We start from the raw sequence: 72,089 nt of genomic DNA, 5'->3' as shown, positions 1-72,089 counted from the left end.
AGTCAGTGCAAAGCACAAAACTATTTTGGCCTTTTTTCAGGTGATGCCAAAAGTGTCATTACACAAATTCTACCGCTTTTTTCTTTCACTGTGAAAAATTTCGTCGTTTTTTTCTGTCACCGGACTTATGCCATTCTTTTCTTTTTGTCCTTAAAAAGTGTCATCGTTTTCTTAGAGGTCTGTTACCCTTAATCATCACAGAAGATATGTCAAATTTTATTTTATTTTCGACTGCTTGGCAAGTTGAGACAAGTAAGTATTAAGCGCAAAGTCAGTGCAAAGCACAAAACTATTTTGGCCTTTTTTCAGGTGATGCCAAAATTGTCATTACAAAAATTCTACCGCTTTTTTCTTTCATTGTGAAAAATTCCGTCGTTTTTTTCTGTCATCGGGATTGTGCCATTCTTTTCCCTTTGTCTTTAAATATTAAAATTTTCTTTCAAGGTTTTAACGACCATCTAATATTTTATGAGAAAAAATTGGGCCCTACAAATAAATTTTTAATTATTTATGTACAATTTAACAGCTGGAAATAGTGGTCTATTGGACCAGTGGCCCAAATCTTATCTAAAACTTGACTATGATTATTTGTTCAAATTATTCAAAAACGACTACTGAAACACGAGGGCCGATAAATTAAAATAAGAAGCTTTTTTAAATCGGCAAAAACTAGCGGAACGGTATTGATCCATATTATTAGTTGTGAAAATGTTTTTTTTTTTATTCAATTTTTTTTTTTTTTTACGATTACAGGAAAAAACTGAAAAACTTAGCAATGAGCAAATAGTTAATGACAATTGTTTTGTTGCAAAATGTTATAGAGTAAATAAATCTTGCTTCGCGCTATATATCAATTTATCTCAACTTGCCACAAAGCCAAAAGGGAAGCAGACTATAATCTCCTTGAAAGATTCATGACAACGAACGTCTCGAAAATGGTTGGCCGTGTTTAACCCCCCCCCCCTTCCTCAAGTAAAGAAAGTTTTCGTTTTAAGCTTGATTTACCTGTTCAATTTAAGTTCTACTCATTTTAAGATTTATTTCTTTAATTATGTGGTACCTGTCGTAAGTTTATTTGCTATGATTGTTTGTTTAATTTATGTCCGTTTTAGGTTTTATTTATTCTTTGATAGCATCTTCCGGTTCTTTTGAGTTTGAAATATTATAGATCTTAATTTTTGCTGATCTTAAGTTTAATATGGCATTTATTTTGTAAGTTTATTTGCTATGATTGTTTGTTTAATTTATGTCCGTTTTAGGTTTTATTTATTCTTTGATAGCATCTTCCGGTTCTTTTGAGTTTGAAATATTATAGATCTTAATTTTTGCTGATCTTAAGTTTAATATGGCATTTATTTTCCGTTGAAAAACATCCTTTTCGGAACTTTTTTTCCTTGAGTAATTTCTGTTCGTTTTTATGGCCAAAGTTTCAAGTTTTTCAAAATTCTTAATTTTAAAATCCTTTTTTTTTCAGAGTCAAAGTTTCATTAAAGCATCAAAACTAGTATCAAAGCAACAATATCAACGTAAACAAAGTATCAAAGCAAGCATAAAAAAACAATAAGCAATTTGCATGTCTACAGCCCTTTTGCTGGGGACTAGAAGGGGGCTTAAAACCCAGAAGCATAGTTTTTTTGGGTATTGTACTATTTTGAACATAATGAGCATCTCAATTTTGATCAGACGCCTTTTGGGAAAGGGGGGTTATCGCCTTTTGATTACTTTTGGCTGTTAAAAAAAGAACTTGGTTTCAATTTTCAGTCGAATGACCCCTCTCCAAAATTGATGTGATATCCCTTCCAGAAAACCTTGTATGTTAACGCTGGACAACTTGCTTAAGTTACAGATCTTGCCACGGTAGCCATTGGGGACTTTCAGCGCCCGAGTTATAGCTATTTGAATTTCGGACTGTTTTGAATAAAATGTCTTTTCAAAATTTTAATTAGATGCAATAGCGGAAAAAGCACACAAAGGGGGCGGCTGATTATCCTCTGATCACTTTCGACTCTTGAAAAGTACAAAAGAAATTTCGGTTTCCGATAAAATGAGGCTCCTTCAAAGTTTATGCGATCACACCTTCCATAAATGCTTTATATGTAAACGATGGGTAACTAGCGTAACTTAAAACCTTTTTCCTGGGGGCTGGAGGGGGGGGATTCAAACCCGTAACCACTGTGAGTTGACCCTTTGATTATCTTGAGTAAAACAGAAATCTCAAAACTTTGATTCGACACATTTTGGGCAAAAAATCGTGGGGAGTGGGGCAGTTGCCCAACGATACTTTCTTACTCTTAAAATGGAACTGAAACTTTCTGTTTTCAATTAAATAAGATTCCTCCAAAGTTTATACGGCCAGTACTACCATAAAACCTGATATTTTTCTTAGGGATAACGGACAATCCTTGTCTTAGGCTCTAAAGAGTGTGTCAGCACCAAAGGTATTGTAACAAGATTTTCGGACTATTTTGAAAAAAATGGCTATCTCAAAAGTCAGATCCGAAGAATTTGAGAAAAAAAGGGGGTGTGGGAGATCTTTTTCCCCTTTGATCACTTCTGACTCTTTAGAAGGGGAAAAAAACTGTCAATTCCCGATCAAATGAGCTTTCTCCAAAGCTCATACGGCCATTTTTCCATAAAAACCTGGGGCATAATTTAAAACCTTCGCTCCAGGGATCTTGGGGTTGTATCGACCCCGAAGGCATTCTTAAATAGTCTTTGGTCTATATTGAACACAATGCCTATCTCAATTTTTTGATAGGATCCATTTGGAGAAAACAAGTTGTAGGGAGGGTTGTTGCCCCCTGGTCACTTTTGGCTCTTAAAATGGGGAACTAGAATTCTCAATTTAAAATCAATTGAGTCTTCTACAAACTTTATGCGACTAATTAATGCCAGAAGACCTTCTACGATCCCGAGGAATAGCTTACAACCCTTGCCCCAACCCTTTGCGGGGCTGTATCAACCCCCAGACACACTGCTGTATGATAAATGTAATATAATAGGCAGCGCAATAACACTGCATAAGTAAAGAGTGATGTGGACACTATGTATTATTTATTTTTCTTCTTTTTTGGTTTTAGGCAAGGGCACTTTGTATCGAAGGATTTCTCGTAGAAACTTCAAAAAGAGCTCATTTGATTGGAAATTGAAACGGATAGTGCCCTTTTTAATAGATTAGAGGGTAACTAACCACCCTCCCACGCCCACTATTTTCCCAAACACATTCAGTCAAAATTTGTATCAAACACATTCAGCCATTTTGTTCAACGTAGTTGAATGGTCCGGAAATTACGCCATTGAGGATGACATCTCCCCCACAGACCTCGGGACAAGGGTAAAAGTTATGCTCTTAGTCTTTAGTCTTAGGTCCTCCCACGCCTGAGGGCGCATAAGGCAGCAACAGTGGTTCGCCACGACGACCTGTCCTGAGCCTTCGACCAAAGCTCCTCCATCGAAGACCTCGCCAGCTTCGCCTCCTTCTCCAACATCCTGCCAACTGTCATTTTGGGTCTCCCTGACTTGCGGAGGCCGGGGGGTATCCAACACCATATGTCATGAGGTAGCCTTCCATCACCCATTCGCACCATGTGCCCCCAATACATCCATCGTCGCTTTCTAATGGTATCAAGGATGGGGGTATGATTTGTTATGGTATAAATCTCATCATTTCTTATTCTCTCAGTCCAATGTAAATTCAAAATATATCTTAGGCAGTTATTATCGAATGCCCATAGTCGTTTTCCTAGTTGCGCAGTGATACTCCAAGTTTCACAACCATATGTAAGGACGGAGAGGACATTGCTATTATAAATTCTGAGTTTTAGCTTCTGGGAATATTTACTATTTCTCCAAACATTTCTGAGACAATTGAAGGCAGAGCCAGCCAATGCTATTCGGCACAAAATTTCTCTTTCAGGATTGGCATCTTGCGTAAGAATGCTGCCTAGATATTTGAACTCTCTCCCTACTTCAATTTCCTCATTGTTGACCAAAAGTCCCTCAGCTAAGTCAGGAATGACTGCATTTGACATTGATTTAGTCTTGTTAGCGTTTATGGAGAGTCCAACAGCATTTGCCACACGCTCAAGTTCATTTATATTGTGTTGTATATCTTCTGAAAAGTTATGCTCTGGGGGTATTTAAGGTTTATGTAAGAGGGGTGATCGTATAAACTTAGGAGGGGGCTCATTCGATTGCTAATCAGATGTTTAAGTGCTCTTCTTGAGATTTAGAGCGACTGGAGTGTGAATTCTCTACCCCCCCCCCTCCCACACACACCTCGTATTTTCACCAAATGTATCTGACGGAAATTATTAGACGGTCATTTGCTGTCGTAGAAGCTTTTAAAAAGGCTCATTCAATTGGAAATTGAAAGGACTATTGCCCTTTTTAATTCTCTTAAGCGATTAGAGGGCAACCAACCACCTACCACGCCAACCATTTCCCTAAACAATCCAATAAAAATTTTGAGATAGCCATTTTGTTCAACATAATTCAAAGGTCGGGAAATTAAGTTTTTTAGAATGACAACCCCCCACCCCCCCAGCCCTTATGGCAAGGGTTGTAAGTTGTGCCCTGGGGGCATATAATGTGTGTATAGAAAGGGAGATCATGGAGACTCTGAAATGGGTTCATTTAATTGGAAATCAGATGTTCTAGTGCCCTTTTTAAGATTCAAATTGATCAGATGGTGGATCCCCCCTTACACATACCACATATTTTCCCTCAATGAATCTGATAGAAATTTTGAGATTATCATTTGTTGTCATAGAAACTTTGATAAGAGCTCATTCAATTGGAAATTGAAAGGGCCAGTGCTATTTTTGATGGTCGAAAATGATTGGAAGACAACTAACATCTCTCCCACACCCGCCATTTCCTCAAACGCATCCAATCAAAATTTTTAGATAGCCATTTGGTTCAACGTAGTTGAAAGGTCCAAAAATTATGCCATTGAGGATGGCAACCCCTCTTCAGCCCTCAGAGTTGTAAGTTTGTAAGTTAATAACTTACAGGTTGTAAGTTATGCCTTCGCAACACATAAGGTATGTGTACGTAGTTAGTAGTTAGTATGGTACGTAGTTAGGGGAGGGCCTTCGGGCCCGCCCCTCTCCCCCTCCTCGAAATTTTGTGAAATGTTTAATTTTCGCGCGGTTTCTTGGGATTTCTGGCAAAATTAGGACATTTATTAAGATTCATGTGTGTTGCCTTTTTTTTTTATTTTACAGCATGGAATTATCCGGTCAAGTAACAGCCCAATTATTAACCCATTTTCTGTCTAACTTTTTACCGTCTTTGAAGTAGGGGAGAGTGGGGCTGGTGTAAACTTTGAAAGTAGTGAAAGTAGATTAGATACATAATTACCAACAGGTCGGAAAAGAGTTCTGTACCTGGAGAGTTAAGGGCTGACATGGTAGAAAAGAGTTCCACACATGGAATATATGCCAACAGGTCGGAAAAGAGTTCCTTCCATGGGGAGTTAAGGGTTGAAGAAGGGGACAGTGGGGTTGGTTCGGACGCGCGGTGAATCTGGTCAAGCACTTCTCTCCCTACAGCGCCGTCTGCTAATCAAGAAAAATAACACTGTAGACCTGCCATCTAGCATTCTATTTGCGTATGTAGCTTTGTTACCCCTCGTGCAGTCGTTTTGGAAATATTTGAAAAAAAAAAAGAAAAAAAACAAGAAAAGGCATCCTGTAACTTCTTTAACTTAAGATTTAATTTAGCCTATATTAATAAACATAATGCATGACACGTTTAACTTAGACTTTGTTAAGTTATTTCGATTTTGGTTTTTGGCACCATCTGCAAGTTCGGAGGCGTAGGTGAGGTTTCAGGCTTTTTGTTTCAGGTGGGGTTGATTTGGACAACTACAGTGGGGTGCATTCGACATTGTTCGAACCAACCCCACAATCCCCTATTTAGCGATTGTACTGTTATTTTTTTTTTAAGTGAGTTTTGTCTTTCCACAGCAAAATAGAATTATCCTTGATATTAGGGCGTTTATCCCCCCTTTTCAGGATAAAGTACAGCTTTTAATGGATCAATTTTGGAAACTATCGTTTTTCATTAAAGTCAACGTTTTCGCAATAGAAGAACTACTCCCATAGTACCCATATTGCACTGTTAACCCTAAAATTTCTCTTTCAGTGGAACATAATAGATTAATCACTGGTTCTAAATCGCTATGAACATAACTTGAGCCTAAAACGTACTTTTGAGCCAGAGTCTGAAGTCTGATCAACAACACTCTGAGCTTGGACTACATAGTGACCCTCATTGTGATGGATTTTTTTCTTGGGTATACATTGAATCTATCTAAGCTGCTGCAGTCTGAAAACATAGATATGGTTATGTGCATTCAGTGCGTCGAAAGTTTAACAGAAATGTTCAAAGAAATCCGAAATAGTGCCGGGAAGGTTTCATCAGCTGTTTCTGGAAGCAACTAGGCTATGCAGAGAACTAGAAGTTACCCTTGTTATGCCACGAAAGAGGAACCTTTTCAAAATCCCAAGTGATATCCCGGCAGAAAAACATATGGAATTTTACTATCGCGTCTCCATTTTCCTCCCATTTGTAGATCAGCTAATACAATCACTTGAATCTCGATTCACAAAGCAAAAGGTCACGCTGAAAGGCCTCAGCGGAATACTGCCATCTTTTGTTGTTAAACAGCCTAGCAGCGATCTTAAAGAACTGATCAAATTATATACCTCAGATCTAACGAGTTCAAACTCCGCTGTGATGGCTGAGCTTGAACTATGGCGAGCCAAGTGACTTAAAGCAATACCCAGTCTTTTCCCGAAGACAGCAGTGCAGAGCTTGGCTGAGTGCGAACGTGGAATATTTCCGAATATTCACAAGTTACTGAGCATCTTTTGTGTCATTCCCACGTCTACAGCATGTCTTGAGAGGTCATTTTCTTCGATGAAAAGAATCAAAACGTATCTTCGTAGTCAGATGAGTGAAGACCGACTGAATGGCTTGGCACTCTTGAATGTCCATAGAGATGTTCTCGTATCAGTCGATAAAATTTTAGAAAAATGTGCTATTAGCTCTGCTCGAAGGTTACGATTTAAAATATAGATAAAGTTAATCTGTATTTTCTGACATACGTGCTTTTTGCCTTTAATTAGTTACTAAATACAAAAGTGCTACTTTATATCTGCTGTTTGAAGGTTTTGGGCCCCGAAAAAAATTCCTGCCTACGTGCCTGGTATGTATAGAAAGTGCGATCGTACAATTTTCAGAGAGGACCCATTGAAATGGTAATCTGAGGTTCTAGTCCTTTCTTAAGATTTGAGTGATCAGAGGATGGACAACCTCCCCCAAGAACTAATATTTTCTCAAAATGTATCTTACAGAAATTGTTAGATGGCCATTTGAGTAGTATCCCTGTATGCAGTTTAAGCGGTGCCTTATACCCATATTCTTTCCTTTCTCTGTGGTTTTAAAACACGAAGAGGTTTAACGGCAATTCATTTTTAGCTTCTAAGCAGTATTTCATTGATTTTATGAAATTTACATTTGATGTAGGAATCGAACGCTAGGCCCATTACTTCTAATGGTAAAAGAACGACACGTTACTCGCCTGAGCTAAAAAGGTAATGATGAAATTATACTCTTAGAAATGCGTTCTAGACAATCATTGAATTATTTCTGGGACTCAGGCAAACTTGTGTTAAGCGTCACCACATCGTAACAAGTTATTTGCACAATCGATTTCTCAATATGATATTTATTTACGGGAAACTTTTTTGGGATCATTCCAAGAATATGTATACCACGGTGATCTGAGATCCCTGCTGGACAGATATGTTTTTTGATGGTTAGTGAAGCTTTTTTCGTTGTCCAAGAATTGTAATGACTACAGCCGGGCAGGTATCATTTACGTGATGTAGTGAGCTCCTGAGCACGTCGGTTTTCAATTGCCGGGCTTGCATACGAGTTTGGGCCCCAAAAATCCTATTTAGGACCCAATGTTCCCCTCCAGGGCCCCAAGTCCCTCTCCTGTCCCCAATGACCCTCCAGTAGCCCAGTAACTCGCAATTTTTTTGGAAATTCGAATGTTTCTTTCTTTTTTGTACTTCTCGAGATTTTCTTAGCTTTTTTCCAATACAATTAACATAGGAAGAATTTTTGTTACTTTGAATTTTCTGGGGGCTCCCAATTATTTTTGACTTCTTAGACTAAGGAGGACTTTTTGGAGAATTGTCTCGGACTTGGAAGTATTTCGGGACGCCAGAATTTCGTGATATGTTTCCGAGAATTTCAAGAATGTTGCATTATCCCGCAATGTGTAATCATTCATGTTGTAAGTGAAACAATAGAATAAATCCTATGAAAATCTTCAGATCTAGTCTTTTGATACAGAAATACTGTTACAGCCCTTTCTCCCACGTATTATTGGAGTTGCAAACCCATTTTTGGACATCATTGCAAGAATATACATCCCAGTTTCCAATAATTTCTTGGTATGTTTCCGAAAATTTCAAGAACGGTGCGTTATCTGATATGATGTAATCATTCATATTGCCAATGAAAAAATGCAATGCATCCTGTGACGGCCCCCACAACTGGTCTTCTGAGATAACAGCTAAGTCATCAACATTTTTACCTTCTTAAAAGTTTCCCATTGATTTTATTAAGCCTATGGATTTTTTGGGACTTAATTATTTTATCTTTTTGGGCTTATAATTTTTGGATTTAGAGTTAGCTTTGTAAACAGATATTTTTTGTCATATTCCCGCGAATCCCAAGAGCGATGCGATATCTGGTATTGCGTAATAATTCATTTTGTCAGTGAAACAAAACAAAACGTTCTGTAAGAGCCCTCACATCTAGTCATTTGAGACAAGGATACTCTGGCAGTCCATACTCTGATGTACTATTGGACTTGCTAGGGCCTTTTTGCCATCATTCCAAGAATATGCATCTTGGTTTCCAAGAATTTCATGAAAAGTTTTCCAAGAATTTCAAGAATGACGTGTTGACTGGTTTTGAACTACGATCGGCTCAATAAGCATGCGTGTACGCTTATTGAACCCAAGTGAGCCTAACTCAAAATCAGTCAACCTAATGAAACCTAAGTGCAAAAACCAGTCGCGGTGTCTATAACTTCTAATCTTCGGTTTTTAATGAACACCATGGAAAACTCCTTAGAAAATTAAAATGCTGCTGATTCAGTTGTAATATCGTAAGACCAGATGTGAAGGCTGTCACTAGATGTATTGCATTGTTTCACAGACAACATGAATGTTTACGCTATACCAGATAAGGCGTCATTCTTGAAATTCTCGGAAAAATACCAAGAAATTCTCGGTGTCCCAATATAATAATAATAGAAAAAATTCTAAGATAAAATAAATTAAAATAAGTCCCAAAAAACGTAAATTTGACAGAATTAATGGAAAACAGCTTAGAAGCTAAAAATGTCGCTGACTCAGTTGTTACCTAAAAAGACCAGATGTTAGGGCTGTAACAGGATGTTACAGAATTGTATTGTTGTACTGATAACATGAATGATTACGCAATATCAGGTAATACATCACTTAATAAGTTATCGGTGTTGCAAAATAATTCTTTATCCCCAAAATTTCTAAGTTCAAAAAATATAATTGATTCTAACTCCCAAAAAAACTTATAAATTTAATAAAGTCAATGAAAACTGCATAGAAGTTAAAAATGTTGTTGAGAAGTTAAAAATGTTGTTGCATCTGGTCTCAAAAGACCAGATGCAAGGGTTGTCACAGGATTTACTTTATTGTTTCACTTACAACATGAAAGATTACGCAATACCAGATAACGCATCATTCTCGAGATTCTCGGAAACATCCTATGGAGTTTCCGGAAACCAGGATGTGACAGAATGTATTGTATTGTTTCGCCGATAGCATGAATGATTATGCAATATCAGATAATGTATCTTCCATAAATTATCGGTGTTCCAAAATATTTTTTGTCCTTAAAAATTCCAAGTAAAAAAAAGTACTTTTAAGTAAAAAAAAAATCATAAAATTCATAAAATCAATGAAAAACTTTTGAAAAGCTAAAAAAAATGTCGCTGAAACAGTCGTTATCTCAAGAGACCAGATGTGAGGACTATCACAGGATGTATTATATTCTTTTACTGACAAATTGAATGGTTATGCAATACCAGATAACGCATCATTCTTGAATTTTTCGGAAATTCACCAAGAAATTCTTGGTGTTCCAAAATAATTTCAAGTCCCTAAAACATTTAAAGTCCAAAAAATAAAACAATTCTAAATCCACAAAAACCCTTAGATGTCACAAAATCTATGGAAAACTGCATAGAAGCAAAACAATGTTGTTGACTCAATTGTAATCTCAAAATACTGAATACTGATAGTCTGTCACAGGATTTGTTGTATCATTTAACAGACAACATGAGTTATTACGCAATACCAAATAAAGTATCATTCTTCAAATTCTCGAAAGCATGTCAAGACATTCTCGGTGGCCGATGATAATTCTAGGTCCCCAAGAAATTCTAAGAAAAAAATTAAATAATTCTAAGTTCTACAAAAAATCGTAAATTTCGTAAAACCCATGGAAAACTACATAGAAGTTAAAAAATGTTGTTGAATCATTTGCTATCTCTAAAGATCAGATGTGAGGGCAGTCACAGGATGTATTGTATTGTTTCGCCGATAATATGAATGATTATGCAATATCAGATAATGCATCTTCCATAAACTATCGGTGTTCAAAAATATTTTTTGTCCCTAAGAATTCCAAGTAAAAAAAGTAATTTTAAGTAAAATAAAATCATAAATTTCATAAAATCAATGAAAAACTTCTGAAAAGCTAAAAAAATATTGCTGAAACATATGTTATCTCAAGAGACCAGATATGAGGACTGTCATTGGATGTATTATATTCTTTTACTGACAAATTGAATGGTTGTGCAATGCCAGATAACGCATCAATCTTGAATTTCTCGGAAATTCACCAAGAAATTCTTGGTGTTCCAAAATAATTTCAAGTCCCTAAAACATTTAAAATCCAAAAAATAAAATAATCATAAGTCCACAAAAACCCTTAGATGTCACAAAATCTATGGAAAACTGCATAGAAGCAAAACAATCTTGTTGACTCAGTTGTAATCTCAAAATACCAGATGTGAGGTCTGTCACAGGATTTATCGTTTAACAGACAACATGAACTACTACGCAATACCAAATAAAGTATCATTCTTTAAATTCTCGAAAGCATGCCAAGACATTCTCGGTGGCCAATGATAATTCTAGGTCCCCAAGAAATTCTAAGTAAAAAAATTAAATAATTCTAAGTCCTACAAAAAATCACAAATTTCGTAAAACCATGGAAAACTACATAGAAGCTCAAAAATGTTGTTGACTCTGTTGCTATCTCAAAAGACCAGATGTGAGGGCTGTCACAGGATGTGACAGCTTATCATTCACTGACAAGATGAATGATTACGCAATACCAGGTAACGTATCATTCTTGAAATTCTCGGAAACATGCCATGACAATCTCGAAAACCAGGATAAATATTCTTGGAATGATGCCAAAAAGGTGCTAGCAACTCCAGTAACGCATCGAAGAGTGGCTGGTGCAGTATCTGTGTTTCAAATGACCAAATGTGAAGGCTGTCACAGAATACATTGTTTTGTTTCGCTGACAACATGAATGATTACGCAATGCCAGATAACCCATCATTCTTGAAATTCTCGGAAATCCGACCTTTCAGTCTGAACCCCCCCCCCCTCAGAAAAAATTTCTCCTGTAGCGTCTGTATACTTCCCAATGACCAATGCTAGGCTACATGAAAACAACAGACAAAGTCCATAATTTCCAGCCGTTCCTCGGGGACTGTGAGGGATTAATTGGTCGCCAAAGACATAATTATTAAATATCTTGACTATGCTGAACTCAAAATTTTGGATCAAAATTTTGATCCGGTGACTTTGGGAAAAAATGAGCGCGGGAGGGGGCCTAGTTGCTCTCCAACTTTTTGGTCACTTAAAAATGGCACTAGAACTTTTAATTTTTGTTCGAATGAGCCCTCTTATGAGATTCTATGACCACTAAGCCGATGCAATCACCCCTTGGGAAAAAAGCTAAAAATAAAAAAATAAACACGCATCCGTTATATTTCTTCTGGTAAAAAGCACAAAATTCCACATTTGTGCGGATGACCTACTCAATTGGGTTCTCTAATCCGCTTAATCTGATGGTGTGACTTTCAATAAGAGTATATTTTTCAGGCTCCTAAATTTCAACAGGTAGGAATAAACCTGATGAAACTGATATATTTAAAATCAGCATACAAATGTGATTCTTTTGATGCATCTATTGGTATCAAAATTCCATTTTTCAGATTTAAAAACCCATCAGCAATTAAAAAAAAACAAGTTTTTTCAACTGAAAATAAGAAGCAACATTTCAACTTAAAACAAACAGAAAATTTTACGCATATAAGATAGGTTGCCTCTCCTCAATAGCTCGCTCTTACACTAAAGTTTCTTTTTTTAAGAGGTATTATTCTAATTAAACAGGCCTTCAAACAATTCGTGGTAACAAACTGTAGTAAGGAGCGACCCGGCTCAATAGTAACCAAAACTCTAAAAAATGGAATTTTGGTACCAATAGCTACATCAAAAGAAAAAGCGGAAAACTGTTAAATCTAAGAGAATCCTTTGAGACAGTGTTATTTCATTTCATGGTATTTAATATGCTTAAGCTGAATCTCAAGTAAAATTTCCCCTCGCAATGTTAGTTTTGGCTGTTTTGCCTAAAATCATTCCTGGAAACAATACTAAAATTTTAATACCAGGCAAACGGACAAAAGATTAACTTAAAATAACAAGGACTAGTGACAAAAAGGAGAAATAAACTAGGACTACAACTAGGGGTTGTTTATTGAGGGCAGAAATCAGCCTGCCTCCCACCAGTATCAGCTAAGATAACGTAGGTGTTTAATAATCAGAAAGACTACCCGATATAGCTGCATCACTCAGTAGGTTCCCTGGACAAACTTTATGTTCTGTTTACCTAAGACTGTTTTAACACCCTGAGAAAGGACAAGATATGCACTTCGAACAAAATCTTTGTGTTTAAGAGGGCAGTTGGGTGTCAATCAATCTTTATCTTCCAAAAAAATAAATAGAAGAATCCAGAGTCTCGTTCAGGAATGAATGGAAAATCCCTAACATGCTATTTTACGATTTAATCCACTCAAGCGAGATATCACTACCCCAGATGCTCTGTTTCCAATTGTTTCCTCTACAACAATCCTAGGCGTAACATTTACAAGTGACTGCTCGTTTAAGCTGCATGTAGACAATATTGCGCACAAAGGTCACTACTCAATCCAGAGTTTAACAAGCATGCGCAGCTTAGGCTTCTCTGATCGTCAGCTCCTGCTGTCGTATACAACCTACATCAGGCCTTTACTAGAGTATTGCTGTCCCGTTTTGGGTCCCCAAACTCAGAACACAGCTTACATGGCAGATGAACTAGAATAAGTTCAAAAACACGCTACTAGGATAATACTTGGACCCAGTTTCAGCAGCTAAGAAAGTGCCCTTGAGCTCTTGAATTTGCCCACCTTGATCAAACACGTGAGCTAATAATGAAATTTGGGAAATCACCATTAACAAACGAGAAGCACCGATCCATACTTCCACCATCCGCATCAATCAGCAGACATACTAGGCATTACAACAAACTAGAACCAGTCAAGTGCCGTACGAACAGATTCGCAAACTCCTTTGTACCATATTTTGTAAGAGCATTTAACAAGTGAATTTGAAAGTTGCAACATATTTCGTAAGTGTATCTAACTAGGGACCATTTTGTGATTGTAAAAGTAGCGTAATATAGCGTTCATTTCTGAGTGCTACGATAGCTATATCAAAAAACGAATACGAATCCACAATTTTTGTAGATTGTCTCATTAATATACTCAGTATCATACAATTTTTTAGAGGTAAGTTGAGGTTACAGTGACTTTGTTAGAAGTGACTTGAATTCTCACGTGCAAAAAATTACATTGACGAATCTTTTATGGGTTAAGAAAAAAGAAATTCTGAGATAATACAAATTAACATTAACGTAAAAACACAAACAATCACAAACTTTCCACTTTTAAAAAATAAACTTTTAGTTTAATAAAACAATTAATGAAAACTTTAAAAGAAATTTTTTTAATAAGTTTTAATAAATTGACTTGCAACTGGCATTTTTCTGTTTCATCTGTAATTAACTTTTTTTGTGAAACAGTTTAGTTCAGTTCAGTTCAGTTTATTAAAATCAAAATAAATGGACGACAATAACTTTCTACCCCTACAAGGCTCCATGGCCCGTTACATAGGGGTTAAAACAAAAATAATTACCAAATAAAGAGTCTCTTCTTAAAAAAACAACAAGAAATCCAATTAAATAACTTTGCGTTATTTTTACTTACCAATTCCTCCTCGAAATTCAAATCCAAGTAATAGACTCTAATGTACAACTATTTCAGTCGTTAAATCATTATCTGAGTACGCAATCTGAGTATTTGAGTCAGTAAATCGTTATCTGAGTACTCTATCTGAGAACGCTATCTAAGTTCTTGAGTCGGTAAAACGTTATCTATAACTCCTGAAAACGTAACCTATTCGTACAACCAAGGCCGCATCCAGGAGATATGTCAAGGGGTTTGAGCCCCCCCCCGAAAAAAATTAATTATCAAGGAGGCACACTCGTGCCTCTTTAAAGAGGCGAAACACGACAATGTTAAGCGTTCTTCGGTTCCAGTGGTCACAGAGGGATGGGGAGGGATGCATTTCGTAGCCCGAGCTCCAACTAAGAAACCTGCCCAATTTCATCCCCCTCCGACTTTTCCTTCATGGAGAAAATCTGGCCGAAAGTTTCGACCCCCCAACCCCACCCCCCCCCCTTTAACGTTGTCCGATCGGGCTGAATTCACAAGTTGAGGTCCCCTAGGGCCAAGGAGCTTATCCGCGAAATTTCAGCTCGATCCGATAACTCCTTCCCTGTTTTCCAGAAACCACGCATAGCCACTTATTGTTCATGTTCTCCTTTTTTTTCCTCGACGCCTAGAGGTCACAGCCGACATCGGATCTGGGTGTACGAAGACTCATTCGACACGGAATTCTCCGAGTAATTTTCCTGGAAAGTTTCGTCGGAAAATCTTAACCCCACGATTTTCTAGCTTAGAAAAACCCATTTCTCCATTGAAGGTAAAATTTTCTCTTGTAATAACATCACTTGTTTGAAAAATTCTTACACTAACAGCGGCTTGGCGCAGCGGAAGCGTGCTGGGCCCATAACCCAGAGGTCGGTGGATCGAAACCGCTAGCTGTTAACTTTTTAAAATTTGTAAAATTAGGTAATTTTGTCAGTTTGAATTTATTGATACAGAAAGGGAGAAAATAAACATGAAAACATGTGATCAGAATTACATACTGGAATGTTCACAAGAATTTATACTGAAGCGGGGGTAAGGCTTGATGGAAGCAAGTTAAAAGAACCATTTAAATTGATTTCCTAATTGAAGCCGTTGGTGAAATTTTCTATCGTAATAACTTGTTTGATAACAAGCATAACAGCAGCTTGGCGCAGCGGAAGCGCGCTGGGCCCATAAACCGGAGGCGGGTGGGTAAAAACCACTAGCTGCTAAATTTTTTAATAAGCTGCTAAACTATTAAAATTATCAAAATTAGATAATTTTGTCAGTTTGAATTTATTGATACACAAAGCGAGAAAATAAACATGGAAAATTATTATTAAATTACATCCACCATGGATTGTAGAAAAACGTACAGAAATAATATGAAAAAAACTTCGTTTTCTTAAAGAGTTAAAGAGGCTGCGTCCCAAAGTCAAACCTTAAAACGTACAGGAGTTAGGAGAGGCAGAATAGGGGGCTGCCGCCCCCCAAAAACCCCGCTTTTACAGACTCTTTTGTACAGGTTTTTTGTTGTGGGGGGCTGCCGCCCGCCTAACCCCCCGCTCTTGGCTTCGGAAAGGCCCTCTTTTAATTAACAAAAAATTGAAATTAATGAATAATGGAATAACTTCGAAAAATGTTAAACACAAGAGGACAGGAGAACCATTGCGCCGAAACTAGTAATTAGTAACAATGAAGTCCCCCACAACAAAAAACCTGTACAAAAGAGTCTTTAAAAGCGGGGGGTTTGGGGGACGGCAGCCCCCCAACTGCCTCTCCTAATTCCTGTACGTTTTAAGGTTCGACTTTGGGACGCAGCCTCTTTAACTCTTTAAGAAAACGAAGTTTTTTTCATATTATTCGACTAATAAAAACGTAACTAAAATGTTCGAAGAATTCCCCGAATGAGAATCCTGGATACGGCCTTGTCTGCAACCAGATAATATTTACGCTTACAATTTAGACAAAGGAAATTTACGTGTATCGTTTCATCTTATTATAATCGTTTTTTTAAGTTTTGTTAAAAATTATTCAGTTTCCATGAGTCCAAAGTGATACATAAATAAAGCTAAAAACAACTTCCAATACAGTTCTGCTTTAAAGTACGCTTATTTTTATAACCGTCACAAATAATCCTTTGATCCAATGTTGCTAGGAAATTCTAATTGACCTAGTAAGTTAATATGAACATAGCTCCAATGATCATGGTTGCAGCGGTAGCTTCAATCTAGTAAATGAAGAACCTTGGTGAATAGAAACCAAAAAATGATTATTTTGATACCAAATGGAATAACAATTTATAATTACACCATTGAAATTGTCATGGTCGAATACCCTATGCATAAAACTTACAGTACCCTGGCTTGAAATACAAGGAAAATTCCTTTTTCTTGCATGGGAACCTTTGATGTGTCTTCTTTTTTCTGTATTTTTTTTTCTCCGCCACTTGCATGACCTCAAAAATCATAGAGAGCTGTTTGAGGGCTTATTTTAAAGAAAAATATAGATCTACGTAATTAAGTAAATAGCAAAACACGACATTTAAAATAAAATCAGTTTTATGACAAAAAACTGCATCTTCGTTTACAAGATGAAAAATGACGTCATCATCGTAGGTTACAACTAAATTGAAAAATCTATATATATAAAAATAAGTTGTATGTGTGTTATGTCTGTCTGTCGACTGACGTCATGTTTGTGGGTCGACTGACGTCATGTTTGTCGACTGACATCATTATAAGGATTGAGCTGTATGCGTCATGAAGTTGTTTGTCGACTGACGTCATGTTTGTCAACTGATGAAATTACAGATAGGGACACCGGGACACAAATGACGACCGGGTCACCGGGACACAGGGAATATAAATCACGACCGGGAACCTCAAAGAGAAATTACAGACTGGGACACCGGGACACAAATCACGACCAAGACACAGGGAATACAAATGACGACAGGGACACAGGGACACAACTACAACGGGGACGCCGGGGGCACAGGGAAGGTAGATAAATGACGACCGGGACACAGGGATTGTTCGAAGAGAAATTACAGACCGGGACACAGGGAATATAAATGACGACCGGGACACTCAAAGAGAAATTACAAACTGGGACACCGGGACACAACTGACGACTGGAACACAGGGAATATAAATGACGACCGGGACACAGGGACACATCATTAGAATAATGAGGTATAGATCTGAATACGGATTGTTTTTCCCATGGACAATTATATGTTGCATGTTCAAGAGTCAGTAAACCTGACAATTTATTTATATGCACAGACAATGGGACAGCGAAGAATGTTGTATATTCGCAAGTTTTACGTAGTTAAAAACATATATATATATATATATATATATATATATATATATATATATATATATATATATATATATATATATATATATATATATATATATCTATTCACTGGTGGGACACAGGGACACAACTACAATGGCGCGTAACGACTTGCGCACGCGGGGGGGCTTGGGGGTTGGCGCGAAGCGCCACCCCAACAGCTAGTTGAACTATAAATAGAATTTAGTCAGAATGATGTCAGTAAGATCATTATGAAATGACGTCACAATGCCAGTACATAAATGAGCGTTAGGCAGCGTACTTTAAATAGTCTAAAATCTAAAGCTTGTGGACGAGTATATAGTAAGAAAGAAGTTATGTACAGAAAGGTAGATGCGTGTCAGTTACTGATTCCAAACAGAACCGATATATCCCTTATGAAGTCTTATAATGTTGGAGAAGTTTTAAGTGATGTGTCTGCTAAATCCTCCAGAAATAGGCTTTTAGAGCATCTGAAAAGCTCCAAATATGGGAAACTTAAATAATGTCAGCAGGCTAAATTAAAAAAAATATATTCAATGTAAAAAGGCACTTTTAGAAATTGAAGAAGTACTCAATGAATTAATCAGCAAGATTACTAAAGTCTTTTGCGACATCAAAGAAAACATCGTCTGCTTTTGGCTAGTGTCGCTTATATTAAGAAGCTCTGTGAAATTCAAAAAGCAATACTTACTTGTCTACAAAGACTCCCGGAAAACGTTATGCAAGATCTAAATGCAGTTATAGACAATTTAAATGATGTAATGGAAGCGTGGCGTATGGAAATGACTTCATTTGAGAGAGCCAGCCAGAAATGTTCCAACAGCCTTCAGACGTCGTACCCACTTGCAGATCTTACTTCAATACAAAGCTCTTTCGATAGCTCGTCTAATCCACCTGCACCCAGAAGTAATAAAACTACCAATATTCTCTATTTCATATTGAATATAATCATGTCTCTTCTTAGCTGGGATACAGTCCGTAATGAAGACCAAAAAGAACGAATGAATTTGGAGGCTAAGGAAGTTACAGAACACCAAGAAGAAGAAAGAAAATCTGAGCTCTTTATTGAACAGATGTTGGAAAATTTAAAGGATTTTATTGATTCTTCAGCCAAGATTACAAAGGAATTACGGTTATGCCCCTTGGGCATGTTCTTTGGGTCACAACTAACCTCCTTTTTAATCAAGTATAATGAAAGGAGATATGAAATGCTGCAGCTTATTATAAGAGTCTCCATGTCTGATTTTGAAGAGGAAGAAATGAATACAGCAGTTGTGATTGTAGATAGCTTGGAAAATCTTGTTTCAGAGCTAGTTCAAGATATTGGCACGATTACTTTCAAGAATGAAGAATTTGAAGAAAGGAATGAAAAAATGGATGTTAAATTATTAAGTTGGACAGTTCCACAAGAAGTTCAAGAAACTGATGTATATGAAACTATGTGGTTGACTTGTCTCTTTGGGAAAGTTTTTATGCTCAGAAAGCTCTTGAAAAAAGAGACGAACAGTCAAGAATATTTGCTGAGGCGAAGATTGACGATAAAATCCTCGCATTTAAAACGAAAATGGAAGAAAAGCGATTTATAGTTGAGAGCAAGTCTAGAGAAGTTGAGGCAAAGCTTAGACGGGAAGATCTAGACAGACTTGAGGCAGAAGATATAGACAGACTTGAGCTTGAGGCAAAAAGAAGAGCTTTCGAATTTAAAGAGAGATGTGATAAAAAATGGGAGACAATGATGGCCAATTTTGAGGCTGAATTGATGGCTAAAGAAGCAGAAATATTGAGAAAAGACGACCTACGGAAGGAAGAAGAGAAGAACATGAGGAGAAAGGATTTACAAAATGCTGTGGCGACGGCAAATATTGAGGTAAAAACTACTGATGAAGAACAAATGCCGGCAAGGGTGCAAGCGACAACAGTTGAAAAATCAAGACAGAGGGACTCGAAAATTAAAGCTGTCATTTGCCAAAATCAAGGGAACTTGTCTATAGAGATTCACAAGAATTCTTAAGAAAGTATGAAGACAAAGTCTTAAAATTGTGTGAAGATGGCAAAACCAAAGATGTTCGAGACAATACCAAGAAATTTATACAAACAATATTAAACACAATCACGCCATCTGATTCACGAGGATTTGCTGAGAAGCTGGAAAAGCTTAAACGACTCCTGTCAGGAAAGTCTGTAGTAAATCAAACAAACAAAATATTCCCCGTTCCTGATTTTCTTGCACCCTACGCTATTCTGAAATTAGGAGAGAAGTTTTTGAAGCGAGGTGATTTGAACGGGCATGAAACATCCTTAATGTGTGCCAAGCTCATTACGTCCCTGATGTCAGACTACTCGGAATTCAAGGAGGTCATGCTTGCCAGCTTTTACCAAACTTGTCCATTTCTAGCGCCATTCTTTCCTTCTAAATTTGAAGGCCAATCTGAAGAGGATTACTATCGGTGTGGGGGTTATCACTGTAAAGCTGGGGAAATTGAGGAGCCAAATAAATTTTTGAAGCGAATAGAAGCAGTGTCTCGTTTATATTTTTCCCTTTTGATTCAACCCAATCAGAATGTGATGTCTTTAGTTGAAGCCAAGCAATGGATTTCCATGATTACCGAAACAGAACCAGAAGTGGATATTACTGCAACACTACTGAACGTTTGTCTTGAAGTATACTGTCCAAAACTGTTACAACTGCAGTCTGAAACGTCAATAGAGTTACTAACTAACCTGGCTGAAAGATACTTACCACGAATCAAAACAGTCACGCCTGAAGGTCATGGTAGCCCCATCCAGCGGCTGGAATTGCTTCTGGAGAAGAATTTGAAAGGACAATGAATGTGAACTATAAAATTGTTTGCAGTGGTAAGATTTGACCATGGTTTTGTTAATTTTGTAAATTTGTTTATGTATAAAATCATTTCTAACTTGTTACCTGCACACTCTTTGGGCTTTTATAAAAAAAAAGGGAACATGGTTATGAAACTAGAAATATTGATCGGTGGGAACACCTGTTTCTATGCCACATATGTTTTAAATTAGGTACACAGGCCCTGAAGCCTGGAATAGACTTTTAGCAGTAATAATAGGTAAGAAGACCCTTGTAGGAACATCCTTTTCATACTTGGCACTGATCAAGTCACCTAGTAGCGTTTTTCTTATTTCATTTCTAGTAGCTCTTAAGATTAGTCGAAGTAATTCCTTTTCACAGAAACTGAAAACGGTGGCTCAAAATGTATGCTTTGCGGTTCGGAAGCCCCGTAAAAATCCACCTATACCACCTTTAACGGTAAGCCCCGCCTGTACCTAGGATAAGCTATAATAATTAATGGGATGAGCTCGATGCCTTCAATTTCTTAACTACTGAAATCCTCAAACAGAGGAAAGAGAAAGAAATAAGAATTGATTTATTGTTCTCGTTGAAATGGACCTCAATTTAGTACTTTTCTTAATGTGATAGCAAATTGCATGCTAATGAGCTAAAGAACTTTCTACTAATTTGTATGTTAATTTTGTAATACCTATTAAATTCCAAATTGAAAAAAAGGTTAATAGATCTTTTAAGCATAATAATTATCGTTATTAGTGTATAAATTGGGGAAAAAACATGACGGGCACTATTAATGCCTGTTTGTTTGGTTGATATGACATATTACAGGCCCGATAGTGCCATCTGCAAAAACGTGAAAGTATATTCGTCAAAAGATGCCTTGTTCAAAGAAAAACAGAGTTTGATTTTAACAGTGTTGTTATTCAAGCATTTTTCATTCTTTTTTTAAGCTCAAACCTTAACACAAAAAAAACTTTCAGATTTTGTGGTCTTTCTACTAGCTTAAAATGGTCCAATACTTGACCATCAGACTGTTTGGTGGTTATGAAATGTTTATGAGAATTTACAGTCTTACGCGGAAATAAATAGTGTGATCGGCTTTTGAAAATATACAAACCACAAATAGACCAACAAAATTGAAGTGCACTTCTAACACGCAAGCATTGGACGTACTCTGCCGTCCTGCTTCTTAATAGTTTTCAGAGATTTCCTTTTGCGCCAATTACAGGCTAAATTAAAGGTAAAACTTAGGCTCAATGCTCACCTATGTAGGCTTGATGTTCTGGAATTATTAAGACCAAGTTTACAAAATTTCTGTTAACCTTTCACTGAGAGTGCACTTGATAAGAGTATGACGGGGCAATATTAATAAATAAGAGGCGGGGTTTCACTGAACAAACCTTATAACTATGTAAAAATGTTAAAGAGTGCTGTAACAGTAGTGTGCGGTCGTTTGTGCTGTAACAGCAAATTCTGACGACCGTTGCCGTTTACATTTATTTTTTGCCGTTACATTGGAAAAATGAAGGACAGAACCAGTTCCTCAGAACCTTTTTGACTGGACCTTCAAATAGCTTCTTAAAAGTATACGTATATTTAAGTACATTTGTAGCCAAAGAAACTTGTCAATATTTTGCAAGTTTTTTATAACGAGTTATTTTGTGATTTAGGGGGAAATAATTGGACCGAATCTGTTGGACTTCGGCTAGACTCTCCCGAGAATTATTTGTAATTAACTACTTTCACATCACTGACTTTAAAGTTCCGTATTTTACAGTTCCTTTAAAAATAAAAGGAAACGCAACGTTGCCAAGCAACTAAACTTTGTCTTCCAGCTCACCTCTCATCATGAAAGTGAATATCTTAAAAGACAAGATGATTTTATTAGTATAAAGAAACTTGTCAATATTTTGCAAGTTTTTTATAACGAGTTATTTTGTGATTTAGAGGGAAATAATTGGACCGAATCTGTTGGACTTCGGCTAGACTCTCCCGAGAATTATTTGTAATTAATTAATTCCAGATCACTGACTCTGAAGTTCCGTATTTTACAGTTCTTTTGAAAATAAAAGGAAAAGCAACGTTGCCAAGCAACTAAACTTTGTCTTCCAGCTAAACCTCTGACCATGAAAGTGAATATCTTAAAAGACAAGATGATTTTATTAGTATAATATTAGGTCATTAAATATTTTTAATTTTTCCAAGAAGAAACTAAACACGAACAAAAGTAGAAAATGTACAAAAAACTTCAGGATTAAAAAAATTATCAAAACACTCAAAAGAATTGTTTAGGAGCAATTTTGAAGGAAGCATTGTAAAACACAGTATACTAAGATTCCTTATTTTATGCTCTTTTCAAAAATGATGGTCCTTTCCCTGAGAATGGACCCCTTCCCCCTAGTGGTCCTGGATATAGTCCTAATAATATATTTCTTCCTTGTTTATCATCTAATGATGCGTCAGATTTTCTTTGTACAAACAGGTTTGGTTCTTTCTTGAACCGTGAAAACCCCTCAGTCGTCGAAATCGTCGAAAAATATTAGTTGCAATTATTTGAAAACAAGGGATAAGGATGGAAGGAAACTTGATTATGACGGAAGGAAAGGAAAAGTTGGAAGGAAGAAAAGGAAAGGATGAAAGGAAACTTGATTAATCAAAGCATAATGAATATTATAAAGTTTTATAGCAAACTGCAAATTATAATATTAATAGAAACACACTATATATTATAAAGGAAGGAAAAGGAAAGGATGGAAGGAAACTTGATTAATCAAAACATACTGCATATTATAAAGTTTTATAGCATACTGTAAATTATAAGATTAATAGAAACACACTACTTATTATAAAGGAAGAATGTCATTATTTTAGAACTTTCTTTAGTTTTGTATATATCCTAGTTTAAGACCAACCGGGGAAAGGGGGTACAAGGTCGCAAAAGAAACGATGATATTTGGAAAAAAGCATAAAATAAGGAACTTATTGGTTCTATAATATTTTCTTCGAAAGAGCCGCTAAACTAATTTTACTCCGCCGGTGGGAGTCCTAGCATACTACGCAGGCACTCTGTTACCTGCGTGGCACTAAACTGCAACTTTATCCCATTACTGGGAGCACTCTGGCATTTCTGGCACATCGGTGGGACTTCTGGCACACTGATGTTGGGCTACGATGATATGTAAAAATAACTGACTATAGACATGCTGAAAACTCCATCGACAAACTATTGGTAACAAATTTATTTTTAATATAACTCTGCCACTGATAATAACTTAGAATTAGTTTAATAAGCAGGATTTACGTTTACTTGATGAGAAATGTAAGGCCCTGATCCAAAGAAAACATCCTTTTCAAAATATCCTAGTGTCATCACATAGGGGCCTATCAAGATACCCAGAGCCGAAGCATTCAGTAAAATGCATAGTAAAACACTGAAACTTTTGGATATCCTCGTACAAAAAAGTACACTATCGATGGAACCACCTTTAAACACCATTAACTTCAACACATCTTGAAACTCTTGAACAAAGATTTCAACCGCCATCTATTAAATAGGAAATTTTGCATTTTTCTCGGAAGGATGCGCTGGGATACATACTTATTTCGTATTATTTTTGAAATTTATTATAGCCAGAGATGAGCGAATAAAACCAGGGAGAAGACTTATTAAAACGGGAAATTTGTGCACAGGATTTATATTTGCTAGATTTACAGCTCTGGAGGTTCCTGAACCCGACGTGACTCTGACACTCGTTTCCCCATTAGAAATCAACAAACTTACCATAAATAATGCAAGAACTATAGTACTCTTTAGAGCCCTTATTGCCTCACCCCTAAGAAAATTCTCAAAATTAGTACAAAGTTAAGCCCTGATAAATGGAACTACAGTACTGGATCCCGATCGCTAGACTAGGAACATACGGGGGCATTTGTTGAGGACGGGGGAAGAGGGCAATAGAAACAAAGAACTAATTTTATGCAATAATTTGAAGAAGGGGTGCCAAAATATTCAAGAAAATTCAAGAGTTTCTGCGATGTACCTCCCAACCCCTGCCTTAGACTCCCCCGATACCCTTTCCAGTTAGAATTATCTCTACTTGGCCCCTTTTGCCCTTAACAGTACAATAAAGTGACTTCAGTTTGAAAAGTGCTTTCCAGACCCCATTACAATTAATGATAGTCAATTATTTATTTATAACAAACCCTTTATACTAAAATGGCTGATGACTCCAGTTTCAATCTCTATTTGAAACTCATATAAAGTATTTTAGTGGCTTCTTCTTCTTCTTATGTTGGCTTCTGCGCAACTAATACCAAGATTTGAACCCATTTTTTTCGCTATCTCGCGTTACGGAGCGAAAGCAATAGCGCATAATTAATTAATTTTAATAATAATTGTCTTTTGGAACGCACCCAAAACAATAAATACATCTTTTCCTGGAAGAATCAATGTTTCTTGAATCAAACATAACAAATACGCATAGATACAGTTCTTTTTAGTTTGTTCGTTTTTCGAATCAATTCTGTTCATTGGCCTTATACAATTACTTATAACAAACAAAATCACTCTAATTCTATAAAATCTGTTATTTTTGCCATTTTTACTGTACTACCCGACTTAATCCTCACAGTTCTGGCAGAAGTTTTAGTGGAACTGGGAACTGGGAATATATCCGGCCGTGATGAGCTTCCAAAACCATTAAAGGATATATCACTATCTCTATTCCTTTTTACGGGCGAGTTTGATAGGTTGGTCATAGGGCGCTTTCTCATTATTGATAGGTTACTCAGGATGGCATCATTTCCTCTGGAATGACTTGTCGAAGCTTTTGGAGATTCTTCTTTTTCCTCAATTACTTCCAGGATGCTGTCTGCCACATCCTTAGACGACTGAAGTAGAAAAAAGATATGAAGTATAGATTTTTTTTTAAACAAAGCTACAAATAAGATGTTTCTCCAAATTTAGAGAGTGGATTAAGTGAAAAAATCTATAACAGTAAGATTTTTATAGTTTAAAATATCCTTATTAAAAGTTTAAGTTGTTAATATCGTGAGCTATATCACTTTTGAATGACACACAAAAAAATATTATTAAATATTATGCTAACATAAAAATTAAAAATATCAATAAATCATTTCCGTTCTTCGTAATTTGGAGACTTTATTCGAAAGGTACTCTTGAAAAAAAAAGGGAATAATTTTATGAAAAGATAAATTTAATTTTGTTTAAAGGCAACAAAATAGAAACTTCTATAATAAATGTCAAAAGCTGGAACTAAACAGAATAGCAGTGGCAACAGAACAGAACATAAAATTTATTAGAAAATAAGATACCTCGCAAGAGATCCCTAGGGAGAAAAATAGTCCCGCCTTCTGCCAACTGCAAGGCAATCGCATTATTCCTTATCTCTGGAGAGGAAAATGGCCCCGCCTTCTGGCAATTACAAGCCAATCACATTATTCCTCATTTATGGAGGTTAAGAAATAAAATTCTGAAATAGCATATACCATGATTGCAACAGTAACTGCAAAGTACAAGAGCGAGCCATGGAAACAAAAATTTTAACAAGGTTTATGAAAAAAAATGGGTAGTGAGAAGACTTTGTCATTTCGAGCTATTTCAGTAATGATGGCTATTATTTTGGTTGATCTTAGCGGTAACATTTCATCACAAAAACATATTTATTTTAATTTTGGAAAAGAGCTTGAAACCCTTCAGTAATGGCGGCAGATTGGAGTAAAGAAGTCCACCATGGTTGAAAACCATTCACAGGAGGTTTTAGCCCCCATTTTTAAAACCTAGGAAAACAATATTTTAGTCCATGTTATCCCTTCCCCATCAAAATCATCTATTTACTTATTTGTTTTTATTAAAAAACACTATTCCAAAATTATTCAATAAAAATACGGCTGATCAAAAATTTCGTCTAATATTCAGATTTAACCTAAACTTTAATTACAATCAGACTTTTGGATTGTTAAGCAGAAAAACTAAATAAAAAAAAAAATAATCAACTCATAATAAAACCATGTCAGTTAAAAAATGAACAGCAACTGATTATTGAAATAAAATATTCCCCCCCCCCCAAAAAAAAAATCAAAGAAAAGTAAAAACAATATTAAAGCATAAAACGAGCCGAAAATTAAAGTCACATTAAAATATATTAAAACCCTAAAGAACAAATAACCAAGTAAAATCTAAAAAGAATAATAATAATGAAACCCAAATCAAACAAAATATAGCATATAAAGAAGTATAACTACCCACGCCTCTAACACCCTAAAGGCTAGATTGTCATTTACACTTTACTGAAAACAGACAATAGTTTTAATATATTTCCTTTTTCATTAGAACAATTAACATTTAACAACTGAGATTAATTTACCAACTGCATTAAACTTTAAATTATTAATAATATTTATAATATTAAGTTTTGAATACTGTTCTTTACTTTTCTTTGAAAGCTTCAAAACGATGTTTTGGAAAACATCCAAAACATCGTTGTGCGTTGTGCGTTGCAAATAGTACGTTGCAGAAATCCAACTGGTACCAAATAAAAAACTGAAATTTCTTTAAAAAACTCAGTCATCATCAAAATGGGGGCAGGACATAAAAACGGATTTAGAGAAAGTAAGAACTTTAACGGATGTAACATAAAATGATGTTCTGAAGCAGAAGGGTGGGATTAAGCACAACTTGTGCGACATTCAGGCGGCCTAGTGCTGTGATGAGACGTTAGGAGTAGAACATTAAGTAAACAACATCGATCACTCAAATAAACCGAATTGCCATTTTTTTTATCTAGACCAAAATTACCATTTCTTCAAAATTTTTGTCGACTATGAAGTTATTTGTTAATAGCAACAAAAGAAAAACGTTTTGAGATTATATTGTCAGGACGTGTGGGATTTTTCACACGAACCTATGAATTTCAAAAAATCAACATATTATGATTGTGATATTCATTTTTAGATAGATGTCGCCTAGGTATTTCCGCCTTACAAAAAAAAAAGAAAAAGATAATAACTTTTGTAATAACTAAAAAAATAAAAAATAAAAATTCATATTGTCGATTCGAAATCTCAATCACAGACTACCTACTTATGAGCTAGAGATTCGAAGTAGTTATATCATCAAAGATTATTAAAAAAAAAAAATATATTGCATTAATTTCTTTTGCTTATCAATTCCTAGTACATAGATTATAATTTTTAAACAAGAAACATTTATTTTACTAAAATACTTATATTTCACCTAAATATCAGCAACTAAATCAGAAGAAATTATATATATCAGAAAATAAATGTAGGTTCCAATTCAGTCAAATAATAACCAACTTGATGTTTCCATGCAAAGCAGAATTTCGCTGTGAAAAAAAGCCATTTATTTCCCCCAAAATCAAATAATAATCCCAATCAAAATAAAAGCATCAAAAATAAAGACATCAAAACAACCCCCTCTCCTAGACCCATGTTAGGTTTACTCATTCTTGAAAACCACGATTTTTAAGATCTTCTTTTGATTGTTTCAAAGTTACAAAGTTTTTAGGGCCGTGCCACATTTTGTCATCGTTGCTACTTTAAACCGTAAAAAAAAAAGTTAATAAAACTAAGTGCTTAAATTTGATACCACTTTTCATTTGTAGAAATTCAAAGACTAACAACCTCTTGCTTCTCAAAGACAACCCGACCATCAAACGAAAGGTATACTTTCTTAAGCCATTTGGGGCTATGTGTTTTTAGCTTATTTTTTGTTGGTTTTCACCACTGTTTCTTGTTTTAAGGGGGGACCAAAATTTTTAGTCCCGTCCCCATTGAATTTTGATAACAGCAGATACAATTGAGTAGGCCTCAATTTCAAGCTTTTTGTACTATATCCCCACCGTAAAAGGCATCACCCCCTTATCCCCATATTGTAGATTCTGCAACATAATAAAATTAAACTGTTGAACAGCGCCTATTTGAATGCAATGTGCTAACAGCCCTTCAATATATTCTTCTAGAAATTAATTTGTTGAAGTGCCTCTAACTACCACCCTCAGATAAATGCCTGGTTCGCTAGGCCCTAAAAAAGAGCATTAAACTCGAAATATTCACAAGGATAGTTGATTTCTTGAATGTAAGGAACTACTACAAGACACAGTGGCGTTAATTGAGGAGGGGCCTGTACCCCTAGATTTTTCGGCCCCTGTCCAAAGAGTTTTTTGGCATTTTCATTGAAGAAAAAACGGTAAATTTGCCCTCCCCCTAGCCAATTGAAAAATACTTTTTGCACATCGTCTCTCTAAGCATTGGTAAATTGACGCTACGCCAAAAGACTGCGCACTGCAGTAAGCTGGGAGCTATCGGGAGATCAACACTCCACTTTAAGATGGAGAAATATGTGGAGGGCTAAATAGTCCAGATTGAAAAACCTATAAAATTAAACAGGAAAAGATGAATTTATTTTTGAATACAACAGCTTGTATCAATAAAACGGAACTAACCTTTTCATCAGGAGTAAGAAAAATACTTTCATCATTTTTAAGAGATAGGAAATCGGCAGTTGTCTCCAAACAAGGTTCTTCACGTTTTTCCGACCGTACATCTTTGGTGTCAGATCTAGATGCCACACTTTTACTAGTACGAGATTTGGATAGAACTTTCAGCTTATTTTTCAAATCCTCATTCTACAAAGGTACATTTATAAATTATTAGTTTTTTTCACATACTGAGTCTCGAACCAGTTACATACATCTTATAAAACATATTCTAGTAGTTCATCCCACATAAACTAGATACTACTGGCAGAAAAGCTTGGATGGGTCCCCGCAATTTTGCCACCATCATCAGGAATTTCAAGATACTTGCCACAAAATTTTAAACTTAATAATAAATCTATCTATATATATAAAAATAAGTTGTCTGTCTGTGTGTCTGTCTGTCAGGTGACGTCATGTTTCTGTGGCGACTGACGTCATGAAGTTAGTTGTCGTCATTTTTGCTATGACGGTGACGTCATTAAAGATATTTAAGACATGCGTTCACGGAAAAATGTTTAATTGTAAAATGACTGAAGAACCTACAATGGCAACAGCCGAGGAAGCTGCTCAAAGAGTTTATGCCAAAAAACTTGCTGCTGATAGAGAAAGTAAGAAAAGAAAGCGTGCCGAGGAATCACAAGAACAGCAAGAAAACAGGCTTGCGGCTAAAGAACGCAAAACCGCGCAGTTAGATGAAAATCCACCTGGAAAGCGAGAGTCAAAACATATCAAAACTGAAAATGATAGCGATGATGATTGGGTTTGGGATTTTGACTTGGATAAGGTCATCAATGCCTACCATATTTAAGTTAAAAAACAAAGGTTCGGCGATATGTACTTCATAGTGGCGCTGAAAAATAAAGAAGAAAAAAAAACTGAAAAAATGTAAAAAACTAAAAAAAAACTAAAAAGAAAAAACACTCAAAGATAAATTACAGACCGGGACACAAATGACGATCGACACAGAGGGAATATAAATGACGACCGGGAAGCTCAAAGAAAAATTACAGACTGGGACACCCGGACACAAATCACGACCGGGAATATAAATGACGACCGGGACACAGGGACACAACTACAACGGGGACGCCGGGGGCACAGGCGGGATATATAATTGACGACTGAGACACAGGGATTGTTTGAATAGAAATTACAGACCGGGACACCGGGACAGACGACCGGGACACTCAAAGAGAAATTACAAACTGGGACACCAGGACACAAGTGACGACCGGGACACAGGGAATATAAATGCTATTTATATGCACAGACAATGGACAGCAAAGAATGTTGTATATTCGCATGTTTTATGTAGTTAAAAATATATATTTATATCTATCTCTATTCACAGGTGGGACACAGGGACACAGCTACAATGGCTCGTAACTAATATGGCGCGTAACGACTTACGCGCGCGGGGGGGGGGCTTGGGGGGGGCGCGAAGCGCCCCACCAACTAGGTGTTGGGGTGGCACGAAGCGCCACCCCAACAGCTAGTTTATATTTATATATCTATATATATAAAAATAAGTTGTCTGTGTGTGGATCTGTGGATGGATCAGGTGACGTCATGTTTGTTCGCATATGACGTCTGAATTATTTCACACTAATACAAAAGAAGAAAAAAACTAAAAAAGGTAAAAACTACAAAAAAAAATAAAAAGAAAAAAAAAACTAAAAAAGCTAAAAAACTAAAAAAAACTAAAAAAGGTAAAAATCTAATAACTAAAAAAAATGAAAAAAATAAAAAAAGGCAAAAACTACAAAAAAAATAAAAACTAATAAAAAAACTAAAAAAGCTAAAAAACTAAAAAAACTAAAAAAAACTAAAAAAAGGTAAAAAACTAAAAAAAACTAAAAACTAAAAAAGAAAAAAACTAAAAAAAAGGAAAAAACTGAAAAATAAAAGAGAAAAAGAAAACTAAAAAAATATGAATAAATATATATAAAAATAAGTTGTTTGTGGGTTATGTCTGTCTGTCTGTCTGTCGAGTGACGTCGTGTTTGTCCGCATATGACGTCTGAATTATTTCACACTAATACAAAAGAAGAAAAAAAACTAAAAAAGGTAAAAACTACAAAAAAAAACTAAAAAGAAAAAAAACTAAAAAAGCTAAAAAACTAAAAAAAACTAAAAAAAGGTAAAAAACTAAAAACTAAAAAAAACTGAAAAAACTAAAAAAAGGCAAAAACTAAAAAAAAACAAAAAACTAATAAAAAAAACTAAAAAAGCTAAAAAACTAAAAAAACTAAAAAAACTAAAAAAAGGTAAAAAACAAAAAAAAACTAAAAACTAAAAAAGAAAAAACTAAAAAAAAGGAAAAAACTGAAAAATAAGAGAAAAAGAAAACTAAAAAAATATTAATAAATATAAAAAATATAAATATAACTAGCTGTTGGGGTGGCGCTTCGCGCCACCCCAACACCTAGTTGGTGGGGGCGCTTCGCGCCCCCCCAAGCCCCCCCGCGCGCGTAAGTCGTTACGCGCCATAATAGTTACGCGCCATTGTAGTTGTGTCCCTATGTCCCACCTGTGAATATAGATAGATATATATATATGGTTTTAACTACGTAAAACTTGCGAATATACAACATTCTTTGCTGTCCCATTGTCTTTGCATATAAATAGATTGTCAGGTTTACCGACTCTTGAACATGCAACATATAATGGTCCATGGGAAAACAATCTGTATTCAGATCTATACCTCATGATTCTAATGATTGCCCTTGAGCTTTGTTGATGGTGATTGCTAATCGACCATTCCCTGTCCCGGTGTCCCGGTCGTCATTTACATCCCCCTGTTTCCCCCGGTGTCCCCGTTGTAGTTGTGTCCCTGTGTCCCGGTCGTCATTTATATTCCCTGTGTCCCGGTCGTCATTTGTATCCCGGTGTCCCGGTCTGTATATACATTCGTTTTTTAGTTTTGTTTTTCTCCTTTATTTTTTTCCTTTTTTTTTCTTTTTTAGCTTATTTAGATTTTTAGATTTTTTAGTTTTTTTATTAGTTTTTAGTTTTTTTTTTCTTTTTAGTTTTTTTGTCCCGGTCGTCATTTATATCCCCCTGTTTCCCCCGGTGTCCCCGTTGTAGTTGTGTCCCTGTGTCCCGGTCGTCATTTATATTCCCTGTGTCCCGGTCGTCATTTATATCCCGGTGTACCGGTCTGTATATACATTCGTTTTTTAGTTTTGTTTTTCTCCTTTATTTTTTTCCTTTTTTTTTCTTTTTTAGTTTATTTAGATTTTTAGATTTTTGAGTTTTTTTATTAGTTTTTAGTTTTTTTTTCTTTTTAGTTTTTTTGTAGTTTTTACCTTCTTTTTAGTTTTGTTAATTTTTTTTTTTTACTTATGTCCTGGTCGTCATTTATACTCCCTGTGTCCCGGTGCTTTGTTGATTGCTAATCGAACATTCCTTTTGTCCTGGTCGCTTTCTCTTTGAGTGTCGTCATTTATTCTTTTCTTTTTTAGTTCTTTTAGTTTTTACCTTTTTTAGTTTTTTTTAGTTTTTTAGATGAAAATTTTTTTTAGTTTTTTCCTTTTTTTCTTTTTAGTTTTTTATTGGTTTTTACCTTTATGTTAGCTTATTTTTCAGTTTTTTCCTTTTTTTTTATTTTTTTTTTATTTTTTATTTTTTTTAGTTTTTTATCTTTTTTTAGTTTTTTTAGGTTTTTTAGTTTTTTTAGTTTTTTAGCTTTTTTACTTTTTTTATTAGTTTTTAGTTTTTTTGTAGTTTTTGCCTTTTTTTAGTTTTTTCAGTTTTTTTTTTAGTTTTTTATTGGTTTTTACCTTTATTTTAGCTTATTTTTCAGTTTTTTCATTTTTTTTAGTTTTTAGTTTTTTTAGTTTTTTACCTTTTTTTAGTTTTTTTAGTTTTTTTAGTTTTTTAGCTTTTTTATTTTTTTTATTAGTTTTTAGTTTTTTTTGTAGTTTTTGCCTTTTTTTTAGTTTTTTTAGTTTTTTAGCTTTTTTATTAGTTTTTAGTTTTTTTTTGTAGTTTTTGCCTTTTTTTAGTTTTTTTAGTTTTTTAGCTTTTTTATTTTTTTTATTAGTTTTTAGTTTTTTTTGTAGTTTTTGCCTTTTTTTAGTTTTTTCAGTTTTGACGTCACCTGATCCAGTTTTTTCAGGTGACGTCACCTGATCCACGATCCACAGATCCACAGACAACTTATTTTTATATATATAGATAGTTTTTTTTTTTACTTATGTCCTGGTCGTCATTTATACTCCCTGTGTCCCGGTGCTTTGTTGATTGCTAATCGAACATTCCTTTTGTCCTGGTCGCTTTCTCTTTGAGTGTCGTCATTTATTAGTTTTTTCCTTTTTCTCTTTTTAGTTTTTTATTGGTTTTTACCTTTATTTTAGCTTATTTTTCAGTTTTTTCCTTTTTTTTAGTTTTTTTTATTTTTTATTTTTTTTAGTTTTTTACCTTTTTTTAGTTTTTTTAGTTTTTTTAGTTTTTTAGCTTTTTTACTTTTTTTATTAGTTTTTAGTTTTTTTTTTGTAGTTTTTGCCTTTTTTTAGTTTTTTCAGTTTTTTTTTTAGTTTTTTATTGGTTTTTACCTTTATAGTTTTTTTAGTTTTTTAGCTTTTTTTTTTTATTAGTTTTTAGTTTTTTTTGTAGTTTTTGCCTTTTTCTAGTTTTTTCAGTTTTGACGTCACCTGATCCAGTTTTTTCAGGTGACGTCACCTGATCCATCCACAGACAGACAACTTATTTTTTATATATATAGATAGTTTTTTTTTTTTACTTATGTCCTGGTCGTCATTTATACTCACTGTGTCCCGGTGCTTTGTTGATTGCTAATCGAACATTCCTTTTGTCCTGGTCGCTTTCTCTTTGAGTGTCGTCATTTATTAGTTTTTTCCTTTTTTTCTTTTTAGTTTTTTATTGGTTTTTACCTTTATTTTAGCTTATTTTTCAGTTTTTTCCTTTTTTTTAGTTTTTTTTTATTTTTTATTTTTTTTAGTTTTTTACCTTTTTTTAGTTTTTTTAGTTTTTTTAGTTTTTTAGCTTTTTTACTTTTTTTATTAGTTTTTAGTTTTTTTTTTGTAGTTTTTGCCTTTTTTTAGTTTTTTCAGTTTTTTTTTAGTTTTTTATTGGTTTTTACCTTTATAGTTTTTTTAGTTTTTTAGCTTTTTTTTTTTATTAGTTTTTAGTTTTTTTGTAGTTTTTGCCTTTTTTTAGTTTTTTCAGTTTTGACGTCACCTGATCCAGTTTTTTCAGGTGACGTCACCTGATCCATCCACAGACAGACAACTTATTTTTATATAGATAGATATAAATTAGCAATCAACAAAGCACCGAGACACAAATGACGACCGGGACACAGGGAGTATAAATGACGACCAGGACATAAGTAAAAAAAAAAACTAAAAAAACTAAAAAAATGGTAAAAACTACAAAAAAACTAAAAACTAATAAAAAAACTAAAAAATCTAAAAATCTAAATAAACTAAAAAAGAAAAAAAAGGAAAAAAGGAAAAAAATAAAGGAGAAAAACAAAACTAAAAAAACGAATGTATATACAGACCGGGACACCGGGATACAAATGACGACCGGGACACAGGGAATATAAATGACGACCGGGACACAGGGACACAACTACAATGGGGACGCCGGGGGGCACAGGGGGATATAAATGACGACCGGGACACCGGGACACAAGGAATATAAATGACGCCCGGGACACTCAAAGAGAAATCACAGACTGGAACACCGGGACACAAATGACGACCGGGACACAGGGAATATAAATGACGACCGGGACACAGGGACATAACTACAAAGGGGACGCCGGGGTGCACAGGGGGATATATAAATGACGATGGCGACTCAGGGAATGGTCGATTAGCAATCACCATCAACAAAGCTCAAGGGCAATCATTAGAATCATGAGGTATAGATCTGAATACGGATTGTTTTCCCATGGACCATTATATGTTGCATGTTCAAGAGTCGGTAAACCTGACAATCTATTTATATGCACAGACAATGGGACAGCAAAGAATGTTGTATATTCGCAAGTTTTACGTAGTTAAAAACATATATATATATATATATATATATATATATATATATATATATATATATATATATATATATATATATATATATATCTATATTCACAGGTGGGACATAGGGACACAACTACAATGGCGCGTAACTAATATGGCGCGTAACGACTTACGCGCGCGGGGGGGCTTGGGGGGGCGCGACACAACTACAACGGGGACGCCGAGGGCACAGGCGGGATATATAAATGACGACCGGGACACAGGGATTGTTCGAATAGAAATTTCAGACCGGGACACCGGGACACAAATGACGACCGGGACACCGGGACACAGGGAATATAAATGACGACCGGGACACTCAAAGAGAAATTACAAACTGGGACACCGGGACACAAATGACGACCGGGACACAGGGAATATAAATGAAGACCGGGACACAGGGACACATTATTAGAATAATGAGGTATAGATCTGAATACGGATTGTTTTTCCCATGGACAATTATATATATCTACTAGCTGTTGGGGTGGCGCTTCGCGCCACCCCAACACCTAGTTGGTGGGGCGCTTTGCGCCCCCCCAAGCCCCCCCGCGCGCGTAAGTCGTTACGCGCCATATTAGTTACGCGCCATTGTAGTTGTGTCCCTGTGTCCCACCTGTGAATAGAGATAGATATAAATATATGTTTTTAACTACGTAAAACATGCGAATATACAACATTCTTCGCTGTCCCATTGTCTGTGCATATAAATAGATTGTCAGGTTTACTGACTCTTGAACATGCAACATATAATTGTCCATGGGAAAAACAATCCGTATTCAGATCTATACCTCATTATTCTAATGATGTGTCCCTGTGTCCCGGTCGTCATTTATATTCCCTGTGTCCCGGTCGTCATTTGTGTCCCGGTGTCCCAGTTTGTAATTTCTCTTTGAGTGTCCCGGTCGTCATTTATATTCCCTGTGTCCCGGTGTCCCGGTCGTCATTTGTGTCCCGGTCTGTAATTTCTATTCGAACAATCCCTGTGTCCCGGTCGTCATTTATATATCCCGCCTGTGCCCTCGGCGTCCCCGTTGTAGTTGTGTCCCTGTGTCCCGGTCGTCATTTATATTCCCTGTGTCCCGGTCGTGATTTGTGTCCGGGTGTCCCAGTCTGTAATTTCTCTTTGAGGTTCCCGGTAGTCACTTATATTCCCTCTGTCTCGGTCGTCATTTGTGTCCCGGTCTGTAATTTCTCTTTGAGTGTTTTTTCTTTTTAGTTTTTTTTTTAGTTTTTTACCTTTATTCTTTTTTCAGTTTTCTTCTTTATTTTTCAGCGTCACTATGAAGTACATATCGACGAACCTTTGTTTTTTTAACTTAAATCTGGTAGGCATTGATGACCTTATCCAAGTCAAAATCCCAAACCCAATCATCATCGCTATCATTTTCAGTTTTGATATGTTTTGACTCTCGCTATCCAGGTGGATTTTCATCTAACTGCGCGGTTTTGCGTTCTTTAGCCGCAAGCCTGTTTTCTTGCTGTTCTTGTGATTCCTCGGAACGCTTTCTTTTCTTACTTTCTCTATCAGCAGCAAGTTTTTTGGCATAAACTCTTTGAGCAGCTTCCTCGGCTGTTGCCATTGTAGGTTCTTCAGTCATTTTACAATTAAACATTTTTCCGTGAACAAATGTCTTAAATACCGTTAATGACGTCACCGTCAAAGCAAAAATGACGACAACTAATTTCATGACGTCAGTCAACACAGAAACATGACGTCACCTGATCCACAGACAGACACACAGACAGACAACTTATTTTTATATATATAGATCTCTATTCACAGGTGGGACACAGGGACACAACTACAATGGCGCGTAACTAATATGGCGCGTAACGACTTACGCGCGCGGGGGGGCTTGGGGGGGCGCGAAGCGCCCCACCAACTAGGTGTTGGGGTGGCGCGAAGCGCCACCCCAACAGCTAGTATATATATATATAAATAAGTTGTCTCTGTGTGTGTGTCGAGTGACGTCATGTTTGTGTGTCGACTGACGTCATGTTTGTCGACTGACGTCATTATAAGGATTGAGCTGTATGCGTCATGAAGTTGTTTGTCGACTGACGTCATGTTTGTCAACTGATGAAATTACATACCGGGACACCGGGACACAAATGACGACCGGGACAGAGGGAATATAAATGACAACCGGAAACCTCAAAGAGAAATTACAGACTGGGCCACCTGGACACAAATCACGACCGGGACACAGGGAATATAAATGACGACCGGGACACAGGGACACAACTACAACGGGGACGCCGGGAGCACAGGCGGGATATATAAATGACGACCGGGACACAGGGATTTTTCGAATAGAAATTACAGACCGGGACACAAATGACGACCAGGACACCGGGACACAGGGAATATAAATGACGAGCGGGGCACTCAAAGAGAAATTACAAACTGGGACACCAGGACACAAATGACGACAGGGACACAGGGAATATAAATGACGACCGGGACACAGGGACACATCATTAGAATAATGAGGTATAGATCTGAATACGGATTGTTTTTCCCATGGACAATTATATGTTGCATGTTCAAGAGTCAGTAAACCGGACAATCTATTTATATGCAAGATATATATATATATATATATATATATATATATATATATATATATATATATATATATATATATATATATATATATATATATATATATATCACAGGTGGGATACAGGGACACAACTACAATGGCGCGTAACTACTTACGCGCGCGGGGGGGCTTGGGGGGGCACGAAGCGCCCCACCAACTAGGTGTTGGGGTGGCGCGAAGCGCCACCCCAACAGCTAGTAATGAAATAAAATTGAATTGAATTTTAAGAAAGATCAATTGATAATAGTTTAAACGTACATGTTAAGTGTGTTCTAGAGCTCGAAGGTTATCGTTAATAACTAAATGTATTTCCATACATATTAATGATACATTTATTAAATAATAATTATAATAAAAATTTTAATTAATTTAAATTAATAAGATTCAAAACTAATTAATATATTAAAAAAGAATCAATACATAAAATAATACGTTAAATTCACTTATATCATTTTCGTTGAAAGACAATGGATACCACAAATTAAATTTTCTTCTGCCTTTGTCAAACAGTTCGTGGTAACGAACTGTAGTAAGGAGCGACCCGGCTCAATAGTAAACGAAACTCTAAAAAAACGGAATTTTGATGCTAAAAGATACATCAAAAGAATCAGATTTTCATGCTGATTTTAAATCGAAATTTTTCTAATAAGCCAATAAGTCCAGTACTTTTGTATTGCTATAAATACAGAACGAACTCTGGTATTGATCTGTTTCATATGTTATACGTATTTTAGGGGTTAAATCTGCTGCTGAAGGTAATAAAAGATGATTAATAATTCAGTTCTGAATCCCATAATTCGTCTTTGTTAACATGAAATAATAAAAGGTGTGCAAGTGATGATGGTAAAAAAAAGGAGGCATATTTAAACTAATCTACTTGGCAGCACTGAACATAAGTATGGCCAATGAAAAAGCGGTAGTAACACGGTTGCCAGGTTATCAAAAGCAATCCTTATTAAGAAATGCAGAGATAAAAAAAAATTAAGGCTGAAAATCATGAACAAATAACGAATTTTTATTCAGTCGAAGTTCAAGAATGATTTTTATTCAACATTTTCAACTTGAAGGGTAATTAAAATAAGGTCATTAAATTATCTTGTCCTTACTGGTTATTGATAGCTGAAATAGAATTCCCTACAAGTTTTTTTCGCACTAAATGGGAAATAAAACAGCAATCTATTACGACAAAGGCATGTGTCACCCTATTTGAATCTGAATCGTTCAAAGATTTTCAATCTGTTTTATTGGAGGCAGAAAATAGGCCGTGTTCACCCCCCCCCCCCTAACAATCCAAACTATAAAAAGCATAGCAGTAGTATCAGTTTGAAACTTTTTCTTCTTGCTTCAACTTGAATGCATGAAATGATCTACTATAAGATTTGATTGATTGTAATGATTACCAGATTATATAATTATCCATTATAATGATTATGTAACTAATAAATGATTGATTATAATGTTTACCCAAGATTAAAAAGAAATAGAATTATGTATGATTGGAAGAACAAAAATGTTAAAACAACCTTTTAGAAAGTACTGTTATGTGCATTATAAATCATAGACATTTTTTTCCTGCATCCAGGAAAATCAAAATTTATTGAGAGCAAAAGTTAAAGCACGGCATAATTACGAAAATAAAAACTCGTGAGTCATCCCTTGTAGCAACGATGATTTTCACACTGAAGGATACAGCACTCCAAAGCTCCTTAAATTCACGGTGACTCCCCTCCCCACCTCCTAATTTTCTTTTTTAGTACATAAACGCTATTTTTTTATCGGTGAAAAATAAATTTTAATTTTTCGTCTTTTAGCATATTTGGAGATAAACGTGTAAAAATAATAATTGTGTTTCTATTTTTGTTTGCCAGAAATACCAAGTGGCAATACTGACTACTGATTTTTTTTCCCCCAGTTTTTTCCTTTCCCTCGCCCCACAAAGTTGTTTTCTTTACAAACCTTAATTTTTGCTCTACTATCGATTTTGAAAAATTCTAGACACATTCCTTGGTTTTCGCACGAGAAGATACAAGAAAAAAAAGCAAGTTGGCGTAACGCCAGTTCTTAGCATAAGTTTACTCATTTCCCACCCCAAATCTCAGGCTCATGTGACTTCTAATATCAACTTTTTTTCATCGATATAATGACATTGAGAAATTTGGCTATTCAATATTTTTGTGACTTTCTATTTTTTTGTGATTTTCAATATTTTTTGTGACTTTCAATTGATTGCAATTAATATTTTTTTGGTGACTTTCAATTGATTTCAATTAATATTTTTTTGTGACTTTCAATTGATTTCAATAAAAAAAACTTGTGACTTTCAATTATGCTTTCAATTGATTTCAATTAAATTTGTTTTTGTGTTTTCAATTATGCTTTCAATTGATTTTAATCAATATTTTTTTGTGACTTTCAATTATGCTTTCAATTGATTTCAATTAATTTTGAAAGTCAATTAATTAATTGAATAATTAAATGACTTTCAATTATGCTTTCAATTGATTTCAATTAATATTTTTTTGTGACTTTAGTAAAATTCTAGTTAATTGACTTCTTGCTATCTCAGAAAGGGTTTAGGTTAGGAGAATGAAACTTTTAGGGATAAATCTACAGGCTAAAGTATGTCCCGGGAAGGTATTTTGAAGCAACTACCTCCACTCCTTCTCCCTCTTGAGGGCCCTGACCTTTGATGACCTTTAAAAATATGTGTGTTATAAAAATAAAACCTTGCAAAATAGATATTCTGCTTAATTGAAGTACAACAAAATTATTTTCAGCTTCATAACTTTGCTCAATTCCATTTTATAAGGTTTTAAAGATATCCAAATACATTTCCTAAATAAAAAAAAAAACATTGATACGGATCAAAATTCTACTCAAATAACAGGAATTGCATTTTTAGAACTAAAGGCAGAGAAGAGCAACTAATAACTGAAAATTAAGGTAAAATGTTGTTTTGTCAAAATTTCAATAGGTGTAGACCCATCCCTGAAAGTTTCATTTTCCTAACCTAAACCCTTTCTGAGATAGCAAGAAGTCAATTAACTAGAATTTTACCGTGACTTTTAATTATGCTTTCAAATGATTTCAATTAATTTTTTTTGTGACTTTCAATTATGCTTTCACTTATAGACAAGTTCTTTATAAACATTGGTTCCATTTTTATAATACTTCCAACTTGACAATGATAGACAAGTTCCATTTTCGCAAAGATTTATTTGCTCATAAAATGAAGATATCCAGTCATCATATCTTCCACGCCTTTACGGTTGAAGACTTAGTGGGGTCCTATGGTGGCGCAATGGGTATGACCTCACCTTGGTAATGTGAAACATAGAGTTAGAACTCAGCTGTAGCAATACACTGCAGGTACACCACTAGGACCTTAGTAGTCAAGGAGCATCGTTAATCCGGTACAGTATAGAGGGACAATGACATCGTATCAAAGCCCCATTAAGGAAACTTTTAGCAACAAGATTTTTTAGATGTAAATTTATTCCTCGTTATAACTCGATGCAAAATTTAAACACAGGATTTTCTATAGTAATAAAGAAAAATTATATTTAAAACTCATCATGACCCGCCCTGTACAAACGGCAATCCGGATTAAGCCTAGTTCAATACATATAATGGAGTTAGGCCTGTGACCTCAGTACTAAAACATTAATTTGACCACACTGCCTTTCTATTCACAAATAAAACCAAATGAAATTACAGAAAAACAGGTCTATTGTTTCAAATAACATTGCGGAAAATAACAAAGCGGAAAAAGACAGTGAAATTGTCATATTAAACATTATTAAGATGTATTTTTATCGTCTCTGTTTGTGTTTCGATTTTCCCCTTCTTTATAGGTTTTTTTTTTAATTTAGTTTTTTTTTTGTCATTTTTCCCCCCCTTGATAAGCAGTTTGGGACGGGAAGCAAAAATATAAAATAATTTGAAATTATTTGAAATTCTAAAATATATTCTATAATATATCTCTATGATATATTAAAAATAATTCTATAATATATTGAAATTCTAAAAATATATTGAAATTCTATATAGACAGACCTTTAGTTTCCTTTCCACAATAAATATTACGCTTTAGCTTTTAACTTGGTAACTATACTACGGATGTCATCAGGAAATTTTCCAGGTTGAGCAAATTTCCACCTACGGCGGAAGGGGGTGGAATTTTCCCAGGAATTCTTGGCAATAGAGGAATTCCCAGGCAATAGAGCAATAGACCGAGATGTTCTACAGGAGGATGCAGTCCACCTTATCTCGCTGAAAATGCAATTTAAGGTTAAGGTAATAGAATTAAAATATTTTCAATGTGCTAACAGGCAGTAGGTCCAATAAATCTAACAGTCCAATAAATGAGAGCGACTTGGTATTAAACAGATCAAAGAACAAAAAAGGGAGTCTAGATCTCAAAGTGAAGAATTTTATTCTCCTTCTTTTTGTCATGGGAAAGGTGAATTTTCCCTTGGCAGTGTCCACGCTTTTTTATATAATTTATTAATTTTGTTTAGTTTCTTTATATTAATTCAACTTCTTTTTAACACAAGCTGCTTTTCTTCCTTTAAACTCCAAAAATATGAATTGCAAAAAGAAGGATTACATTTTAAAAGCAAATAAATAGGTGATTCATTCCTAGAACTAAGCTTAATCAAACAATCGTCTGAATTTCCCAACCTTCAAATTTTTCAAAACAATTAGAATAAATAATTGGGATGGAACAGAAGAATAGAATATTTAGAATAGAGCGAAAGCTATTTTAGGTCTTTTAATTTCCCTCTAAGTAGATTTCTAAAAATGCTTGAGCTACTTTATATCTATTAAAGATTTTTTTTTTTTCAGAAGGGCAGACACCTCATGGAACGAAGTGTCAACAGACATAGCCCACAGATATCCTCTTTTCAAGCACTCATTAGAATTTATACCCTCTTAGAAATTTTTTATTATTACATATAAACACCAAAAATATCAGCCCTAGTATCAATCATTAATCAGTCAATAACACTACACTTGACTAAACCCGTACTGGCAATACCAATATTTTTTTTTTTTTAAGACTGTTACAAAATTATACCCTTTTGTAAAAAGTTTTAATTATTATATTCAAAAAGCTACCGTCAGCATTAGTATTACTTATTAATTAGTTAATGATAACACAAGTAATGATAAAATTGAAGGATATATTACTACCTGTTTAAGATGTTTAATATGCTCTGAGTCCAATAAGCAAATATCATTCTCTAAAATTTCTACTCTGCTCCTTAATTCTTTTACTTGTGATTTCAAGGCTCCATTCTCTTTCTGATATTTGCTGAGTTCCTGAAGAATGTTACCTTTGGAGTCTTGACTCTTCACCAACTGTTTTTTCAGCATCACGCTGAATGTGGCGAGGCTTTTCATTTCTTCAGATTTACTGCTGTAGCCGGCCATCATATCTTCTACGTCTTCTTCTGTGCCCTGGAGAGCAGTCTTTAAACTATAAATACACCCATCAAATTAAATTACCAATGGTTAGGCTTTTTATTGTTATTATGATGTCACAAGCGCAACAATAAATATAATAGTAATATGATAATAAGAATAAAAAATAATTTTAAAATAACATAATAATAAATAAAATAATAATAAAATAATAATAAAAAAATATAAATAAATAAAAAATAGATAAAAAAAATAATATGTAAAAAAAATAATAAAATAAATAAATAAAATAATGATAATAAAAATAATAATAATAACAATAATGATAATAAAAATTGAGAGAGGCATCGGAGGTAACACATGAACCTTCAAAATCATATTAATACACCCATCAAATTAAATTACGAATGGTCAGGGGAGGCTTTTTATTGTTATTACGATGTCACAAGTGCAACAATAAATATAATAATAATATGATAATAAGAATAAAAATAATATAATAATAATAATAACAATAATGATAATAAACAATGAGAGAGGTATCGGAGGTAACACATGAACCTTCAAAATCATATGTTTTCAATACATTGATCGTTAGGCGAATCTCAGATGTTAACCAACGGGTGAGCAGAGGCCAATTAAAAGTAAATATATGTACCTAGGTCATTGAAACAGGATATTCACAATATCTCAGGAATGACTAGGAGGATAGAGTTGAATCTTGCCGGTAGTTCTGGGAGAACGACGCAGGAGGGGTGGCAACGGAATTTCAAATCTTTTGTTAGGAAGAGAGACAATAAATGTTTTGTCTCTACTGCACCAAAATTTTTTTGTAACATAAGCCCCTATTGAACTTAGAATCTATTCATGATCAAGTAGCAAGGCAAAAAAAAAGACTCTGCATGTTGCCAGGTTATCAAAACGCCGTGTCTGGATTGTCTCAGGAACGGCTACGGGGTCTAGTTGAAACTTTCGGAACGGCTGGCGGGTAAGTGGACCTCCCAAATATTAGGGCGAGAAAGTGCCAAAGCTTGCCAATCTGCACCTTGGATCTCAGATTTTAACTTGGGGGAGGAGCACAGGGTAAAAAAGTTTTGGCTTTGATCCATCTTAAGAGTTTCAGGAGATAATCCTCCCTGGGACTTATAATCGAATATAATTAAATAGAAGTATTTACACGCATGATAAAACATAAAAAATATATAAATCAATAGTAATGAATGGATAATTAAAATAAGTAATAATAGAACAGAAACAGAAATGAATAGAACATAGATTATAAACCTAAAAAAATATAAAAGTTCCACATCGATAGCTGAAGATAATTGAATCTGTGTTTTTATAAAAAGCAACTTCTTTGGATTTAAACACGTTTTCAAAGACTAGAACGTGATTGTCAAAGTCCTGAACGTCCTTGCCAAATGTAAAATTTGGCCTACATCCATCTTTGCTGGTCGTAATGTTTTTCAGAAATCTGAAAACCTTACGATATCAATATTAGGTTAGATATTCATTCATTCATATATATTTAAACAAAAACACATAATTACATGTACATAATCTGCCAGGAAACCACAAAAGTGCTTGACTAGGGCAGAAACTTAACTAAAGAATAATTAAACAATCAACTAACAGAAACAACGAATCTACTGGATTTATCAAAAAAAGAAAAAAAAAGAAAAAAAGGGGGTGACGAAGAGAAAGAAAAGAAAAAAAAAAGAAAAAGAAAAGAAAAAGACTGAAAAGAGGAGTACCGCACGATATTCAAATCTAAACAGTATTTCTGAAACGACCCTTCACTGCTCGCTTGAAGGTAATAAGGTTATTTGAGTTCCAGATTTCCAAGGGGATTGAATTCGAGATAGCTGGTGCAGAAAATCTAATTAAAAAAGAAGCTCTTTTTGTTGACGGTGTCTCGTGGACAATGTCACATGAATTTCGCGTTTCATAAGTATGCAAATCTTGATTTAAAGTGAATAAATTTTCAAATGACGATGGAAGGAGGTTGTTCAAATATTTAAACAAAAAGTTACAATCTGAAAAATCTCTAGTCTTTGACACATCAAATATTTTAGTAAGTTTGAAATGGAGGTTAATGTTATCTGAATGCTGAAGTGATATAATTTCAATGGCCTTATTTTGGATGATTTGGATTCTCTTATAACATGAGGTTGCTTGCCCATATAGAGCATCCATAAGACAAATGGGGATGAAAAATAGAATGATAAATCATTTTCAGGATTTTTTTTTAGGGAAACGGAATTTAAGACGGCGGATAACTCCAAGGGACCTTGAAAGTTTGTTATCAATCAATTTAGCATGTTCATTCCCCGAAATATTCTCATCAATAATAAATCCAAGATATCTACAGGTTTTTACTCTATTTATAATATTATTTTTTACAATTAAACTGAGGTCTGTTTGGACTGATCCGATTCTAGAAAATAAAATATAATTTGTTTTACCATAATATAATTTCATTATCAAATTATAAAATTTGATATTATAGTCTGATGATGATAAACTAACAGAAAGTTTCTCCTGCTTGACACCTTTTCTTCCAAAATATGATTTTGACAAGAACATCTATTGGCGACAAAGTGTTCTGAAAGGTTAGGGGACTTTCATGTTGATATGTGAAGTTCGTGTTGGGTGGAAGGGTCCCAAAAGTTTCTCCGGTTCTCACAGAATAGTATATGCTAAGTTTTGTCTATATCTTATGCCCATTGTACGACAGGCTCTGGTGATAGTTAGATCTGAACATGTAGTATATTACAAACTCAAATGTCTTATTATGACACCTGTTAATGTCGAAATTGTTAAAAAGTGTCAAAGCCTACGAGTCATTTTTCTGTTTACTAACAAACAATTTCCTTTCTTTTTTTACTGCAGGGTCTAGGGCTAGCGAGCTCCATTTCAAATAGAATTCCTACTTAACAGAAAGAAAACTGCTCTACATTATTTACGGCGTAAATTTTTCAACAAATATACCGTATTTACCAAAATTTGGCAGTGTAAGGAACAGAATACAGGCATGTGAAGAGGATAATCCTTCACTCCCTTTTTCTAAATGTATTTTAAACTTTGCGCTCTTTTTCTCGAGTCCAAACCGAAAGTATTTGAATCCTCTATTGGGGGTCTTTTGAGAGCTACCCAAAATGACAGTGTTTTTTTTCTGTCTCACGTAATTGGGATAACGACTGAATCCACTTGGACACTACAACTATTATATGTTGTACAACTTTTCCAGTCTTTGATATCTATTGCTGTCTGAGAATAAGCGAGCCTACGACAAAGCTGTGCAGCTTTGTCGGTTTCAACATTGAAACCATTTAACCATTCTGTTAGGGTTAAATCCAAAAATAATAGCTTCCAATTCCTTTTACTAATTCCTTCTGACACCAAACAATCAGAAGCTGAATATACTGATGCTTATTTGAGTCTTGAACAGCTACATCCTCTCCATTATTTAGTTCTCCAGTCTCTGATATCTATTGCTGTCTGAGAATAGGCGAGCCTACGACGAAGCTGTACTTCACTGAAAACATTTAACCATTCTGTTAGGGTTAAATCCAAAAATAATAGCTTCCAATTCCTTTTACTAATTCCTTATGACACCAATCGATGAGAAGCTGAATATACTGATGTTTATTTGAGTCTTGAACAGCTACATCCTCTCCATTCTTTAGTTCTCCAGTCTTTGATATCTATTGCTGTCTGAGAATAGGCGAGCCTACGACGAAGCTGTACTTCACTGAAACCATTTAACCATTCTGTTAGGGTTAAATCCAAAAATAATAGCTTCCAATTCCTTTTACTAATTCCTTATGACACCAATCGATGAGAAGCTGAATATACTGATGCTTATTTGAGTCTTGAACAGCCACATCCTCTCCATTCTTTAGTTCTCCAGTCTTTGATATCTATTGCTGTCTGAGAATAGGCGAGCCTACGACGAAGCTGTACTTCATTGAAACCATTTAACCATTCTGTTAGGATTAAATCCAAAAATAATAGCTTCCAATTCCTTTTACTGATTCCTTCTGGTACCAATCAATCAGAAGCTGAATATACTGATGCTTATTTGAATCTTGAACAGCAACATCCTCTCCATTCTTTAGTTCTCCAGTCCTTGATATCTATTGCTGTCTGAGAATAGGCGAGCCTATGACGAAGCTGTACTTCATTGAAACCATTTAACCATTCTGTTAGGATTAAATCCAAAAATAATAGCTTCCAATTCCTTTTACTGATTCCTTCTTCAATCAGAAGCTGAATATACTGATGCTTATTTGAATCTTGAACTTCTTTTGTTCCTAATTTATACACCTAGTTTGTTGACATTCTGAAGTTTAAGCCCAAGTCTAAATCATCTATTGAACTTAACAGAATGAATCTCATTGGTAGACACATGGTCGGATCAAAACATTGAACGCCTACAAGTATTATTGCTAATTTCAAATCTGCTTGTAAATAGAACAAAAAAAGTGCGAAATTTTAAATTATAGCAAAGAGCAATCGCAATGAGTCTGCCTGCAAAATGAAAATATTTTGATTATTTTTATTTTCATGGGTATTTTGTATTTCTAGCAAAGATCACTCCTTATTTGGGAATTCAAATAATCCTTCTTCAGGTTTTATTATTTCACTAGCAACTAAATTTAACCACTCTTTAGTAAGAACTCCTGTGTCTTCGCCTATTTCTCCATCAATCAATAAATTTTCTCAAATTACAATGCCTAATACTCATAACATTTTCAGATAAACAGGAAGTCCTGGAACAGGTATAGTAGAGGAAAGAAACGGAGGAAAATTGTCAAACTTCGAAGAAATTGCAACAGAATCTTTTTACAACAAATTTTTTAGAAGAATCAGCAGAATCGCAAAAAAATCCACCGAAATCTCCCTTGCATAAGCGTCCCAAATTTGCCCTCATTTGGGCAAATTTACCTAAATGAGGGAGGGAAATCGATTTTTGTGTTTACGAATATTCTGGAGATTAAATAGTCATTTCCTATCAAATCAAGCATGCTGATTCCAAATCTAAATTCAGGTTTCCATTTTTCCGTACCCTTATGACCATTTCCTACCGAAAAGGACGGACGGGAGGGGGGGGGGGGGGTAAAAATCAAAATTACGAGGTTGTAGTATTTGTCTGCTCTTTCCTATGAAATGAATGGTGGCAAATTCAAAAATAAAGTTAAAAGCTTGATTTTAGATCGTCAAGTATCTCCTTTTACCTAAACAGTTGTCAAAATTGACCATTTCCTATCAGCCTAGGAATGAAGCCTTAGAGTATGAGCCTCAAACAGTTTAAAATCAAACCAGTATTCTAGAATCCCCCCCCCCGCCTCCAGTTAGCGGTATCCATTCTTTAATGTCATTCTTTAGCTGATCTAATCACTGGAGCCATCTACCATAGTAAGCCTACTTGCTATACGACGGGGTTCAAGGCTATATAAAAGGTTTGTGCCATTTTATTTACTTCCTAAAAAGACAAAAGAATAAACTGGGATCCGCGAGCATTGATTAGAAATATTTTGTAAGATATTGTTTGGGATTATGCTTCTGATTTTGGAAAAGAGCGGGTAATCATTTCTGATTTTCAATGATTTTCTGATCTCCTATGTTTATTCTACACTTATGCATGGTAACGAGCGGGCTAGACGAGCTGGAAAAATTCTAGTCAATACCTTTGACCAGCCACTTTACTGAAAGACCAAGTGTGTCGTCGATGCAGAGCCTGCCAAAAGTGCCTTAAGAAACACTACAGTTGTTGTAGGTGGATTGACACCCGCGTCTGTTTCCTAGGTGCCACTGGCTTCCTTATGGCTGACTCAGGACTTTTGGAAATCATAAGTCAAGTATACGCGCCTAACACTTGGCAAAATATGGTACAAGGCAATGCTGTCTATCATGCTGTGCGAGGCCATGGTCTGTTGGAGAACTGAACCCTTTATGCGAACCTTTTATCATCAAAACTGAACAGCAGAGTTTTTGATGGCAATGATATGCTACCAGAACCCCTTGAAAAGACAAAACAGACGCACGAGTCACTCCTTGAGGGAGATACCGTTGACGAAGCACAGGTATCGGAATTAGCAGTGCTTATCTATGATATACTTCATATTGTAAAAGAACCATTATCCAAGTCCAGAACTGCCCGTCCTTGGTTTCAATATCTGGACCCACTTGCAATCCTGAGAAAGAACCTGAGAGCAGGACGAAGCGTCATTTTGAGCTTTATCTACAGCCTTTGTTAGAAATGCTTCCTTACTTTGCTGCTTCCGGCCACACTCTTTACAGGAAGTCTACTTGGCTGTTCATGCAGTCGATTTTTCATTTGAGGAAAGACAACCCAAAGCAGTACAGAATGTTGCAAGAATACCTGTTCGTCTGAACAACTGACAACTACTGAGCGGCACTTCCTCCTGATTTGGTGATTGAGAAGTATGAAAACAACTAGTGGTCTGAAGAGAGGTGGAGGTATGACTGAATTGCAGCAGACAATTTAAACATCTGCTATGGCTACTTTGGTTCTCGTTAACGAGCGCATGACTGGCCTTGCAGAGTTGACTACTGAAGATCATGCAGAAGCGATTCACGCGAACGACCCGAACTCTAAGCTTTCCTTTTTACAGCTGATTGGTCTGAAGTTTTGACCTCAATTGAAGAATTGGTTTTCAAGTAAATAGTAAAAACTATTTTTGTCTCATATTTTGCAATATGCTACTGATACAAAATGATTCTTTAGTCACAGGAATATGTCAATTAATGATCTGCGTACTTTACCCACCACTTCTCCTATTCCACGAAGGTGAAAATTGATACCCTGATACGGACAACTGGATTTCTGGCGTCATTTCCGGATTCGTCATGCTTAACAGGAAACAATTATTTAAACTCCAAAAGATTTATAAACACGAAAGCTGATTTTCCCCTCCCCTCATTTTCACTCTTTAAGGGCAAATTTGGGATACATGTGCAAGAGGGATTTTGGTGGGTTTTTTTTATGTAATTCAGCTGATTTTTTTGACATTTTGGCGTAGAAAAAAAAAACTCTGTTGCAATCTCCCCGAAGTCAAACCGTATTTTTACTCCACTAGTTAGATTAAAATAATTTGACGTGTAAACATTAGCAGAGATGTTTCTTCTACGTAGCTCCATACTGGAGGAGCAATTTGGCATTTTAACTGATGAGGTAATGCTGGGAATATGTCCACCAATTTGTCTTCAAACCGGCAATTAAAATCAAAATATTTTAATAAAGTTTTTTTTTCAAGCGATTTCTATTTGACATCCGGAAACTTTTTCATTTCCATAAGGTTCTACAGAATACAATCTGAAAGAAACTCTCGTTTTTAACTGAATTTTGGTTTCACATCCAAGTGCGGACACGTAGCAGAGCATGTCTATAGGTTTTGTTCCTGCGCCCTAGCCGAGTGGTTAGTGCTCCAGAATTGAAGTGTTGAGGTCAGGGGTTTGAGTCCTAGTGTCGCTGGTTATTTGGTTTAGGACGGGGGTTAATGGCGTGACTCTCTAAGCCTTGCCAGAGTTGACCCGCCTCTAAATGGATGCCTTGAGACGTTTAGGGTAAAACAAGGGAAGCATCTGATGGTTTGCCCCCAACACGCATTGCACTACCGGTCGAAGATATCGAATCACGAGATCGGTACTGGCACACCATTGGTTAGCACGCAGAAAAAGAAGATCTGACATTAAGCTCAGATGTAGAAGCTGTGGCTACTTAAAAGGAATGAACAATATAGCCATAAAACAATGTATTGTAGTAACTGATCACTAACAGCATTGAACTATGTCTTAATTTATTTAGTTGCAAGAACATTAAACTTTATCACTTTTTTCAAGTGATTTTGTATTTATTTCTAAGCAAAAATATTTGATTTTACCTCTTTTTATGTAGCAATACACTGACTAAATAAAACAAAATTAATATCCTTAGTATTGCTGAACGTAGTGACATCAAATACTCTTTCTAATAATTGACGATATTAAACAAAAAAAGAAAAAGAAAGAAACAAAATGATACACAAAAACACACTTTCTCGTTCAATTTGCCCTTTTGGGCGTTTCAACAGAGAAGGTCCTTCCATTCACTGTTTTTGCTGGCTGTGTTGTACAGACTGCTTGTGTTTAGCTAATTATGTTGTACATGGTTTATGTACAGCATAATTAGTACAACGAAATCATGCGTAATAAGGTGAATAAACTACCCGCTGAGGCACTGACAGTTAAAGCAAAGGAAATTGAAGATACAAAGACGTTTAGATATCTTGGGAGTCTAGTGGGCACAGATGAAAGCCCTGAGTATAAAATTGCCACACATATCGAGTGCGCAGAAAGCGCCCTTGACAAGTTACGATATTAACCAAAAAAAGAAAAACAAAGAAACAAAATGATACACAAAACACATTTTCTGGTTCAATTTGCCTTTTTGGGCGTTTTTTTTGTGATTTTTGCTGTACAGTTTTTGTCTAAGCAGAGAAGGTCCTTCCATTGACTTTTTTGCTGGTTGTGTTGTACAGACTGCTTGTGTTTAGCTAATTATATAAGCTATGCCTTAGCTAAGACATATTTGATGTCTTCATTTGGCCTTAATTGTTCAGGCCTAAGAGCAAGGCCGTATCACTTTCTCTTTGAAGCTGAAATTGAGGCTCTTCAATATTAAAGTCATGTAATTGCTAATATATGGTTTTGAAAACTGGGTGCTCACGAATCAGCGAGAGAAAAGAATCCAAATTTTTGAAAATAATTGTCTTTGACTGATTCTCGGTATAAACTGGACGGAAAAAATTAACAACTCGTTCATTAGAGGGTAGACTAAACAGCCACTCGTTGTTGATAAAGTTATAAGCAGTTACTGGCGATATTGCAAACCCACAGTTAGAATGGGCAGCAATCGCCTGCCTCATGATGTTTGGTGTTGGACTCCTCCAAGAGTTCGACGGCGCGGAGGACAGAAGGCCACACTTGGACAAAGCCTAGAAAAAGATGCAGCGTTCTCAAGAACATCCCTTGGTGATCTTTGGCCGAAAACGCTGGAGCGGTCATCGTGGAGGTGTATCGTTGCCGCCTTATGCACCGACCGGCGTGGGAAGTCCTAAGTCTAAGTAAGTAAGTACACGGTTTGTCAGGACGTGGGTTTTGTCGTTTTTCGATTTCTTATTTTTTTTCAATTGCGTTTGTGTCTTCGTACACAAAAGTCTTTTTCTGTTTTTATATTAATAAAAAAGTCTTCCAAGACAAAATTTTTTTAAAAAAAAGTTAACAACTATATTAAAAACCTAAAAAAGCTCTTCAAGACATAGCTATTTTTTAAATGGCTTAAATAAAAAATAACCACAAAGACAATTTCTCGGAACCTAATTTGCCCGTCTTTAAATGAATTATTAGTACACTACAGCTGTTTAACCTGAGAATGCGATTTTAACGTCCAGTTACCAAACTGAAGTGCGGTTGAAGTATCTGAGTTTTTTTATTATTTTTTTTTCATTCATCCTCATCTTGATCTTAAAGTAGAAACCCAAAACACAAAAACACAGTTGAAGCGTGATGAAAAGAAATAAATTTATATGTTTCCTTTTGTAATAGTTCACAATTAAGGAAAAACTTAAAAGCCACCTAACCTAGTAAAAAGAAAGATTTTGGAACGAAAAATAAATAAAGAAACAGAAACACAAAGAAAATCAATTTCAGAGCTGTACATAAGAAATGTTATTTAAAGAAAATATAATGAAATAAATAAAACTGTGTAAAACATACTTTTTCAGACCTTCCAATTGGGATCTCAGTCTTTTTGCTTCATCTCGGTACCCAACTGCAGTTGACAACTCCTTCGTTAAAAATACAAGTTGACTGTCTAAGGACCTCCGCCGATCTGCTTCATTTTTCAAAAGTGTTTCCAGCTTCTTGGCTTCAGCCCTAAGTGAACAAAATAAGATTTAAAATTAATGCGTCAATTGCTATTTCTACCACTGTTCTAGCAGTGAGAAAGCAAAGAGTGGTGTGTCTCCCATGAATTATTTTCTCCAAAGCCGCCTCGTATTGAAAGGGTGGTTTTAAATCAAACAGTTCGTGGTAACGAACTGTAGTAAGGAGAGACCCGGCTCAATAGTAAACGAAACTCTAAAATACGGAATTTTGATCCCAATAGATATATCAAAAGAGTCGGATTTTTATACCGATTTTAAATATATAAGTTTCATCAAATTTAGTTTTTGTCATCAAAAGTTACGAGGCTGAGAAAATTTGCATTGCTTTGGAAAATAGGCGGAAACACCCTCTAGAAGTCATACGACCTTAACGAAAATCACACCATCGCATTCAGCGTATCAGATAATCCTACTGTAGAAGTTTCAAGCTCTTATCTACAAAAATGTGGAACTTAGTATTTTTTGCCAGAAGACCGATCACGGGTGCGTGTTTACTTGTTTATTTGTTTGTTTGTTTGTTTTTTTCCTAGGGGTGATCGTATCGACCAAGTGGTCCTAGAATGTCGCGAGAGGGCTCATTCTAACGGAAATTAAAAGTTCTACTGCCCTTTTTAAGTGACCAAAAAAATTGGAGGGCACCTAGGCCCCATCCCACGCTCATTTTTTTCTCAAAGTCAACAGATCAAAATTTTGAGATAGCCATTTTGTTCAGCATAGTCATAAACCACAATAACTATGTCTTTGGGGATGGCTTACTCCCCCACAGTCCCCAGGGGAGGGGCTGCAAGTTACAAACTTTAACCAGCGTTTACATACAGTAATGATTATTTGGAAGTTTACAGACCTTTTCAGGATGATTTTTTGGTTGGGGGGGGGGGGGTTGAGAGGAGGGGGCTATGTGGGAGTATCTTCCCTTGGAGGAATCTGTCATGAGAGAAGAGAAATTCCATGAAGAGGGCGCAGGATTTTCTAGAATTATTTAAAAAAAAACAATGAAAAAATAAATATGAAAAGTTTTTAAACTGAAAGTAAGGACCAGCATTAAAACTTAAAACGAACAGAGATTGTTGCTCATATTCGGGGTCCATCTCTTCCTAAATAGCTCGCTCTTTACGCTACAGTATTTTTAGTAATTTCAACTATTTATTCAACAGCCTTTGTTATTCAGGGGTTAATCTTAAAGAATTGGGACAAAATTAAACCTTTCGTGTAAAGAGTGAGGTATTAACGAGGGGGCAAACACCCTTATATACATAATAAAAATATACGAATATAGAAGTTCGAGTTCGTTACGTAAGTTAATTTGTAAGTTATATGTATATTTTTTTCTAATAAAAACGTTCGTCAGAAATTAAAAACTCTAGTTGCCTTTTTAAGTAACCGAAAAATTGGAGGGCAACAAGGCCTCCTCTCCCACCCTTTTTCTCAAAATTGTCTGATCAAAACTTAGAGAAAGCCATTTAGCACAAGTTCGACTCTTTCTCCCAACTCTGCTTTTTAAAATAGTAATAAACTTTAGCGTCAAGAGCGGGGCGTTGATGAGGAAGCAGCTCCTTTCATACACGGAGTAATTTCTGTTCGTTTTAAGTTTTAATGTCGCTCCTTACTTTCAGTTAAAAAACTTGTTTTTTTTTATATTTAATTTCTGAACGTTTTTGAATTAATGCATGTTTTTATTTTGGCTCTCCGCAAATGAATAATTAAAACGAAATTTTTTAGAGAAAGGATTGCGTGATGGTTAGTTCGGAGTCATTGTACTGGCAGTGAGCAAGTAAAGAGCGGTACGTTTCTCTTGTGTTATTTTCCCCCAGCCACTTAATGTTGAAGGGATGGCTGTAGAAACATGAGAAGGGATGATTGTAGGGACTTGGGAAGGGGTTCCAATTTTGTATGTTTGAGAGCTATGAGCCTCAAGTATAATGAAGAATAGTTTCTTGGTTGGCCGTTTGCCATACTGTAATAAACTAAATTAATCATTTGCCATTCATGTAAAATCCATGTACAAAACACCCCACCAGTAAAAAAAAAATTATGCCAGTCAAATACATTAAGTCAGAAACTTGGATAGGGCATCAAGGGGCAAACAGCGTTGACACTAAAAATATGTTTTGAAAAGTTTGTATATCAACATTTCATGATGTGAACTATCATCCCTCTGGTCCAAAATCTTCTACAATTCCTTACAAACATGAAAAATCCCCAGATATTTCAATTAACTGCAATTCCTAGATTATTTAAAGAAATTGCCCCATGGAGCATCTTGAAATCCCATAGGAACTGAAAGCACCACAAGTGTTTTGCACCACTGTCTTTGAAACTGCACAATAAGCAAAGTTTCTAAGCAAAATTGAAAGCAACATAGCCTTGCAGAGGAAAAATCTAAAAAAAGTAAAAGAAGAAAAGAAGAATGTAAATGATTGTACCTCAGGTCCCTTTTATTTTGTTCTAACATGGCAAGTTTGTCTGACGCTTGCTTTCGCTCTTCTTCTTTTAGTCTCAACTGAAACTCCAGGGATTCGACGCGACATCTTAAGACATCATTAGAAGTTCTATTGGTTGCTGTTGTCTCATTTTCAGGAGCAAAATCCAAGAAAAGGGCTAAAGAGTTTTTTGTGCTCTTTCTGCAAACAGGGCATGTTTTTGCTCCCCTAAAAAAGAAGGCAAATATAAAACAGTCTGTCATCTGATCTCAGTCTATGATATAAAATGGTTTTCAAACAATTATTTTTCCACGCCCATTCAAAGTGGTTTAACTCTGTCAATCATTATTTGTACAAACGCTTCTTACAATAAAACAATACACGAAAGTATTGTTGTAATCTTTCAGTCATAAATCATAAAAAAACCTACATTCAATTAATTATTGATGCAATAAAAGTAGTTGGTAAAATTAACCGGCATGCTGGTAAAAAAATACCACCCCCTACAAAAAAAAACACACATTTTGACTAGTGATACCTTTCATACTAGTAGGGCAGTAGTAAAGATACAGGGTTGAACACACCTTTCCAGGCTTTATTGGGGCTGTATATAAATTTCAAAAAATCTGATTTCCCTAGCTCTAAGCTCATAAAAAGTAGGTGTCACTGAAGGAGAAGGAATTAAGATGGAGACTAGGAAAAACACTTCGTGGGCCCTAATATGAACTGTAAACCATTTTGTGAAAGTATGGTGAGTGCAAAGTCATAATGGTTAGGGTGGTGTGTTATTCCTAAAAAAAAAAAAAAAAAAAAAAAAAAAAAAAAAAAAAAAAAAAAAAAAAAAAAAAAAAAAAAAAAGACCAAACATGTAGTGAAACAGCTACCCCAATTGACAAAAAGTGGAACATAATCGTTGAAACTGTATGACGATCTGCTGAAGATTCAGATGATGACACGAAAATGAAGAACAAACAGAGGATACATGATGGCTCTTGGAGGTACATGCAGAACAGGAAAGAAATGAAAGTCCAGCTGAAATACTGAATGAAGATAGGAAATATAACACTATCTCAAAGCCAAATAATACAAACGCACTAAGCTGTAAAGCAGTCAAGACAGAATGATGGACGTTGTTTGTCAGAAATTGAGGCGATAGTATAACAATGAACCGAATCACGGATATCAATAGCGATTTTTGAAGGCTCCATGTACAATTAAAAGTAAAATCGATAAAATACTTAAAATGAAAGAAGACACTGAAAACAAAGAGAGAGAGAGAACATTTTCAGAAAGTACAAAATTTGCCTTTCCTTTTAAATCCCATGGAACCTTTGTCCAGATTGCCACTCTTCAAACTAGATACCAATGCTGAATCTATTAGCCTGCTGGAAGTCAATACTACACTACAAAAGTTGAAAAATGGCAAATCCTCTATTGTTGCTGGGCAACAGCATAATTACTAAGGTATAGCACCAAGATGTAAACAAAACATTTCCAAAAAAATCTTAAATTATGTTTCAGAAACTGTTAGCGTCCCCACTGATTGGAAGAGAAGAGGGGTAACAGTTCGACTTTTTAAGAAAAGTTGAAATGCTGAAAGCAATAATTGACAAGGTATCACCTTACTGTCTACAAGAAGTAATGTCTTTTGCCAAATACCAGATTCAGTTCAGTTCATTCCATTTTATTATTACAACAAAAGTATTTATAAGAGCACAACTCCATTGGTCTCCATAAGGGTCCTTGGCCTGTAGTATGGAGGCTAAATAACACTAAACTTAAAACAAATAAACAAAAGAATTCATTTCATTAAGTTAATACAATAATACAAAAAACTCAAGCAACAAGAGAAGACACCAATCTTTGATCAGTCCCCACGTTTAAAACCTATTAATCCTTTGACCCCATCCAGTGCATAAGGCAAAAACAGCTACCATCTAAGCCCCTGTAATAATAATAATAAGTCAAACAATAACAAATAAATTAAAATTAAACTAATCAATGTCAAAATTAAAAATTTAAATATCCGTTTTATAATTTAATGTAAGAGAATTCTTAGGCTGAGTTTTAAAAGTACCAAACGAGTGATTGTCATGGGTTTCATCTGGGAGTGTGTTCCATGCTTTAGGACACGCGACAGAAGGATTAAAATCAAACCTGACTGTTTTTATTTACGAAATTTACATGTGCTTTCTATTTCGAAGCGTGTACAAATTTTTTTCTTGCACAAAATTTTGGAAAAAACATTCAAAGCACCTAGGCAACTCACCATGGAGGAACTTAAAAATAAGGGTTGCACACGACATATTATATACAGCGTTTGTAGTTAGGATGTCATGTTGAAAATGCAAATCTTTTTTAATAATTACAGCAGTTTTTTTTTAATAATTACGGCAGCTTTCTATTGGATTGCTTTAATTTGGTGCAGCAGAGAAGAAAATGTTGACATCCAAATAGTGTTACAGTAAGTCAGATATGATTGAATCAGAGAAAAATACAGTTTACATAAAATTCAAAACATGTTAAAGCTGATCATCTTATACCTATACGGGAAAGCTTACCCAGAAGAATACAATGAGTTAAATTGTCTAATACATTTTTTACATTGAGAAAAATAGCAGCGGGTATTTTATCAGATTCAAGGGCACTACAAATGAAATTTAATAAAACTGCACAAGCTTGTTCTGTTGTGTGCTTGGAGTGGAAAGTGGTGCTTATGCAGAAATTTCTTAGCTTTCAGAAAGCTAAGAAGTTGTTTCTGCCTTGGTTTCCCGAATACCTTTGAGAAAACAGACAGTAGTGAAATCAGTCAATAATGCATCACTGTCATCACTTCTGTGATGGACCACTTCTATTGCCACCCTTGAACAGTGCTATCACCCTAGCTGTTCCAAAAAGGGATTTAGAAAATGCACCTTGCTCAAACAACATATTCACAAGTTTAGTTAAAGGAGCAATAATTGGCAAAAGAACGTGCTTAACAACTTTTGTTGGGATATAATTAGGTCCAGACAAAGAAGAGCCATGTAGTCCAAAAACAATTCTAGTAACTTGAATCTCCATTACAGGTTCAAGGACAATGGACTTTAGGCAACCCGGCCCCATACATTTTAGATACTCATCTTCATTAGCAGAAGGAGATCGTGATGCTATTCTCTCTACTCTATTCTCACAAACTAATGCAAAAAAAGAAACAAGAGAATTGTTTTACTTAAGTCGGATCTTCCACTGCATTTTCATTCTAAACCAGTTTAATAGGAAGATAGGGAATATGGGAAGCTGGTCTAATAATTGAATTAATAATTTCCCAAGTTTTCCTTATATTTTTCCTGGTTTTGCTAAACTTCAAATCATAATACATGGTTTTTGATTTTCTAATCTGTGACTTATAAACGTTTTTATATTCTTTAAATTGTTGCAGGTTAGCTGGTGAAGGACAGTTCTTATATTTCTTCCATAATTCATCTTTCTGCCACAAGCATTTTAGAATACCATTTGACATCCATGGGCTTAGCGATTGGTATTTTTTCTTAGTGGCCCTTTATTTGGATTTCTAGAAAAGGTATTAATAAAAGCTTGTTTAACAATATCATAAAATTTATATCTCATTCTCTACTTTCATCAATAAAATCCCAAGGCTACAGAAGGAGTTTAGCATTAAGCTGAGCAATATTTTTATCAGACGGATTAAATGGGGAAACTGTAGGAATCATAGGCTTAGTTTGCTTATTTGGAATCAACAACTCGCAAACTATTGGAAATGGTCTGAAATATCATTAATCAAAACAGTGCTTTCATGTGCAACCAGAGAAGAAACTATATTATCTAATAAAGTAGCTGACTTATCAGTTTGCTGATGCTTAGAATCAATTACTTCATTGAACACTTGAAGAAAAGACAACAAAGAACCACTTGGTGGTCTATACACTTCCCCCACAATTATCACCATCCAGGATGAAGTATATACCTCAATGAACAAAGATACCTTCAACATTTTTTGATGGATCTTCACCTTCCTTACAATTCAAAGTATCTAATACATAAATTGCAAGACCACCTTTGCTCATAGTTATGCATAGTCGCTTTTTGCAAACATACCATGAAATTTCAAGAATTACGTCATATATTTTTGTGACAAAAGTTTCACAGAGACCAATGATATCTGAATAAGAACAATCCACACATAAAAGTAAATAAACCTTGAAAAAAAAACAACCTTAATACCATTCCTAAGACATTGTATCTATACTATTTTGACAACCTGGATGCACTTACACTTTTTTGATTCAGTTTTATTGTAGGAGCAGAAGTAGTGATAGTAGTAGCCTCTTAAGTGTCAACTTAATACCTTCAGTTGTTGACATCTTATTGAAAGCTAGCATTCAGATCAACTTTTCATTTAAAAGGCACTATGTAGGCATAGTAGAAGTAGGATAGTAGTAGGGATAGTTGCAGGAGTAATATTAGGAGCAACATAAACTTTTCATGAAAGTTTCTGCTTTATACCCTATTCTACTCCTAAGATATCCCACCTGGATTTGGTAAGTTATCTTGATTTAGTTGAACTGTAGCAGTAAGAGCAGCAGCAAAAACGATAGTACTATTGGTAGCCCTAGGCGTTTCAGCTTGATACCCTAAGCTATTGCTGGGATACTGTTGAAACCCCCCTCTGATAACCCACATGTATTTAGTGTTTTGATTCAGTTCAACACAGCCATCACTTTTCCCTGAAAGCTTAACTAATACCCTTAGGATTAGCTATAGTAGTAGGCATAGCAGCAGAAGCAGGATTGGGAGCAATAGGAGTAGCATCAGCAATAAGTGGTAATAACAATTGTATTGTGCATTTTTGGTCTTATAGAACATTCCCTCCTCATGTCTTAATAGTTTCAAATTTATACTTTAAGCCATTTCTGAGATATTGCTGAATGCATCCTATTGACATCCTGCATGCACATAATGTTTTGATTTAGCCCAACATATCCCTTAACACTCCCTGAAAGTTAAAAATTAAAACCTTTAGCATTAGTAATATTAGTACTAACCACAGTAGTAGTACTACTGTTACTAGCAGTATTAGTCTGCATATGGTGCATTTTTATTATTGCTTACACTGTTTTCATGACTCTGAAATTGAATTTGGCTCTTTGGGGCTGGTGATAGTCTTTTTTTTTTAAATATCTTATTAACTGTAGTTGCAGTAGAAATTAGTTGTAGGACTAAGAGTAGTACCACTAGAATTAGTGGTATGCACATATCACCTTTTCATCAGTTGAAAGTCCTCCTCATGAAGCCCTAGAAGTTTCAACTTAATAAAATAAGCCATTGCTATGATATTGCTGATGTGACCCTATGATAAACTGCATGTTTATACTGTGTTTTATTTTAGCTCCTTCCTGAAGCCTATTGCTAACTCTAGGTGGGAGCAAGGGGCAAGCTAAACCTGGAACTTTTGCAGCAGATTTAGAGTTCTAAAAAGCAAAGCTTGACCCTCTGTCTCCAGGTAGCATTGGAAGTCTGTCATAGCACCTCAATGTGGTGAAGTGATGTAAACATCACTTTAAACTGAGCAAGGTGATGGCTAATGCAGTGCAGGGTGACCTTCAGGAGTGTCACTCCTCAAGGAAATTAATACCTTTAGCCTTAGTAATATTAGTTCTAACCACAGTAGTAGTACTACTGCTACTAGTAATAGTAGTATGCATATAGTGGATTTTTATTAGTGCTTACACTGCTTTTTATGACTCCAAAATATGAATTCAGCCCTTTGGGGCTGGTGATGGTGATTTTTTAGAAAGAATATCTTATCTTATTAACCTATTAACTATAGTTGTAATAGTAGCAGTACCAGTTGTAGGACTAGTAGCAGTACTGAAAGTAGTAGCACTGGTATTATTAGCATTAGTAGTATGCACATATTGCCTTTTGGTCAGTTAAATGTCCTCCTCATCAAGCCCAAAGTTTCAACCAAATACAACAAGCTATTGTTATGATATTGCTGATGTACCCCTCTGATAAACTGCATGTTCATAGTGTGTTTGATTTTAGCTCCTTCTTAAAATCTATTTTTGACTCTAGGTGGGAGCAAGGGACAAGCTAGACAAGGAACTTTCTGCAGCAGATGTTGAGTTCTAGCAAGCAAAGCTTGACCATCTGTCCTCAGGTAGCATAGGAAGTCTGTCAGAGCACCTCAATGTGGTGATTGGATGTAAACATTGCTTTATGCCAAGCAAGGTGATGGCTAATGCACAGCAAGGTAGCCTTGAGGAGTGTCACCCCTAGAGGAAATTACTGCCTAGTAAACAATAGAGCATATACACTAGATTCTGATCAACAGATGATTCTTCTGGGTTTGGTCTTTTTTAGGCTGAAAAACCTCTTCCTAGCTAATTTATCTACTATGGGTCTCCCTTTAATAGCATAGCATTTGTAGCCAGGAATACATAATTATTTGGAGGTAATAGACTTGAGATTGTTTATGCAAAATTTCAACTCTTGTTGATAGGACAGCATCACCAAGTGCTGAAAACCATGTTGTTACCAAGATGGCCCCATGATTTAACAAAGCTTCTATTCAAATGGGGGTCCCAGGGATTTCTTTCTGTCCAGTTCTAAGCTGACCAAAGTGTTTCTGTGTAGAACTGAGAAGATGTATTAGTCCCTGTCCTGTACTAATTCTGGTACCATTGTTTTTCCTGAGAAGTCATAACCCAAAACAAACAGAAATTATATAAACAATCATAGCAAACAAACAGACAACAGCTACTAATATAAAGAAAAAAAAAACTTGAACAAGTAAAATTTAAATTGAATATGAGAATCAAACTGAAATCAAACAAAAATTACTACAAAAAAGTCTGGCTACAACTCTTTTCTCTACCTGTAAGGGCTGTAAAAACTACATCAATTCTGTTTTATTGAAAACTATGATAATTTTGAACAGTCCTTGGAAAGAACTTCAAAAATTAAACTGAATAATTAATATATAATGATACTAATTGCTAAAAGCTCAACAGTTAAGATTTTATTTTCAATGTTGCAAGTACTAAATAAAATATTTGTAACATTATTTGTTTTCAATAAAGTGTAAAAGATGCAGTAGGCTATAGACTTTTACAGTTAGGGAAGAATGCAGTAGCCAAACTCTTGTTTGTGTGATTTTTGTTTGTTTTAAATTTGATTCTCATAATCAAGTTAGTTTTTACTTATTTTAAGATTTGTTTATTCATTTATATTAATACCTGTTGTATGTTTGTTTGTGATGATTGTTTATTTAATTTCTGTTTGTATTGGGTTTTATTTATTCTTTAGAAGCCTAGTAAATTCTGGTCATTTTGAATTTAAATTATCATATGGATTTATTTCTGTTGGTCTTAAGTTTAATATGGCTCTTTACCTTTCTTTTACTCCAAGCTGTAATTTAAGATTATTTAAGAACTTTTTCTTAGTAAAGTTATTTTTAATTAATTTCTGTTTGTTTTTTATTGCCAAATTTTAAGGTTTTTCAGCATTTTAGTAACAAAACATCAAACTGAAATTTTTCCATCATTAAAGTCCAGAAGTTCAATATCCCTCTCAAAAAGTTTAATATGGCTCTTTACCTTTCTTTTACTCCAAGCTGTAATTTAAGATTATTTAAAAACTTTTTCTTAGTAAAGTTATTTTTAATTAATTTCTGTTTGTTTTTTATTGCCAAATTTTAAGGTTTTTCAGCATTTTAGTAACAAAACATCAAACTGAAATTTTTCCATCATTAAAGTCCAGAAGTTCAATATCCCTCTCAACATTCACTGAAAGTGCTCACAAGTAGATGTAGTAGCACTTACAAGCAATCTCAGTCATAATTGCAAGTTGTAGTCACAACCAGTTTCAATTCCAGCCACAAATAAGGCCCTGAAACCTTCAAGTTAATACCCTTACCTGTTTTTGTGACATTGCAGATACACCTTTGGGTAAAATTCTAGTTAATTGACTTCTTGCTATCTCAGAAAGGGTTTAGGCTAGGAAAATGATACTTTCAGGGATGAATCTACAGACTAAAGTATGTCCTGGGAAGGTATTTTGAAGCAACTACCTCTACTCCTTCTCCCTCTAGAGGGCAATGACCTTTAAAAATATATGTGATATAAAAGTGAAACCTTGCAAAATAGATCTTCTGCTTGAATGAAGTACAACAAAATTGTTTTTAGCTTCGTAGCTTTGCTCAATTCCATTTTATAAGGTTTTAAAGATATGCAAATATATTTCCTAAATTTTGAAGAAAAAAAACATTGATAGGCCTATGGCTCAAAATTCTACCCAAACAACGGGAATTGTTTTTCTACAAATAAAGGCAGAAAAAACATAACTAGTATCTGAAAATTAAGTTAAAATGTTGTTTTGTCAAAATTTCAATAGGTATAGACCTGTCATGTAGGCAAATTTCAGGGCCCTCTAAAGGGAGAACGATTGGAGGTGGGTACTTTAAAACAACTTCCTGTAGCATACTTTAGCCTGTAGACACATCCCTGAAAGTTTGATTTTCCTAACCTAAACCCCTTCTGAGATAGCAAGAAGTCAATTAACTAGAATTTTACTCGCCTTTGTGATAAAGATGCACATAGTATCTTTAGATTTAGTTTAATATGCCCCTCAACATTCCCCTAAGTTTCACCTATATAATGTAATATAGGCCAGACACTTAAGAAGAGAAAAAAAGGCTGAACCGCTTTTGATTACGGACAGAAATGGTAGCTAAAAGGTAGCCTACTTAGGCTATTTCAAACAAAAAATTCTAGTAGGCCTAGCATAGCCTATTCAGCAGCACTAACTCTTTAAGCCATTTGTTCAAACACTCAGAATGAAAAGTGTGCCCACAAGCTGCGGCTGAGAGCTGTCCTAGCTCCAAAAGCACCTCTGACTGGCAAACAGAGCAGTAGACAATTGGCATGCTTAGAAATTAACACATGGATGATATTTAAAAGTTAAACATTTGTCGATCGAGCACTACCCAGTGTTGCCAAATCCGGTGGAAATGACTATGCTTCCTTGAGCCCAAAAAAAAGCTTTTTTGGACAGATTTATGCTACGCTTCTATATTTTCCCAGGTTCCACGAAAAAGTTGATCAGTTAAGACAAATCGAATTATTTCTTGTCCTAATACAGGTTTTGAATAGAATATAATCTGATAATAATAGCCCAATAATTTATTTTTAAGCCGCTAAGAGCACAAAAGCGGGGTATAAACAAAGAAGGCAAAAAAAAGTAAGATAGCAAAGAAAATAAGTAAAAAGTTTTTTTTTATGTCCAGGGGAAGGATCTTGGCTCACAATTTGGTTCACGTTTTTCGTCTTTTTTAGCAAGTCGTCTTTCTTCTCGAATTGGTTGGCGGCATTTGAAAAATATAATGTTACATCATCATCAAAATTTTATTTCAGATACATTAAAAGAAGAAGAAAAAATGCAGTTCATATTCAATGATCTTCTTCATCTTCGCTTTTGGATTCAACTTCTTGACCAGGGGGTGGGGTGGCCACGTAGAGGTTCTCGGAATTGTGGAGCTTGATCTGATTGTCTGTAGGTACATATTTGTAGCAAACTTTATCTTTTGTTCTTAGTCGTGATTTTGTGACCAGCACGGCTTCAATACTTTCTTTCTTCAACCTATTTCGTTTTTTTGTCTTGACATTACTGACCCAAGACAAAATTCTTTCTGAGTCTGCGTTCGAATACAGTAGGGAGAGCACCCTCTCGGAGTGTTCTGCCAGATCTGGAAAAACTCTTTCGTCAGTAAAGCTTCTCATTTCGCGTATTTTTCTCCACATGTCTGTAGTACTTTTGCTCATATCTATCTTTTCGGAGTCACTAAAAGCATATGGCAGCTTGCGCCACTGGGAGTCAATATCTGTGAGTTTTGGCAAGAGACTTGGAAATCGGTTCACTACGACACCTAGTGACCTAGTGATTTTGGAAGATTAGAAAATAATATCTGATCAGCATAAGCTATTCACAAAATCTTTTGGAGTTTTGTCGATAGTTTGGTGTCTAGCTGGTGTATAGTAGCTATCAACAAGTTCTTGAACCATGAACCATTGACTATGGCTGAAAGGGCTAGCCTAATTGTACAGCAAAATTATCTCACCGTTCACCACCAACAACAACAACATGAAACCCCTCTAAATTTCATCAAATAATCATCATCACCAATCCAACCAATCACCACATGTCTTTAAATTCAAATGTCTTGCGTTTGCTTTTCTTTGCCATAGACCATAGACCACAGGATTAGAACAAAAAAATACCAGATGGTTCGTAGTCTGTCGCTGTGCCGAAAATTTTACTTTAGTTTGGTCAAAAAATTCGATAAGCCATCTTTGGTGTTCGTTTTATTGATGTTACGTTACGAATTGTTCTGCATCGTCTTAGATTATGCTACAACTATGCTATCTTAAGGAGGATTATGCTTGGATGCTTTTGGTTCCTAATTTTGCTACGTTCCCCATAATTATACTACATCTGGTAACACTGCGCACACCAGTAGCAATAGGATTCAGAAAAACCCGATTTCTCAGGTGACAAAAAGTTTTTCTTGCACTAGTCCCCCCTTTCGATGCTGTAAATTATTAACAAGTGGTTTTACTATGGCACGACCAATAGAAGGGACAGTGTCATCATCGGAATATATATATATATATATATATATATATATATATATATATATATATATATATATATATATATATATATATATATATATATATATATATATATATATATATATATATATATATATATATATATATATATTTCTTTTTTTATGCGTCCAGAAGATGGCACCAGATTTCCTCAGATAATTTTTGTTTGTCCATTCCTGGGGGACAGAGCCTCCAGCTAAGTCTGACCATGGCGGAGAGAGCCACACAAATGAGTCAAATGGAGGCAAAGCATGCTTTTCAATACCCAGCCGGTGCAGCAATAATCTAAATGTATGGTGACTTGAAGACAGTACATCCTCTACCAAAACAAGTAAAAAGAATGCATTAAACAATACAATTCTGTTTAATGAATGCTCGCTTGTGTGGATGAAAGATCCAAGATTCAATCTGTTTAAACCATGATATCCAGTCAGGGATGTAGCTAAGGGGGAGAAGGGGTGTTTTAAGGCGGGGAGGGGGATTTACAAGGTATTGCCCCCGCGTGTCAACACTTTGGTAAATTTACCTCAGAAATTTAGCTTGTTTGTCTGTAATGTTAGCATGTTGGACGATTTTGTTGACAGATTCTTTAAATCTCTCCTCCAAACTTAAGACTCTAGTTACCTCGCTGTATCAAGTGTGCCGAGTATGGATTCGTAAAGAAGCATATCATATGAATATAAAGCAGAGTTTTCGTATTAATATGCGAATGATTAAAATTTAAAGTTCCACTATTTAAATTTGGGTTTGGAATAATCAATTTCAACAATTATCTTACGCTTCTTTCAATCAGATTTTCAGGTAATTTTGGAATCAAGGGTGGTTTTTAGCCAGTGCGAAAGAAAAAAACAACAAAGCAAATACTTCCGCAAAGATTTCTGTCAAGGCTTGTTTGGTGTTCAACAAAAAAAGAAGGGAAATGAAAGAAGTTGAATGCTAAACAAGAAATAAACACTAATAATGTTGAAATAGACTGTAATGACAGACAGAAAGGATTAAAATAAAACGAATACCAAAAAATTAAAGACCATTCAAAACTAGATTTGGCAAGAATTCTATCCCTAGCAATATGTCTACTGACCTGATTGGTGATACTCCACATGTATGGAAAGTTTCTGCCCAACTTCCCTTACTTTCCCGACTTATTTTAACTATACTCTTTAGACAACTTTGGATGCACAAAGTATGTTTTGATATAGTTCAACTCCCTACTCAACACATGCTAATAGTTTTAACTTAATAACCTTAGTCGTTCCTGAGGTATCACAGATATTCCCTTTTGACAAAATTGGATGCATATTGTACCTTTTGATTTAGTTGAACATCCCTAACAACATACTCTAAAGTTCCAATGCAGTACTTTTGGTTTTTTCTAGAATATTTCACAAATGTCCTTTCCATAACCTGGGTACAAATATTGTCATTTGATTTAATTTCACATACCCCACGAATTTTGCTTTGAGATTCAAATCAGTATCCTACTCTGTTTTCCATATATTGTACATGTCCCATTTTGACAACCTGGATTTAAATAAAATCTTTTTATTTAGTTCAACAATAGTAGTAGTAGTAGTAAAAGAAGTAGTAATAGCAACAGCAGCAAAGAATAACAAAACAGAAGAATAGTAACAGTAACAGTTGCAAGAATTACAGTCACAAGTAGCTGCAGCCACACGTAGATGCAGTAAAAGTTTCAAGTAGTTGCAATAGTAGTTTTTAATAGCTGCAAATGCAAGTAGCTGTGTCGGTTGGTATTACAGTTCCAAGTACTTGCAGTTGCAGTCATAAGTAGTTGGGTCTCAGTTGCAAGTGATCAGAGCCATTATTAGTCGTATTCGTTGTGCAATCAAAAGTCTTAAATAGTCGCAGCTGCTTGTAGTCACACTTGTAGGCAACACCAAGTAGTCCGAGTGATAGTCATAAATAATCACAGTTGCAGTCATAAACAGTCGTAGTAGCAGCGGTAGCAGTATTAATGGAGAAATAAGCAGTAGTTTTAGCAGCCATGAAAGTTTTAATTTAATCTCTCAGTAGCTCTTGAAATATTTCTGTTACGCTCTTTTGAGAAAAGTCATTCATATAATAGTTTTTTATGTAGTTCAATATCCACCCCAATATCTCCAGAAAAATTCCCTATCCCCCCAAGCCATTCTAGAGGTATTGTAGATACGCCCATTTAGCAACCTTACTTAGCTAATCATCCTTCTCAACGTGCCCTGGAAATTTCCACTTAATACCTTTAGCCGTTCCTAAGATATCCCGAAGTCGCCCTTATGACAAACTTGGATGCACATAGTGAATTTTGATTTAGCTCAACGTTACCAATAACATGCTCTGAGAGTTCCAGGGTAACTTTATTTTACGTTGTTCTTAGTTAGAACACAAAATAACTCCCTCCGAAATCTATCCAACTTTTCCTTCCATATGAAATTCATGAGGGGGCATCAGGATTTTAAAAATACCTAGGTGAGGCCAAGCTCAAAATCCGTTGGGAACCAGTGGCCAGAATAAGGGTTTTATATCATTGAACTAATTCGTAACATATGTCAATGTACATGCCTGATAGGAGTGCTTTTGGCTATCTTAGCCTTAGAACTTCGATATTTACGATTATTTGAGCGGTTTTAGGCCTCATGATTGAAGAGGGGCAAGGTGCACCACAGACGTGTAAAAATATACAAAGAACAAAATATATATCAGAAATATTAAGGGAGGACAGCCACCCTCTTGCCCTGGACTAGGTCCACCAATGACGTTTAAGCCACACAAAAGCTACGGAGAGTATTTATTTGGAAAAGACACATTTTGAAACAACCGATAAAAAGAAATTTACACATACAAACAAGGGAAAACATTTATAGAAACTTTATACAACTTACTCCCTCAATAATTACTTCTTTGTATCATAATCCTCGTCTGACTCAGTTTTACTCATAACCTTACGTTTTTTTTGTAACTGTGGGAACCACACAAAAATTTACCACTAGATTTCACTAAATTCTATATAAAACATATGCAAACATATACACATACAAATAAAAAAAGAGACCTTACCGATGATTTTATCTCCAGATAAAGTAAGTAAATATGAAAAAAAGGAAAGTGAAAAAAAACTTTTATGTGAATGTCACCACATTCAAATGTGTTTATGAGTAAAGATAATACATGATTGTATTGCAATAACTTTGTACATTGCATAAAAGGGAGAAAATATTTGTCAGTAGTATAAAATATGTCTAGAGAAAGAAATAAACAAATATACCAAGTTAATGGCCTTTCAAGTTTCCTTCAGGTGGCTGCATGATAGATTTTGAATAATAAAATTTAGTCATCACAAGGGAACATCAGGATTTTAGAAATGCCTTGACGGGGTATACCCTAAAATCAGGTGGGAACCACTGGCGTCAATAGATGGACCAAAGACGCCAATAAATGGGTTAGTATGCCAAAAATAGGATGTGAAAATAGGTTTCTCTGTTTTCTAGGAGCTTTATCAAGTAGAAAAAGAGCCCACGGGGCTTACCAAGAAAGACAAAGAAGCCTCTAAAAACTTTCAGGAATTATCAAATAAAAATACTTTCTCTCTAATTGAAATATGAAAGGACATAATTTGATTACTGAAAACTGAAAGAAGAACCTAAGAATGAAAAAAAGGAGACGGGGAGCAGTCTTGATTAGCAAGGTAGACTGCTGCTTATCTCCCAGTTTACCATCTCGGCTTTTTAAAAACCGAATTAATAATCGTTGAATGTTAGACGCACTCTAAGACTGGAGTCTCGGTGCTTCCTTAAAATCTTATTAAAGAAGAAGGCCACGAAAAATACGCGGGCTTTCCAATTTGCTAATTTAAAAACTGTTAAGTAAGAAAGATATGAATTTCTATATAGCGGTAGGCAATAATGCCTAAACCTATAAATTTCTATGCTGACCGCCATTCACTTGCTTTACTGCTTTTAAATTAATTAGAAAAGAATTAGGTAAATTTGCAGTTCCTAATTTAGCTAACGTTCACCTTATTTGTAGGATTATAGGCTAACCTTATTTAGCTAGAATCAAATTGAATATATTAGGCCTAAATGATGGATTTTCTATGCTCTTTGATGATTCAATAATTATTTTCTAAGGAAATTACATTTTGAGCCCTCAAATGGCTCAAAACAGCCCATAGCCTAGTAACCACATGTTTAAAAACATGTTCTAAGAGAAAAAATTGACTAGTGGGAAAAAATTACCACATGTAGCTGATTTAATAATGGTATTTATCAGTTTTGGTAAAGTTCCCTGTTTAGCTACTTTTTGCTGTCTTGGAAAGGGTTTAAATTAGCCTACAAAAACAAAACTTTCAAGGATGGGTCTACAGACTAAAGTAGCCAATGTCCTAGGAAGGTATTTTGAATTAACTACCTCCAATCCTACTCACTCAAGAGGGTCTTACTTGGTCTAGATAGTAAAATGTTATTTTGAAAACAAATTTGTGGGAATTTTAAAAAGAACTAGAAATCCTACAAAAATGATGTTAGTTTTGCTGTGATGTTATTTTTGAGAAGTTTCCAACCTTTTTTTTAAACATCCCTCAAAATCTATTTAAAAAATAGCCTAACCTTTTACTATTAAGACTAAGGAAATTAATATTCTTAAAACTGCTATAGATGGCAAAACTAGCCTAGCCAGTTCTTTTTTAAAAACATGACTGTAAACTTTTGGCTAACCTACTATAGGCTGTTTTGAGCCCTTAAAGGCTTAAAATTTATTTTCCCCAGAAGCAAATATTGAATTATGAAAGAGCATTAAAAATATAACAATTGATTTATTCTCATTCATCCTAGCCAAATTATGCTGTAAACCACAGATTTATCAAAAAAAACTTTATTAACTAGTGAGATAAGGTGGTGTTGAGCCTCCTGTATAGAATCTTGCTAGGGATATGAATGTCCTCAAAGCTTGGCAGGAGCCCAAGTTGTTTTCCATTCCACATTTGTCCAATCCTGATTAAGTAGACGCTGTGTCAGTTTTCTGTTGTGTTTTTAATGTAACTATTTCAGTTCTGTTCATACAAAACACCAGAAAAGTAACAGATGACCTGTTTTTTTATTAAACTGTTCTGTTTCTGTTTTTGTAATAGCTATTTTGCCCTGTTTCTGTTTTTTTTTTTTTTTTATCTGTTTTTCTTCTGTTCCCAATTTTATTTTAGGGGTAGCCTACAAGAATAAGATAAGAAACTTAAAAAAATATCACTAAACAGTATATTATTTCTTGCATCTGTCTCTTGAATACCTATCATAGACAAGCTAATTTCCTTAAAAATTAATATGGTGCTCTAAAGGTTCTAAGTTTATAGGACACCATTGATGGCAACTATCATTGTGCATTTATTTGATGGTAAATGTTCCTTGCTCAATGTGCCAACAAAACAGCTCAGGAGGCAATTTGACCTTTCACCCCAGGTCATACCACTGAGGTGAAAAAAACAGATATTTGGGTGGAGGTAAAATTTTCAAAGTGGTGGGCTGTTGGAAGATGCATCTAATTTTGTAAAAATCCTAAAATCAACCTTTGTTTTAAGAAAAGCATGATATCATCTTCTGATGACAACTTTGATGCTTCAAGCAGAATTTTGAAGCTCTCTCTGGGTACCCTACAGGAAAAATAAAAGTATCAGGTGCAACTTCTGTAAAGTGTCTCCAAAGGCTAATGGAGCCTCTACCATGACATTTATATTACCTTAAATCACATTTACCAGTGAGATAAGGTGGTAGATCCTCCTGTAGGTTCTTGCTGGTGGTGAGTGATGTAATTATGTTGGCTTAGCTTCCCAGTCCAGCCTCC

At 35.1% G+C, this 72,089-nt stretch overlaps 1 protein-coding gene across 1 annotated transcript; it reads right to left on the bottom strand.

Moving 5' to 3' along the window:
• Nucleotides 1-23,833: 23,833 nt before the first annotated feature.
• LOC136032817 (E3 ubiquitin-protein ligase TRAIP-like) lies at nucleotides 23,834-64,581 on the bottom strand. The gene is made up of 6 exons (XM_065713223.1): nucleotides 64,401-64,581; nucleotides 55,594-55,818; nucleotides 53,001-53,159; nucleotides 42,987-43,272; nucleotides 29,096-29,278; nucleotides 23,834-25,499 (listed from the first exon to the last, which is right to left on the bottom strand). The coding sequence occupies exons 1-6, from the start codon at nucleotides 64,517-64,519 to the stop codon at nucleotides 25,173-25,175; spliced, it is 1,299 nt and encodes a 432-aa protein (XP_065569295.1). The 5' UTR covers nucleotides 64,520-64,581; the 3' UTR covers nucleotides 23,834-25,172.
• Nucleotides 64,582-72,089: the final 7,508 nt, after the last annotated feature.

Source organism: Artemia franciscana, chromosome 11 (assembly GCF_032884065.1).
Source record: "Artemia franciscana chromosome 11, ASM3288406v1, whole genome shotgun sequence".
In the NCBI taxonomy this organism is placed as follows: Eukaryota; Metazoa; Arthropoda; class Branchiopoda; order Anostraca; family Artemiidae; genus Artemia; species Artemia franciscana.
This window is presented reverse-complemented; position numbering and strand designations above follow the sequence as displayed.

What these genes read in the sequence shown, in the direction of transcription:
- LOC136032817 (XM_065713223.1), bottom strand. Translation starts at nt 64,519, where the DNA reads ATGCCAATTGTCTACTGCTCTGTTTGCCAGTCAGAGGTGCTTTTGGAG. An exon ending in CAAAATAAAAGGGACCTGAG is followed by an intron (nt 53,160 to 55,593) that starts GTACAATCATTT and finishes TTGTTCACTTAG; the next exon opens with GGCTGAAGCCAAGAAGCTGG. An exon ending in ATATTAAACATCTTAAACAG is followed by an intron (nt 29,279 to 42,986) that starts GTAGTAATATAT and finishes GTACCTTTGTAG; the next exon opens with AATGAGGATTTGAAAAATAA.